General features: G+C 39.9%; 1 protein-coding gene and 2 pseudogenes across 1 annotated transcript; all 3 read right to left on the reverse strand.

Annotated features, from left to right (window-relative positions):
• Positions 1 to 14,585: 14,585 nt before the first annotated feature.
• LOC116903030 lies at positions 14,586 to 15,228 on the reverse strand (annotated as a pseudogene).
• Positions 15,229 to 30,042: 14,814 nt separating this feature from the next.
• On the reverse strand, positions 30,043 to 38,918 carry LOC116904498 (annotated as a pseudogene).
• LOC116904245 (S-adenosylmethionine synthase-like) lies at positions 35,934 to 38,709 on the reverse strand. Its single transcript, XM_032907199.1, is given in 2 exon segments — positions 35,934 to 37,743; positions 37,746 to 38,709. Coding segments are annotated over 2 exon segments (990 nt in total). The 5' UTR covers positions 38,670 to 38,709; the 3' UTR covers positions 35,934 to 37,677.
• Positions 38,919 to 72,089: the final 33,171 nt, after the last annotated feature.

A 72,089-nucleotide genomic window follows, 5' to 3' on the forward strand; every position in this document is an offset into this window, starting at 1 on the left:
TTGAAATGGATTGTTGGAGTTGACTGGAACAAAACTGATTGCCCCACACACTTTTTTGGAGGCCTGGGGCTGGTCCCTCCCCCCATTTCCCTGATGATGTATTGGGTTCCCTTTGGTGTCTCTCTTTGATCTGCAGAAATTTTTTTTTTTTTTGGTTCTTTTTTTTGGAGCTGGGGACTGAACCCAGGGTCTTGCGCTTCCTAGGCAAGCGCTCTACCACTGAGCTAAATCCCCAACCTCTGCAGAAATTTGCTTATGTTTCCCTTGTTTGCATTTTGGGCAGAGGCCAGGAGCAGGGGGATGAGATTTTTTTCTTGAGTGTATCTCCACGGCAATCCTTAACATAATGTCCTGTCTTACCACATTTAAAACACCCCTGTTTATTTTTGTCTCTGTTGGTGATAAATTCTTTAACAGTCTGTCCATTAAAGTCTATCATATTGCTCAGATGCAGTATGATCCTGGACTATCTGCTCAAATTCAAGCAGCAGCCACTAGGCATCTGAGCATCCTTAGCATCATAATTGCCTGATCCAGTCAGCATGTCAAAGGTTCACCCATTACTTGCCTGAACATTTCTTTTGACAGTCTCTCTACAATTTTCAAAAAATTCTGACTTCCGTAGAAGATAACCCCCTACAGTCAGGACGGCATGAACGGTATTCCAGTCCCCAGGAGTGAGCCAGTTTTCAGCCACTGATTCTAAAATGGCCAGAGTATAAGAAGTGGTAGCACCATATTGGGACACAGCAGGTTTTAATTCTTTGATAATTTTAAAGTCAAATCCTTGGTGATATCTCTAAGGCTGTCCCTGTGCATCTACAGTTTCTGTTACTGGGAAGGCTTCTAAGACATCTGTGTTTTCATTTTCATTGTTAGGACTCACAAACATCTTGCCTTTTGGAATGAATTGTCCAGGCTGCTGTGGAGGGTGTGTTGTCTTTGCTTTTGAGCTTGTATCTGCCGTAGACTCATCCCCTGTTTTTAATTTTTGTACTTTGTTTATCAAAGACTGATGGAGTTCCTCTAACTTTATTTGTTCCTCAAGATAAATGATTTTTGCTTTCAACTCTTGCTTGAAAAAGCAGTCAAAGGAACCTTTTCAGGCCCAAAAGTGTTATAAAAAAATCTTTAAAAGCATCTCCTACTCTATTCAATCTTTAAACATCAATAGTGCCCTCTTGAGGGCCCTCTTTGCCCAAGGGCAAAGATCCTTAACAAAATCAAAAAATTTAAACAGGTCATTGGTTTTTACCTTTGCCCCTCACACCTTTAATGACTCTTTTAATTGTTTCACATACACCTTATGTTGATTTAATGCTTGTACCATATTCAGACTGTATCACTCACCTTCATTTCGGTTGCAGCAGGCTCCCACGGCATTCAAAAGCATTTTTTTGTATACAATGCTGGCCACCTGAGTCCTCTTCCTCACAATAAGCCCCCTGTATCCAGACCCCACACTGGGTGCCACATGTCCCAGCTCACAGGAACATCAATGGAGATCCTGGAGAGGGGAATGGAATGGATGAGACAAGAGACGCAAGAAATGGAGACGAGACAGTACTCTGATCAAATTTCATTTAACCAAGCAAAAAGCACTTGCTTATAAGCAGAAAAATCACACAACACAACTGGTTGTCAGGGTAACAATAAACATACGTCACATCAGAAACCAGTGGCATACGTTTTGATTTCCCAAAAACTTCTTACCTACAATAAGTTTCAATTTCCTGAAGTTTCTAACTAATGATAGTGTAAAACTCATTTTAGTGCAGAAGCAAGCTATCAGGAAGTCTCCATTATTCTTGGCTGGTGGTAACCCCCATGTACGTTACTTGGAAACAAGGGCTCATGAAGTGGAAAATACCTAGCTCAGGCAAAGAAAGGAATAAGCAGGCCAGGTGGCCCTGGACAAAATCTGCCATAATTTTAGGTAATTCGAGACTGTTTGTCATGGTATGTAATGCCTCTGTTCGATCTGTTCAATACATTAGGTTCAACATGCTTGTGTTCAACATGTTATGTAAGGCAACTCAGTTTGGCATGTTAGGTAATGTGACTCTGTTCTCTTAGGTAGTTTTTGTTTATTTGAGATGGAGTTTCTCTGTGAAACCTTGATAGACAAAGCGGCAGAAAGAAAGAATGACAGACAGAAAATAAAAGACGTTAAATAAATAAAATTAAATAAATATAAACATAAATATAGTTAATTTTTCCTGGAATAGCTTCTGTAGATCTGGCTGAATTTGAACTCAGAGATTACTCCTATATTGGTTATAACCTCTACTGTACTGATTCCAGTGGTCCTATTGCTCTTTTCTCTCTCTGAAATATAAACACACATTTGTTTGCTTGTTTGGTTATTTTTTTCTTTTCCAGGAAGTGTGGCCTAGTGTCTACTAAAGCCCTTAGACAAGAAGGTAATAAGTAAAGATCTCTGAAACACAACCCTTTGGTGGGCATTAAGTAGGCCATGGGCACAAAGAACGGGGGAGGGGACATGAAACAATTTCAACAGCCTTCCATCCATGTCTCCTTTGTCTTACTATGGATGAGAGATTGAGGAAAGCTGCAGCAATGGATACTCGAGAAACTTGTAAAGTCATGGACCAGAATGATTCACTAATCCAGCAACTATTTGACCGAAGATATAGATACAAATTTTAGGTATTCTGATCGTATCCTTACCTGTTAAAAGCAATGGCCATTGTAAGTGGAAGTTCTGATACTAAGGTCTAGTTCCTTAATTGGTTCTTTATCTATCAAAAAAAGGCCTGGAGCCAATTTCTGGGTGGAAGGTACAGGTGGAACTTCTGGGTCCTAAAAGGAAAAGGAGATGAAGAGGAGGAGAGAACTTTTCTGCCATTCTTTGGCAGAAAGGGGATGCAGCAACCTTGTTAGATCTTGGGGGAAGGTAGGGACTGTAGCCTCTGCTAAAGGCATGTTGCCAAAGATTGTTGGCAGGAAAAAGCCACTAACAATAGAGCAGGAGGAGAAACAGAAACAATAATAGATTGGTAAGGGTTTACATTTATAGCCAAGAGATCTTTTCACCCAGCAAGTGTGCCTAACAGGCAAGTTAAACTAACAAAGCTGTCTATGTGTCCTTATTCATGGATTCAAAAGGAAGCTGGGTTAGAGCTGGCTGCTGTCAACCCCAGAGCTAAACTGGGTGGAATAAAAGGGAGCCAGGAGGGGCGGTACCACAGCAACTCCCAGGCAAGGTGGTAGCATGTTTTTAAAACTACACACCCCAGGCCTTGTATCAAAGGCAGAAGAAATTTATAATCACAATACCATTTGTTGTTGTTCCTCACAGAATTTTGTTGTTTGTGGTGATGATAGTTCCCTCATTTATTTGTAAGTACTTTGATGAAATATGCTTTCTTTGATCTATATACCTTAGAGATAATCAAGTATCTTTAAATTAAAATGGGAAAATTCTAGCAGACAGGTATGGTTTTCCCATTGCTGATTTTTGTTCCATGTGGGTAAGATGCTCCTCAGACATAACTCTGTAACACCAATATGGACAGCAGAATAACCTGTTTCAGTTCATGTATGTCATGTTTCTGTCTTTCAGGGGTTCAAGTCCCACTACTCACATGTCAGGCAACAAGGAGCTCACAGCCATCCATTACTTTAATTTCAGCAAATCTGACCCCTTTATCTGGATCTGAATGCGTCAGACATGCACAGGGTTCACAGACAGAAAGACAGACAGGACAGGTAGGCAGGCAGGCAGGCAGGCAGGCAGGCAGGCAGGCAGGCAGGCAGGCAGGCAGGCAGGCAGGCAGGCAGGCAGGCAGGCAGGCAGGCAGGCAGGCAGGCAGGCAGGCAGGCAGGCAGGAAGGCTGGCAGGAAAGCAGGCAGGTGGGCAAACCTCCTCAAATACACACACACAATAATACAAGCAGGTTGTCATACATGTTGGCCAGAGTTGGGGTCCAGGACAGCATATACTATAGGACTTATCAATCGGGCCTCAATTCAGGTTCTGGAGCTGAACTTCAAGTTGTGAACCTACAGGGTTTTTATGCTGAAAATACATAAACACGTGTTCCATGTCATCCCACCGCTCTGGATTTAGAAATAGAAGATTCCTTAGGAGCATGTCTTATCATGCTGCCATTTAGTACTTTGTTCTATTACCTTGAGTGGTTTCTCCCAAATGGTCCCCACAAGTGACTACCCTAACTGCCTTCTGTGTGTAGCTTCCCCCTTTACCCTTGTTTTTGGTGGGGGCAAGATTTTGCTCTTTCATCTACCAAGGCTGACACCTCCCTGCTTTGACTTTGAGGAGGCATCATTCGGAGCAGAACTGTCATCCTGCTGGTGTGTGGAGCTGTGCATTCTTCTGGTGTTGGGGAAGGGCCACATGTACTCCCATGTGAGCAGTACTCCCTAAAAGGTTGACATGGGACAGGGAATGGAAGGGCATATGTGAACTTCATGTCCCACCCATCTTCCATCCCTCATGCCTGCTGCCATGTATGTCCTGCTGCTTGTGTCTCTGATTTGCTGTTCCCACAACACTAACATACCACATGTAATGATGTATGCTACATTATCAGACTGTGTGGTTTCACTTTACCCCCATGTTCAGCAGCATTCCCAGAGCTGGCAGAACTTGTGTGTCATCCCCTCCTTTGCAGTGGGAGGGTCCATGTCTCACAATATTGATCTCTCTCTTGGAGGCAGCCATTTAGGGAACAATGGTTAGACACATGTGTGTCTCATCTTAAGGCCCATTGCCACTCAAGGGTCTTCCTTAGTTGTGGCAGTGTCAGTCCACTCTCATGTTGAGTCTTCTCTGGCTCCTGGGTGGCCATTACTTTTGGCTGGCTTGGCACCACATGAACCCATGAGCTCCACTGCAACTACTGGTACAGTTTTGTGCCATGGCCAGTAGGGACAGTGTGTTGGCTCTGGAAATGTATCTATCTTGCAGTGGCAAGACAGTTTTTGCCAGGTTCTGAGTAGTGACCTTCCTGGTTCCACCCTTGCCATCTCCAGTCAATCCCACACCTCTCTACAAGTGGTAGTGGGAAATTGTCATTCACATGAATTGACAATCCCACCATTTTTTAAAACAACAAAAACAAGTGAGTTTGTATGTGTTAGGGAAAGGAGATTAGAAACACTACATTCTGTATCGTAGAGCACATATCTCATATGCGTGTGTGAGGGTAATCTTACAATACATGTGTCTCAGGCGTGTGTGTGTGTGTGTGTGTGTGTGTGTGTGTGTGTGTGTGTGTGTGTGTTTCTCTTGTTTTCAAATCCTAAGTGTTGAGATTATGAGATTACCAGGATGGGCCAGCATACCCATTTTAGGTGTACTGAAATGAAGGAGGCCAGGCAAATCTTCAGGCATCCTAGGCCATAAGCCAGATCCCTGGCACTGTCATCCATTTGGATGTTTTGCTTGTTTGTTTGATTGATTGATTCTAGCCATTTATTTTTATGTTTAGATCTTTACTTGGCTGTATTATTTATTCATATATTCAGTTATTATTCTTTTTTTATTAACTTGAGTATTTCTTATTTATATTTTGCATGTTATTCCCTTTCCCGGTTTTGGGGCAAACATCCCCCTAATCCCTCCCCCTCCCCTTCTTTATGGGTGTTCCCCTCCCCACCCTCCCCCCATTGCCGCCCTCCCCCGAACAATTGCGTTCACTGGGGATTCAGTCTTAGCAGGACCAAGGGCTTCCCCTTCCACTGGTGATCTTACTAGGATATTCATTGCTACCTATGAGGTCAGAATCCAGGGTCAGTCCATGTATAGTCTTTAGGTAGTGGCTTAGTCCCTGGAAGCTCTAGTTGCTTGGCATTGTTGTTCATAAGCGGTCTCGAGCCCCTTCAAGCTCTTCCAGTTCTTTCTCTGATTCCTTCAACGGGGGTCCTATTCTCAGTTCAGTGGTTTGCTGCTGGCATTTGCCTATGTATTTGCTGTATTCTGGCTGTGTTTCTCAGGAGAGATCTACTTCCGGCTCCTGTCGGCCTGCACTTCTTTGCTTCATCCATCTTGTCTAATTGGGTGGCTGTATATGGATGGGCCACATGTGGGGCAGGCTCTGAATAGATGTTCCTTCTGTGTCTGTTTTAATCTTTGCCTCTCTATTCCCTGCCAAGGGTATTCTTGTTCCCCCTTTTAAAGAAGGAGTGAAGCATTCACATTTTGATCATCCGTCTTGAGTTTCATGTGTTCTACGCATCTAGGGCAATTCAAGCATTTGGGCTAATAGCCACTTATCAATAAGTGCATACCATGTGTGTTTTTCTGTGATTGGGTTACCTCACTCAGGATATTTTCCAGTTCCATCCATTTGCCTATGAATTTCATAAAGGCATTGTTTTTGATAGCTGACTAATATTCCATTGTGTAGATGTACCACATTTTCTGTATCCATTCCTCTGTTGAAGGGCATCTGGGTTCTTTCCGGCTTCTGGCTATTATAAATATGGCTGCTATGAACATAGTGGAGCACGTGACTTTTTTATATGTTGGGGCATCTTCTGGGTATATGCCCAAGAGAGGTATAGCTGGATCCTCAGGTAGTTCAATGTCCAATTATCTGAGGAACCTCCAGACTGATTTCCAGAATGGTTGTACCAGTCTGCAATCCCACCAACAATGGAGGAGTGTTCCTCTTTCTCCACATCCTCACCAACATTTGCTGTCACCTGAGGTTTTGATCTTAGCCATTCTCACTGATGTAAGGCGAAATCTCAGGGTCGTTTCGATTCGAATTTCCCTGATGACTAAAGATGTTGAACATTTCTTTAGGTGTTTCTCATCCATTTGGCATTCCTCAGCTCTGAATTGTTTGTTTAGCTCTGAACCCCATTTTTAATAGGGTTATTTGTCTCCCTGCAGTCTAACTTCTTGAGCTCTTTGTGTATTTTGGATATAAGCCCTATATCAGTTGTAGGATTGGTAAAGAAAGATCTTTTCCCAATCTGTTGGTTGCCGTTTTGTCCTAACCACAGTGTCCTTTGCCTTACAGAAGCTTTGCAGTTTTATGAGATCCCATTTGTTGATTCTTGATCTTAGAGCATAAGCCATTGGTATTTTGTTCAGGAAATTTTTTCCAGTGCCCATGTGTTCGAGATGCTGCCCTAGTTTTTCTTCTATTAGTTTGAGTGTATCTTGTTTGATGTGGAGGTCCTTGATCCACTTGGACTTAAGCTTTGTACAGGGTGATAAGCATGGATCAATTTGCATTCTTCTACATGTTGACCTCCAGTTGAACCAGCACCATTTGCTGAAAATGCTATCTTTTTTCCATTGAATGGTTTTGGCTCCTTTGTCAAAAATCAGGTGCCCATAGGTGTGTGGGTTCATTTCTGGGTCTTCAATTCTGTTCCATTGGTCTATCTGTCTGTCTCTGTACCAATACCATGCAGTTTTTTATCACTATTGCTCTGTAATACTGCTTGAGTTCAGGGATAGTGATTCCCCCTGAAGTCCTTTTACTGTTGAGAATAGTTTTAGCTATCCTGGGTTTTTTGTTATTGCAGATGAATGTGCAAATTGTTCTGTCTAACTCTTTGAAGTATTGGATTGGTATTTTGATGGGGATTGCAGTGAATCTGTAGATCACTTTTGGTAAAATGGCCATTTTTACTATATTAATCCTGCCAATCCATGAGCATGGGAGATCTTCCATCTTCTGAGGTCCTCTTCAATTTCTTTCTTCAGAGTCCTGAAGTTCTTATTGTACAGATCTTTTACTTGCTTGGTTAAAGTCACACCGAGGTAATTTATATTGTTTGGGTCTATTATGAAGGGTGTCGTTTCCCTAATTTCTTTCTCGGCTTGTTTCTCTTTTGTGTAGAGGAAGGCTACTGATTTATTTGAGTTAATTTTATACCCAGCCACTTTGCTGAAGTTGTTTATCAGCTTTAGTAGTTCTCTAGTGGAACTTTTGGGATCATTTAAATATACTATCATATCATCTGCAAATAGTGATATTTTGACTTCTTCTTTACCAATCTGTATCCCCTTGACCTTTCCTTTTCTGGCTAGAGCTTCAAGAACTATATTGAATAAGTAGGGAGAGAGTGGGCAACCTTGTTTAGTCCCTGATTTTAGTGGTATTGCTTCAAGTTTCTCTCCATTTAGTTTAATGTTAGCAACTGGTTTGCTGTATATGGCTTTTACTATGTTTCGGTATGGGCCTTGATTTCCTATTCTTTCCAGGACTTTTATCATGAAGGGGTGTTGAATTTTGTCAAATGCTTTCTCAGCCTCTAATGAAATGATCATGTGGTTTTGTTCTTTCAGTTTGTTTATATAATGGATCACATTGATAGTTTTCCGTATATTAAACCATCCCTGCATGCCTGGGATGAAGCCTACTTGATCATGGTGGATGATTGCTTTGATGTGCTCTTGGATTCGGTGTGCCAGAATTTTATTGAGTATTTTTGCGTCGATATTCATAAGGGAAATTGGTCTGAAGTTCTCTTTCTTTGTTGGGTCTTTGTGTGGTTTAGGTATAAGAGTAATTTTGGCTTCATAGAAGGAATTCAGTAGTACTCCATCTGTTTCAATTTTGTGGAATAGTTTGGATAATATTGGTATGAGGTCTTCTATGCAGGTCTGATAGAATTCTGCACTAAACCCGTCTGGCCCTGGGCTCTTTTTGGTTGGGAGACCTTTAATGACTGCTTCCATTTCCTTAGGAGTTATGGGGTTGTTTTACTGGTTCATCTGTTCCTGATTTAATTTTGGTACCTGGTATCTGTCTAGGAAGTTGTCCATTTCCTGCAGATTTTCAAGTTTTGTTGAATATAGTTTATAGTAAGATCTGATTATTTTTTGAATTTCCTCTGATTCTGTAGTTATGTCTCCCTTTTCTTTTGTGATTTTGTTAATTTGGACACACTCTTTGTGTCCTCTCATTAGTGTGGCTAAGGGTTTATCTATCTTGTTGATTTTCTCAAAGAACCAACTTTTGGTTCTGTTGATTCTTTATATGGTCCTTTTTGTTTCTACTTGGCTGATTTCAGCTCTGAGTTTGATTATTTCCTGTCTTCTACTCCTCCTGGGTGTATTTGCTTCTTTTTGTTCTAGAGCTTTTAGGTGTGCTGTGAAGCTGGTGACATATGCTCTCTCCTGTTTCTTTCTGCAGGCACTCAGCGCTATGAGTTTTCCTTTTAGCACAGCTTTCATTGTGTCCCTTCAGTTTGGGTATGTTGTACCTTCATTTTCATTAAATTCTAAGAAGTCTTTAATTTCTTTCTTTATTTCTTCCTTGACCACATATATGTGGAAGTTGAACAATGCTCTATTCAACGATAACCTGGTCAAGGAAGAAATAAAGAAAGAAATTAAAGACTTCTTAGAACCTTTTATCATGAAGGGGTGTTGAATTTTGTTAAATGCTTTCTTAGCATCTAAAGAAATGATCATGTGATTTTTTTGAGTTTGTTTATACAGTGGATTACATTGATGGATTTCCATATATTGAATTATTCCTGCATCCCTGGGATGAAGCATATTTGATCATGATGGATGATTGTTTGATGTGTTCTTGGATTCGGTTTGCGAAAATTTTATTCAGTTGTTTGTGTGTGTGTGTATGTGTGTGTGTGTGTGTGTGTGTGAATATTCATAAGGGAAATTCGTCTAAAGTTCTCTTTTTTGTTGGCTCTTTGTGTTGTTTAGGTATAAGCATAATTGTGGCTTCATAGAAGCAGTTGCGTAGTGCTCTGTCTGCTTCTATTTTGTGGAATAGTTTGGACAGTTTTGGTATTAGGTCTTCTATGAATGTCTGATAGAATTCTTTACTAAACCTGTCTCATCCTGGGCTCTTTTTGGTTGGGAGACTTTTAATAACTGTTTCTATTTCTTTAGAAGTTATGGGGTTGTTTAGATGATTTATCTGTTCTTGATTGAATTTTGGTACCTGATATTTGTCTAGAAAATTGTCCATTTCCTCTAGATTTTCCAGTTTTATTGAATATAGGGTTATGTAGTAGGATATGATGATTTTTGAATTTCCTCAGATTCTATTGTTATGTCTCCCTTTGCATTTCTGATTTTGTTAATTTGTATACACTCTCTGTGCCCTCTACTTAGTCTGGCTAAGGGTTTATCTATCTTGTTGATTTTCTCAAAGAACCAGCTCCTACTTTTGCTGATTCCTTTTTTTTTCATTTCTGCTAGCCTTTATTTGTGAAAGTTTGCACAAAAATCTCCAACAGGTGGCTCTGACAGGGTGGGGGTTGGGCCATGACAATGGTACAGAACAAGGATTATTGAAATTGTATTATTCTCAGATTATTTTGCATATGCTGAAAATGGACGGAAGCAGCTAATATACTTGTTTATAAAGCTGATATGTGTTTGTGTGAACCTATTGTCAAAGGCAACTGCTCTTCAAGCACAGTGTACAAGTTTGTTGTTTTTGGCATGAAGTAAAACAAACGAAAGGACTTGAAAGAATTTCTGCTGTACAAAGCTTAAGTTTACAGATGTTCTTAGAAACAAAACCATGGGCAAAATGCTCTATTTTCTTCTCTCTGAAAAACTGACATTTTTCAGAACAGAAAACAGAAAACTAATAGAGTAGCTGTCATTGCTCCTTAAAAAGGGGAAGGCACAAGTCAGAAATTAGAAGTCTCTTGTTGGGCTAATTGTACCGACCATTGTTTTGCATTTAAAATTCCACAAGTGGATTTTGACACAAAAGTTTATTCTTTTTTTTTTTTTTTTTTGCTGTAATCACATGAAGTTTATTGATAGGAACCAGTGCACTGGGGTTGAGACTCGTATCCCACGCAGGGGCAGTGGAGTTCGACCCCGAGAGGCTGGGAGAAAGGGTATTTAAAGGAAGAAGCCACAACCCAAGGGAGCAGGGATGGCGTCATTGGAAAATCACAAGGAGAAGCTTCCTATCTCTCAAGATTGCTTAACTTTATGGTGCGATAGTTCCTAGAAGCTTCCTGCTTCTCAAGGTTGTTCTCTAAGATTTTAATCTAACTTTATGGTCAGCTAGTTTCTGGAAGAAGCTTTCTGTTATCTTTACTAGGTCTGGAATCACATATCTAAGGACTTTATCTAAGTCCTTTTATCTAGTTCCTGGGAGAGCAGGCTCAGGAAATGTGACCTTTTACTTAGTTACAGGTAGAGGGCAGGGTCTGGAATTTGAGGTATTTAGGGCTTCTTAGGGGTGAGATAGCATTTGTAAACTTCTGACTTCTTAGCTGCATTTTTTATTCTTTCATTCCCCACTTCTTCTAGTGGCTAGTTCTAATCATAGAACTAAATTAAAACATTATCTTGCTGATGTAACATCAAAATCTGAACAGCACTTACTCTTTCTCTAATGAAGGTAAGTAGCTTATTTAACACACATGGACTTATAATCAGAAACAGAAGCAAAATTAAGAAGGGTCCCATAAGGGAAGATATCAGAGTAGTCATCCAAGGAGATTTACTAAACCAGCTCTTGAACCATCCCTGATGGTCTCTGTCTCTCTGTCTTTTGTCTAACCTTTTTTTTTTTAAGTTTACTCATGGAGTCTTTAATTACTCCTGAATGGTCTACATAGAAGCAACATTCTTCTTTCAGTGTAGCACACAGACTCCTTCTTTAAGGAATATCAGGTCTAATCTTCTCCTATTCTGAAGGACTACCTCTGAGAGGGAGGTTAGGTATTCTTGGAGGTCAACTAAAAAGTCTTTTTTACTGTTTTTATATCTGAGTCAATGGCAGTTCTGAATTCTCTATAAGCCTTTCATTGCAGGGCAACAGCAAATGTCCTTGTAGCTGACCTTGCAGTACCTAAACTCTTTAGTATCAGGATTCCAATCTGGGCACTATCTGAAGCTACACACCAAGGTCATGACTGTCTTTTAGAACTTCTAAACTAGAAGTACTAACATATACAGTGTTACATCATTTGCAATAGAAATCAAGTCTATCCCCACACATATCCCGATGGAAACCAGGGCAAACATGAAATTCTTGTTTCTAAAGCACACTCCTCAAGTGAGCATTATAGCAACCTCCCAGTCACGTCTCTGATGTATCCACTTATCTGATATGCAAGTCTAGGGAGCTTTTTTGAAGATCTGAGTGTCCCTCTCAGTCCCAGCTCTTAGCCCCAATAGCTGGTGAGGGCTGAGACTTGATGGCTGTCAGGATGACTACTGAGATCGTCTCTTGCTTGGTGAGGAAAGCTTCTATCTATTCCTGAAAAGGTATCTACAAGCACTAGGAGATACTCGTGATCATATTTTCCTGGTTTTTATCTCAGTGAAGTTCACTTCGACTTTTCACTAAACTCTCTAGGTCTCTTTGCCCTGTTTGCTTACTGACATACCTTATATTTTTTTACTGCTTCTCTTGGCTAAAATCTTGAAGTCTATTACATACACCTTAACTACTTGGACAAACTTCTTATTCTTATTGTTTATTCTTCTCATACTTAAATTGTTCTTCTGGCACTTGATATATGAATGTTACAGATTTCTGATCATCTGCTGTTGCCATGCTGAAGACTTGCATTCTAAGATCTTAGAAGTGAGACCTATCATTCTTCACAGCAGATGGCACTGTTGTACTAGCGAACACTTGATGTCATGCAAGAGTTTATGGGAGTCATAAGACAAAGGCTTTTGAGTTTATAGTAACTGGAACCTTAACAGAACAGCCTGAGACTTAACCACATAAATCATTCCTGTTCACCTTCATACTTCAACCAGGTCATCTTAATAGTGTTCTCTGATAACTTCAATATTTCACTTCTTTACTGTAAGCAACATGGGCCTAAGTCTTATAATTTTCAGGACTGTAATTAAGACAGGCCCTGTAACAACAGCAGGATTAAAACCACTTTCCCAGGAGAGGTGGGAAAGACGTTAGGTCATGAATGAGTATTTCTCCTGTTTACAAGCATTTGTACCTACTTTCCCCCTAGTGCTGGCAATCAGGCCCAGAGCCTTCCGTATGTTAGGTAGGCACTCTACCTACCTAACTGAGGTACACTCCCAGAACTGCCTAGAGGTACCAAAACTCCCACCAAGTTAACCTTGGTTTTGCTTTTACAACATATATTTTCAAGTATTTACTATCTGTGACTTTCCCAGATATCTAAGTTAAACCCTTTATGTCCACGTCTCAGAGATAACACTGAAGAACAGGAATTAGATCAGTGATTGGCCATATATGAAGGGCTGATAAAATGTACTCATTCTTCCTGGTACAAGTTATGTGAAAAGTTCAAGCAACTACCCATTTGATAGAGGACCCACACAAAACTCACCAGTGAAGTGAACAAATGATCCATGTAGAAAAATGGGCAAAAGCCACCAACAGACATTTCACTGACAAGGACATACAGATGGCAAATGACAAGCACAAGAAAGGATGCTCAACACCATCTCCCATTAGGAAAATGCAAATTAAAACCATAATGAGATATTCAAGGGGCTAAGTTAAAATAACAATGATAATGTGGAAATGTAGCATGCTATAGCCACTCCAGACAAGAGCAGGGAAGCTTCTCTTAGAACTATAGTGCTTCCCACACAGCATAGCAATTGGCCTCTTAAGCATTTATCCCAGGGTGATGCAAACTTTCATTCACATAAGAACTTTAGTAGTTAAGGTCCAAATCCCCAGGCCCACCCATTTGATGTTTAAGCACAATGCAAAACCTGGAGAAAAATCAGTATGTGCAATACCTTTGAGGGGCACCTCCTGGGAATTATGTTGAGTGGAGAAAGTCAACCTCCAAAGGTTACAGTCTTGTTGACCCATTTACGTAACAGAGTTACAAAGGTTCAGAACCAGGGAGCAGATTAGGGAGCCAGAGCCCATGGTGAAGAAAGGAGTGGCCAGCTACAACAGTCATGTGATGGAACTACTCTACCTGAAATGATCGATAGGACCTACAAGTGATAAACTGGACAGAACTAAACAAACATACACCAGGACTTCAAGCAGTTGAGCACAAACATTTTAATGATCTAAAATGAGATTTTCTTTTAAGAGATTATCTATAGTTCAAAGCTCACTTTTCTGTGTGTCCCACCCATGACCCTTTTAGAAGACATAAATTATGAAGGATATCATCAGAAGTTTGTAAACATTTCATCTAAGGACCAAGGAAAGTTCAAGGTGTTTCACAAGGAAACCAAAGAGAAAACTGATATGAAGGAGTTGACCAAGATCAAAGAAATCTTGGGAGAACTATGATGAAGGACCAAGGCAATGAGCAAGTGAGAGAGAAAAAGCAAACAGCTCAAACAGATCCTGTGAAGTGACCCAGGATGAATGCTGGCTTTGGCATTATCTAGGTAACCCCTGTTTGTTGTTTTGTTTTATTTTGTTTATTCCATAGGTGACTTTAAAAATCTTGTTGCAAAACCAGTCCAAATCCTCATTTGCATTAAAACGTCCTCATTGACTTGCTGGGTGTAGGTGGTGCCCATGTTCTCCAACACCAAAAGGATCAGTTCTGGCAAGACACTCAGTACTGTTAGTAGCTTGGCCTTGTGCTAGGCCAGGCACATCCCAGCGATGTTCTGCTGGCTTCAGCAGACAGAAGACTGAGCTTCATTACTCTATCAATGTCTTGGCCTTGAAGAAGCAATGCAGGTAGAAGATCTGCCAGGTGACTAGTCCAATGAGGCATAACATGGAAAAGATGCTGAAGTACAGGACCTGGGTGTTTGTGTACTTGTTGGTGTCCCTCATCTCCTCTTCCCACTTCTTCATGTAGGCAGTCATTAACAATAGACTCTGAAAGGTCCTTGAGCTGTCGTAACCCCACCTCCAGTGGTTTGAGTTTCTCGACTTTTGCAATCTCTTCATAATTTTTTGCCTCTACTCTATGCTTCATGTCTAGAATCATGAGTTGGTTAGGTATCTGCCCTATCCCCTTGCTCTCAAAGCATACTTCAAACATGTCATAGTCTTCTGGTGATAAAGCCAAACTTCCCGTTAGTTGCATCTTCTTTGTCATACAGAATATGGCCAGCAGAATCTGTAATCTTGAGGTGGGTTCACAGGCCACCAGCACCCCCAGACTGGTCCATGATCACATATGTGCCTGTCACCAGCAGGTCCTTGTGTATCTCCTCTTGGAGACACTTCTGAGAGTTCACAGGTAGATGGAAGGAGATCCCCAGGACTGAGCTGGGGCCAAGAAGGAAGAGAAAGAGCAAGGTGGATAGGATAGTGGGCCAGACAAAACAGACATGGTGCTGGAGACTTGTTCTGCTTTTGTTAATTCTTTGTATAGTCTTTTTTGTTTTTACTTAGTTGATCAGTCCTGAGTTTGATTACTTCCTGCCTTCTACTCCTCTTGGGTGTATTTGCTTCTTCTTGTTCAAGAGCTTTCAGGTGTGCTGTCAAGCTGCTTATGTATGTTCTTTCCTGTTTCTTTTAGAGGCAATGAGAGCTATGAGTTTTCCTCTTAGCACTGCTTTCATTGTGTCTCATAAATTTGGGTATGTTGTGCCTTCATTTTCATTAAATTCTACAAAGTCTTTAATTTCTTTATTTCTTCCTTGACTAAGTTATCATTGAGTAGAGCATTGTTCAACTTCCATGTATATGTGGGCTTTCTGTCGATTTTGTTTTTATTGAAGACCAGCCTTAGTATGTGGTGATCTGATAGGATGGATGGGATTATTTCTACCTTCCTGTATCCATTGAGGCCTGTTTTGTGGCCAGTTATATGGTCAATTTTGGAGAAGGTACCACGAGGTGCTGAGAAGAAGGTATATTCTTTTGTTTTAGGATGAAATGTTCTATAAATATCTGTTAAGTCCATTTGGTTCATAACTTCTGTTAGTTTCTCTATATCTGTTTAATTTCTGTTTCCAGGATCTGCCCATTGATGAGAGTGGGGTGTTTGAAATCTCCTACTATTATTGTGTGAGGTACAATGTATGATTTGAGCTTTAGTAAGGTTTCTTTTATGAATGTAAGTGCCCTTGTACTTGGAACACAGATATTTAGGATTGAGAGTTCATCATAGTGGATTTTTCCTTTGATGAATATGAAGTGTCCTTCTTTATCTTTTTTGATGACTTTTGGTTGAAAGTCAATTTTATTTGATATTAGGATTGCTACTCCACCTTGTTTCTTCAGGCCATTTGCTTGGAAAATTGTTTTCCAGCCTTTTACTCTGAGGTAATGTCTGTCTTTGTCACTGAGGTGTTTTTCCTGTATGTAGCAAAATGCTGGGTCCTCTTTACATATCCAGTCTGTTAGTCTTTTTAGTAGAGAACTGAGTCCATTGATGTTAAGAGATATTAAAGAATAGTGATTGTTACTTCCTGTTATTTTTGTTGTTAGGGGTGTAATTAAGTTTGTGTGTCCCTCTTCTTTTGCTTTCATTGTGAGGAGATTGATTTCTTGCTTTTTCTAGGGTGTAGTTTTTCCTCCTTTGTGTTGGAATTTTCCATCTATTATTCTTTGTAGGGCTGGATTTGTAGAAAGATATTGTATATATTTGGTTTTGTCATGGAATATCTTGGTTTCTCCATCGATGTTAATTGAAAGTTTTGCTGGATATTGTAGCCTGGGCTGGCATTTGTGTTCTCTTATGGTCTGTATGACATCTGACCTTCATAATCTCTGGTGAGAAGTCTGGTGTAATTCTTATAGGTCTGCCTTTATATGTTACTTGACCTTTTTCCCTTACTGATTTATTCTTTCTTTATTTTGTACATTTGGTGTTTTGACAGGAGGAATTTCTTTTCTGGTTCAATCTATTTGAGTTCTGTAGGCTTCCTGTATGTTTATGGGCATCTCTTTCTTTTTTTTTTTTTTTTTCGGAGCTGGTGACCGAACCCAGGGCCTTTTGCTTGCTAGGCAAGCGCTCTACCACTGAGCTAAAGCCCCAGCCCTCATCTCTTTCTTTAAGTTAGTTTCTTCTATAATTTTGTGAAGATATTTACTGGCCCTTTTTTTTTTTTTTCCGGAGCTGGGGACCGAACCCAGGGCCTTGCGCTTCCTAGGTAAGCGCTCTACCACTGAGCTAAATCCCCAGCCCCTTTACTGGCCCTTTAAGTTGGGAATCTTCACTCTCTTCTATACATATTATCCTTAGGTTTGATCTTCTCATTGTGTCCTGGATTTCCTAGATGTTTTGTGTTAGAAGCTTTTTGGGTTTTACATTTTCTTTCACTGTTGCATCAATGTTTTCCATGATCCTTCTTCCGTTGAAATTCTCTCTTCTATCTCTTATATTCTGTTGGTGATGCTTGTTTCTGACTCCTAATCTCTTTCCTAAGTTTTCCGTCTCCAGGGTCGTCTTCCTTTATGATTTCTTTATTGTCTCTATTTCCACTTTTAGATTCTGGATGGTTTTTTAAATTCTTTTCCCTTTTTGGTTGTGTTTTCCTGTAATTCTTTAAGTGATATTTGTGTTTCCTCTTTAAGGAAATATTTGTGTCTCCTTATTTATCTGTGTTATCCCATATTTCTTTAAGGGAGCTATTTATGTCCTTCCTAAAGTTCTCTATCATAATCAAGAGATGTGATTTTAAATCCACATTGTACTTTTCTGGTGTGATGGGGTATCCAGGACTTGCTGTAGTGGAAGAACTGGGTTCTGATGATAAGTAGCCTTGGTTTCTGTTGCTTATTTTCTTGTGCTTTCCTCTCACCATCTGGTTACTTGCATTTGCTGTCTCTGACTGGAGCCTGTCCCTCCTGTGATCCTGGCCGTGTCAGAACTCCTCAGAGTCCAGCTGTCTCTGTTACCCTTTGATTCTGTGACTCTGTGACCCTGAGATCCTGGGTGTGTCAGAGTTCCTGGGAGTCAAGCTCCCTCTGGGATCCTGAAATCCTGTTGTGACCAAGCTCCTGAGATCTTGTGTCAGAGCTTTGGGGAGTCAAATTTTCTCAGGGTATTGCAGTAGTGTGTGGGGATCTGGAGCCCTGGGTTTGATACAGGCACAGGTGCAAGCTTCAAGGAACCCATGCCTCTGGCTGGTAGGGTTTGGGTTTCCCTGATTATTCTGTGGGGGTCCCAGTTAAGATGGGTGTTTGGAAAGATACTGTTGCCTCAGCTGTAATTTTGAGTGTGTCAGAGGTACAGTGGTCTTGGTTCTGTTTGATCTCCGGGAGTTAAGCTTCCTCTGTGATCCTGTGATCCTGGGCATTTCAGAGCACCTCTGATCCTGTGCGTGTTAGAGCAACTTGGAGTCGGGCTTTCTCTGGGTGTTGTGGGACTGGATCCAGAGTCAGTGCCTAAGGTTTGCTCAGGGCACTGGTTCAGACTGGAAGGAACCCATGACCCTGGCTAGGCAGAGTTCCTGGGTCCCTGGATCCTGGGAGACCCAGTTACTCCCAAGTTTTGGGTAGGTGTTGGGTCAGATGTGGCCCCTCTTGTGATCCTGGGTATTTCAGAGCACCTGGGAGTCGGGCTCCCTCTGGGTGTTGGATTAGGTGCAGAGCCTAATCTGAGCCAAAGTCTGCTTAGGGCACTGGTTCAGACTGAAAGGACAAAATAGTAAATTCTTTTTTTTTTTTGGAGCTGGGGACCGAGCCCAGGGCCTTGCGCTTGCTAGGCAAGCGCTCTACCACTGAGCTAAATCCCCAACCCAGTAAATTCTAATAATAGAGTTTAGACATTGGCCCCACTCTTCTGTGCTTATTATAAATAATAAAAGTTGATTGTCTTTTATTCAAAAGGTGAATAATCAAGACAGGGTTAGAACCTCAGTTTGGGATTAAACATTTCTACCACATAACTGAAGTGTTTCGTTTCACATAACTAGAAGGCTACTCAGATACAAATCTGAAACATTACAATGGATAATTTTGAGGGGGTGAGGAGAGGCATATTTGAGAATTTGTTTTTCTCTGTATGTAGAGCTCACTGTCCTGATTGAAGGCATTCACTTGAAGTCCACCTTCCTTTTTCTTTCTTTAACCCATGGAAAATTTTACATTTGCATGCTTTTTTTTATTTGTTTCTAATTCACTGCTTTGTCATTTGGTTGCACATTGAGCTCATAAAGATGGAGGCAGTCAGGTGACCTAGTTTTCCAGGTCATTTTTATTTTTCCATTTACAGCCTCTAGAGGACAAGAGCTTAAGTAAAACCAGTTTGCATGTGCAGAATTGTAAGGAGGCCACAAAGAGTGGCCAGAAGCATCACAGCCATGCTTTTCTTCTGCTTTTCATTGTTTTTTAATGTCACATAAATCAATTATTTAAATTTTTGTTATTTTTCATTAAAATGCACAATAAAAGATGAGTATAATTAATCATCCTCAAACTCTTTCTGAATGCCAGGCAGACTTTTGTAGTTTTGGTTTCTTTGACATGGAGTTTCTCTGTGTAGCATGATATACAGAGAGACAGACAGACCAACAAAATGACCAACAGACCTACAATAAAAGAGAGATTAAACAAATAGTTAAAAATTAAAGGAATCATAAATATAATCGATTATCCTGGAACTCCTTCTGTAAACCAGGCAGATTTTGAACTCAGAAATGATGCCCCCACTTTGGCTACCTGCTCTACTATAATCATTACAACCTTCCTCTTGTTCCTTTTTCTCTCTGTCACACAAATACATATTTGTTTGTTTGCTTTCTTGCTTGTTTTTCTCTTTTTCAGGAAATGTGGCCTAATGACTACATAAGCCTAGACACAAGAGAAAAATAAATAAGCACTTCTGAATCAGAAACTTGGTGTGGGCACTAAGTAGGCCATGGACACACACACGTAGGAGAGGGAGGGCATGAAACTGTTTCAAAAGCCTTCTAACTCGTGTCTTATTTGTCTGACTCAGAGGAGAAAAGCTGCAGCAGTGGATACTACAGAAGCAGGGAGAGTAAGGGACCAGAATGATTTGCTACACCAGCAGCTGTTTTCCTGAAATATCTTCTATATCAGAAGCAGAGGTTACAGACTCTGACCTCACCCTTGCTAGCTGAAAGTGATGTAAGTGGCCATGGATAAAGAGCACAAGAAATTTATTATCCTTATATGCTTTTTTGTTGTTCCTCACAGCTTTTTCTTGTTGTTTGTTGTGGTGGTAGTTCCTTGTTTTCTAAGAATCTCCCGAAATATTCTTTCTTTGATCTGTGTACCTACGACAAAATGGAAAAACTAGTGCACAAATGTATGGTTTTCCACATTGTTATTTTGTTTCATGTGACTAGGACACTCCTCAAGTATGTCTGTAACACCAAAATGGATGACAAAAGCTTAATGAATAGCCTGGCTTTGCTCTTTCCTGTCATGTTTTCTGTCTTTCATGGGTTCAATTTCCACCACCCAAGGATCAGGCAACAGGCAGCAGATAACTCTAATTTCAGCAGATTTGACCACTTCATCTGGCTTCTGAATATATCAGACATGCACAGGATTCACAATCACAGAGACAGGCATGCAGGACCCCCATCACTGCATGTGCACTCCCCACCCCCCACACAAATAAAATTGTCAGTTATGGTGGCCAGTAATGGGGTCTAGGACTGCATATGCCTCAGAACTTATTTATCAGGGCCACAATTCAGGATTTGGAGCTGAACTGTGACTTCCCATTAAGATCCTACAGGTGTTTTATGCCTAAAACCTTCAAACTAAGTTATTCCACCAATCTGGATTTAGGTGTAGAGGATTTCCTTAGGAATATATCTTGTCTGACATTCATGTCTTATCTTTCCAACCAAATGTGAGTTACCCATATAACCATCTTTTTGATGTGAATTTCCTGGAAGGTCTTGGAAACTTACAATTTACTCAAATGCTACTAAAACTGGAAGATTTATCCCAAACAATTTTGTTTTTATATTGGAGCAGGTAACTCGATTAATGGTTGATCCCTAGGGCAGCTTATAAAATCAAATAAATACCACAAAAGCTCATACACAGATGTATGAAATGCTGCTGGGTGGTCAGTTTGGGTCAAAGAATATTGTGGGTACCTATATACAAATTAGTTTGACTGATTTCTATCGTGTTTGTTTTTCCAAGGACACAAAATCTAACAGAATATGGAATCAACTTGGGTATGAGGGTGCTCCCTAGTAATAGCAGAAACAAAGTATGAGAAAGTTTCCTTACAACATCAGTAACAGCACAAAATAACAGGCTATCCAGGTAGCCTTAAATAATCTTACCTAGGGCCTAACATTTTACCTAGGCCTTTACATTCCATTTAGGCCTTAATATGTTACCTAGACCTTAACAGCTAGCAGCTTTGCCCTCTGAGCCACCATACATGCATGTATGTATATATGGATGGATATCTTTTTCTGTATTCATTTATTAAAGATAAATGGTGTCAAAACATATTAGACAGTGCAGGTTGGCTTCTGAAGTCCTTCTTCTTCCTACCCACTGCTGAGATTAAAGGCATGCATCACCATGCTGACTTCCTCTTTTTTTCTTCCTTTATTCTTTTTCTATCCTTCCTTCATTTCTTTCTTCCTTTCCCTCCATCCATCCTTCCTCCCTTCCTCCTTTCTTTCTTTCTTTCTTTCTTTCTTTCTTTCTTTCTTTCTTTCTTTCTCTCTCTCTCTCTCTCTCTCTCTCTCTCTCTTTCTTTCTTTCATGTTTGTTCTTCCTTTGTTGCAGGAAGGTTTTGAGTTTGTTCATTTATTTTTAATTTCTAATTTTGTGAATTTATTGTACATTGACCTCACATAGATGGAGGCTATCATGTGAATGACAGTCATCTTCTCTGGTGACTCCACTGAGATGAAAGCAACATGTGACTTTATCACCATCTCAGTTGATGTTACCAACCATGTAACATGAACCAGAATGGCAGAACAATGTTGACTCTACAAAATTTGATTGATTTTGATTTCTTGTAAATTTATTTTCTATTTAATTTCATAATGTTTCCATGTGTGTGTGTGAGTGTGTGTGTGTGTGTGTTTGCACACATGCATCTGTGTATGTGTTTGCCTGTTTGTCTGTCTATGTGCATTGGTGTAAGAGCAGGCAACTGTATGATTGTTTGTATGATATTACAGGAATATGAAGGAGGTGGGTTGTGTAGATGGTATTCAAGCTTTGGATGCCACAAAGGCAGGCCCATGCCATTCTTATTATTTGTTCATTGTTCAATGGAGATATATATATCTCCATAATGATGGGACTAAGGGAGTATACATACATTCCTTTTCTTTCTTAACTCCAGGAAGGTATTTTTAGTTTTTGTTTCTTCTTCTGTTACTTTAGTGTAATAAAATTAAATTTAGTTTAATTTTCAAATCCCCCCCCATATTAAATTCCACATGCTTGATCCTTGAGGGCCCAGGAAACCTCATTGAGCCTGGGTCAGAAGCAGAGGATACCATATCCCTCCTAATAATACTTGTGCACAGTCTCATAGGCTCTAAGCTCCTTTCCTGAATCTTCTGGGCTCTTGAAAACAGTTCAGGATCTTCCTCCTCTTACTTACTATTTCCCTGCAGTGGGTATCAGATTGACAGACCTGTCAGTCTCCAAGCTAGAAACAAATGGTCTGCAAGGGCAGATAGAATATACATACCCCGACCATAGAAGACATTTCAGCTTCTCCTCACTCACCACTAGACTCTCTACCTGTTTACTTTTCATAAAGGGGCCAACTCTCAATTGAGAATCTCCATGAGGTTCCCAGTTTTCTAGCTCACTGCATCTGATGGCTATCTGATCCTTGGGAAGACCAACAGAAGAAGGTCGACTGGACAGATGATGGCATCATGAGCCTGTGAAGGCAAAGTCAGACCCACCAAGCCCTTTGATTATCATCACATTCCTCTCTCTCTCTCTCTCTCTCTCTCTCTCTCTCTCTCTCTCTCTCTCTCCAACAATGGAGGCAATGGCAGACCAGTGTTTGCCCTTCCTTTATAAGCCACGTCTGCCTTCTCTTGTTCATTAAATTGTTTGCTTTGTTCCAAGTTAATTATATTTATTTCTTTACTTTTCTCTATCTCTTTAGTTGAGTCAGGGGTCTATGCAGATAGTCCTGGAAATCAGTGCCAGAGAGTTGTACCTGCCTCTATCTCCCAAGTGATGATTTTAAAGATGTGCTGTACTGCACCTGGCTGCCGTTCATTGTAGATTTAGTTTAATTTCAAGTTGTATTTATGTATATATGAGAGAGAGAGAGAGAGAGAGAGAGAGAGAGAGAGAGAGAGAGAGAGAGAGAGAGAGGCAGGGATATTGTGAGGTAGAGTTGAATTTGTTTAGTAACTTTGTGGTTGGCTGCCATCTTGGCAAACATGGCACATGTAAAATTTTGTATGATAAAACATAAGGGAAGTATCCACATATCGCCGACTTCTACTCAGCTATCTGATTGTCACTTCACTGCATCTGTGTCTTTTAAAACTTAGACTCTGAAAAAACACAAGGCCTCCAAGATGATTTGTTTCATTTTCTTTTCCTTAATGCTTTTTTTTGTTTGGATTGTAGTAATAGTCACACAGGAAATAAATGGCCCAATGGTCCATCACCCTCTGAGTTGTATTTTTTTCTAATTTTTGTTCTCTGTGCTTGCAGTTCTGTAGATGACAGGGATATAAATCCAATTTACATGTGGAGAATTGTAAGAAGGCTCTTCTGATCTACAGAGTGCCCTTGAAATAAAATGAGAATCACAATGAGCACATCTTTTGAAATATATGATATGGAATTCCACACAATTATGAATTTCCTGACAAAAATTCACATGAGACAACAGACATCCTAAGGCAGGACAACTGTTGTTTGTTTTTGTTGTTTAGGCTACTATTTGGTTGTGGGGCAGTTTGTATTCTCCACTAGCATGAGTTAGAGGTTACTTAAACTTTCCTCACGGAACAATCCATGTTTTAGATCTATCCCCAAAAGAAGAAAGTAGGAAAGAAGGAAAAATTAAGGAAAGAAAGGAAGAAAGAAAAGAAGAAAATTCTTAATTGTAAAATCATCCTTGAATTAGAGCTGGTCTGTAAATGAGAGTAAAAATCTATTAAATGGGTTGTGGTAGGATTAAAGATGTGCACCACTACAACCAGTTGAATTTTTGAAGAAAATAAAATAAAAAACAAATGGAAAATATTTTCTATATATACAAGGAATCATAATTTTTATATTGTCCCCTTCTGTACTCTGAATTCAACTTTGCTTTAATAAAAAACGTTTTACACAGTACTATCTTCAAAGATTAGCCAACAGTCTTTGCGTGCAGGCAGGTGTTGCCTGCACTAATTTTTTTCAAAACCCAGGTTCTACAAGAGGTCTAAACAGAGCTATAAGAGGGAAAAAATAGAAACAATCTGAAATCCCTAGCACAGAAGTCAGCTCCAATTGACAACAGCAGGAAAAAGGAATATTGTTTTGGTGAATGGAGTCTCAACTGAGTATATAAACCAAACCTAAGGGCAGGCCCAGAGTAGATTTTTGTGGGTGTGGAGAGGGTCTAGGAGAAGCTTTGGGATGGAAAACCATGACCAGAATATAGTGTAGAAAATAAAATTTCTACTATTTTTAACCCCCTGGCACCATTTAAAAACAAACACCAACAGCAAAACCATATTGACAGTAAGTGTTCCTTTTCTGCATATCCAAACAATCTCAGCTACCTTTGTAGTATGCAATTATTTTCCATCTATTGAGGTTAAGAAAAGGGGAGCAAACTATATGGTTGTGTAAAGCCAACACTCAGTCCTTTAAACCTCAGCTGAATCTGTAGGTTATCCCCACAAATTCATCAGTCCTTCAGGATTTGTGTTCTTTGTTAAGACCAAAGATTTGGAGTCAACAAAAAATTAAAAGGAGCGAATAGATCTGCCTAGGATTTTAAGATGCTTAATTTCTGCACAAATTTTATTTACCTAAATATTCAACATTAATTAAAAACACAAAATCATGTAAATATTATCCAGATTCAGCCTTTGAACTGCTGAGCTGGTATGAGGCTGGCTGAGAATGAGTGGAGTCCTATTTCTGTTAGGATGTGTTATCAACACTATTACCATTTCCAAAGACCTAGGTATGATTGTATTCTGTTGTTACTTGTTGGGAGCAGCCTCATGTCAGTGCTCCTTGGCCTTGGTGCCATGGGAGTAGGAACAGGTATCTCTTCACTTGTTCTCTCTAAATCCAGGTATCAAGAACTCAGTGCTATTACCATTGATGCTGACGTCCAAAGACTCCAGCAAAGGGTGGAAGATCTTTCTGACTCCCTCTCTTCCCTTGCAGAAGTGGTCCTCAAAGAAGAGTGCTGCTTCTATGTAGATAAGACAGGCATGGTGAAGAGTATTGAAAAGGTTAGAGAAGGCTTTAAAAAGATGGAGAGAGAGGGAGAGGGAGGGGATCAGAGATGGTGGTATCAGAAATGGTTTTCAACCTCCCCATGGCTTTCCACTTTATTACCCTCCATTTTAGGACTGCTAGTAGGACTGTTTTTGCTTATTTCTTTTGGCCCTTGGGCTCTTAATAGACTTACCAGCCTGGTAAAATGGCAAATAGATGATTTAGCAGCTAAACCCATACAGATTCATTATCATAGAGAATCAAGAAGCTCAGGATGAAGGCACCAACCCATCTCAGGCATTCCCAAATCCCATCTTCACCCAACCTAAGAAAGGGTATCCTAGACCAGACAAGGGGAGGCTGCCCAGGCTCTCCCCCTTTTTTGGTGGTAAAGCTTCTTGCTTAGGGTTGTGAGGGAAACACTGCAAGGGGACGCGTTTGTCATAAGTACAAAGCTCCTGGGCCCCCTGAGGGACAAGGCTGACTGCATAGGGGTTGATGTTAAAAAGAACTTTCTCATCTCCAGGAAAAAGACATCAGGACAGGTATGATGCCTAGGCCTCACTGGACGACATCTGGGGGATTGGCATCATTACAAGGTCCCCTCTGGCTACTATCTCCGCCCTAGCAAAAATTGTTACCACCATGGTTCTTTTAAGTAAAGAAAAAGGGGGAGATGTTGAGAGTAGTCACACGTGAGATCTAAGCAACCATACTTAAGCCTCCAGCTTTGCTTGAATTTAAAAGATAAGACATAGATCTTGTCCTTAGATCACTTAGCGCTGGTGGTCAGGTCACTTAGCAACCCTCCCTGTACTGTTCCTCCTGCCAACCGATTTACCCAGCCAACATCCTGGTCATTGAGCCAAGCGTATTTCTTTGTGGTTATCTAACCTCACCCTACATCCTGCTTCTACTAGTATAACTTCTGCCTGAGAAAAATTAAAAACGTCAGCTTAATCAGACCTCCTGTCTTGCTGTCTATTCTTTGCGTCTCTTGTCCCCCCATTCTCTACTAGGTGGTCCCCAGCCTCTGTTTCATTGCCCTGCAGGACGGGGCAGTTACTTGCTACTAGAGAGGGTTATACTGAATTAGGGCAATGCAGAGGGTGAATATGTTGTGATAAAAGGACCACAAAGGCCAATGAGTTGTAAAACAATCACATTGAAATCATGACAGAATTCATGCAGAAAACTTGCCACTGGAGAGACATGGCTCAGCAGTTAAGAACATTGTCTGCTCTTCCAGTCCCAGGACAATTGACCACTTCTCATTGCCTATATGAGCACTAGTCATTCTCACATAATTCACAGACACAGACTTGCAGCCTCCCCCTCCCCCACTGAACACACACGCATAATGAGGGAAACAGTGGTTGGGGTGGGGACAGGAGTAGTTTTTGAGAGGTAATTTAGCTAGCTCAAACAACTGGAAACTTTATTCATTTATTTATATTATATCATTGTGTGTGCAGTGGAGGAGGGAAAATTGGCTGGGCCATACTTAGGTACCACCTGTGGGTCAAGAGGAGGGTCCATCTTCCTTTGCTGGGGTGTTCCATGCCTTGGGAAGGAATGCAGTCAGTCCAGATAGGTTGGTATATAGTACCAGTGCTGTGTCAAAAAGACTTTGATTCTGACCCCTCTTCTGATTTCCCAGAGCAGTCTGGGAACTCTGCATGGATAGAAAGGGGAACCATGTCAAGCAAGCGATCAGACAGGAAAAAACAAAAACAAAAATGTAAATATGTTCTTTTAGTTGGGCTCAACAAACCAAGCACACATTTCAAAGAGGCTGTTATCCTGAGACCCATCCCTGACTGGAAGGAGAGAACTGAGTGTAGCACACATGCACTATTGGTCATTTCAGAGTCCATATTCACCCAGCCCCTAATGTTCAAGTCACTAGGCCACAATCTCAAGCACTTCCCCCTGTTCCAGAAAATTGAGCCAGTTATGGTGGCTAAAGCCTTTTATCCATTACTTGGATCTCCAGGTTTGAGGCAAACATGTTCTATACAATAAAAAGAAGTAGGAGTTAATAAACTAAATACTGATTTGTTTGAACAGTTATACAGTTTAAGGAACATAATGGCTTGAATATCAAAGCATCTGGTTCACTACACCTTCCTTACATCTCTCAGCCAATGCTTCCCAATGCCTACCACCTCCTCCTCCATGATCACACTCTACCTGCAGGTGTGGTGTGGTGTGGTGTGGTGGTGGTGGTGGTGGTTGTGGTTGTGGTGATGGTGGTGGTGGTGGTGGGGTGTGTGTGTGTGTGTGTGTGTGTGTGTGTGTGTGTGTGTGTGTGTGATCTACAGCACATCCATTACTGGAGGATTATATTAAAACAAACAAGACAGGATGGCCTGAGGGACTGGATGACCTAGTCAAACATTTTATTTCTTCTCTTCAAAGGAAAAAAAATGTTGCCAATGCAGCCACCTCTACCACCAATCCCACCACAACCAACAGTAACAACAAAAAAGAAAAGCAGACAAGAAAGAAAAAAACTACCTACTGGTCAACCTCTTATTGAAATAATTTAAAGTTTTGTGTTTGTTTGTAACCCACAGCACAGCGACCACTGGAGGATTAAATAATAACCAATTGGAACATTGCTCACCATAGCAGTCATCTGTAAAAAATATGTAGTAACTTACAGTTTGTCATTGATTTTTGTATGTACAGAAACAATGTGTATCAGTCTTCACTTTTATTTGTACATACACATTTCAAAGAGGAGAATGCAATTCATTATAGCTGCAAGAAAAGTACTTCATTGTAGACGATACACAAATCAATGCACAAAGTGCATGCCCTGTGCTAATATCCCCGAGAGTGTTAATTACCATGAGTATAATTACCACGAGCTCCTTTTAGTGTACGCATATATAGTTTGATTTAAACATCTTAGGCATTAAAGGTGTGTTTTTAAGAAGAAAATAGAAGAGTTCTCTCAGGAGAAAGGGCCTTCCAAACCCATTTAAAAAGTTCTGCTTTGTAACTTATATAATTACTTGTGAGAACAATGTTTGCCATTATTCTCTCTCCTGTATTTGCTTATACACATTACACAGAAAAGAGTGGAATTTCTTATAGCTGAAAGAAAAGTACTTTCACAGGGGAACAAGATGAGGAACACTCTCCTGGTAATTGGCATAGAGAGTATCAGGCACAGGCTTGCTCAGTTCATTGTATTTTGTCTAGCATCGATGTTACATTACTTTGAGCAATAATGAATTATACTGCACTCACTGAAATGTAGTTGTGATAATATAGTAAAATAATGATGTATAGTGATACTGTAACCAAATAAATTAAGTACAAAGCACAACAGACTGACTTCATTTTGCTGCTGACATTTATTTTAAGAAATGTTCATGTTGTATTCTTTAATACACATGTTTACCAACTAATGCATATGAAGCCAACTCTACATGGAAAAACTACAGGAAACACTCCCATAGTTATTAGTAAAGAGTGTGAAAGAAAAGCATGCTCAGTGTGAACGGTGATTGGTGTAGCATCTCTGTGAACCTATTTTTTCTTTCAGCTACTACATATTTACTGTGTAAGGTCAAATATTTTGGTGAAAATACCAGAAAGTAATGACACACAGTGTTCCCTTACTAAAACTAACCAAATCACAGCAGAGCTTACTGAATGTGGTTTGCAGTTGATGTTTTCTGTAGGAAACATTCTTTTTGTCTTCTTATAAACACAAGTTTCCAGTCTAATATATGTAAAGTTACCTAAGCAGGAAAACAAGTTGAGTAATTAGAACAAAGAGTACCACACAGAATTGCTCAGTTTATTGTATTTTCTCTAGAGTCTATGTTACTGTACTTTCAGCTATAAAGAATTGTACTGCATTCTCTGAAATGTTGTAGTAAAATATTATAGTAAAATGTTATAGTAACTGTTATATCGTAATGTTATATAGTATATGTATATAGTAAATGTTATAGTAAAATGTTATAGTATGATAACGTACTGTGTTACTGTAACAAAATAAAGCAAGTACAAAGTAGAACAGACTAAATGCATTGAATTGTGTAATGTCAAATATTTTGGTGAAAATATCAGAAAGTTATGACACACTGTGTTTCCCATGCCGCCTCTGGCTAAGCAGACCTAACACTAGAGACAATTCTTCACCTGACTGGCTCTTCTGGGCTGCTTTAAGCCACTGCTGGCTTTGGGCCTGAGATATGGGGCCACCCATAGCATAGCAATAGGTTGTGGTACAGTGTGAGCAGCTTCTTCTCAGCAGATCAGAGGCCAGCTTATTCTTGGCCCAGCACAGGGATTGCACTGGGATGGCTGTGGCACAGCTTTGGACAGACAGGGGCAGTAGTGGGGACAATCTCTGGAGAGGACAACTAAATGGACATGGCAACTCTCAAACCCCGAGTTTGAGACCAATCTATAGTTCAAGAGTCAGAACTTGGTCTGAAGTTTGGCAGTCTTGAATATGTGCCTTAAGGGATTCTTGGTCCCTACCACAGACCAAAATTTGAAAACTGTCAAAAGACCGGCACAAATCTGCCCTGAAACTGAGCAACAGACCAACACCAGAGATGCCACCCTGCTCTACTCTGTGAGCTGCCGCAACCCTGCACATGCCTCACACCTCCCCATATCCCTCCCTCCCGCTCCTCCTTGCCTTGCTTCCTGCCTACTGACCTTTTTCTGACCTTTATTTTGCACAGTGTCCCTGGTCTGATTTCAAGGGCAAATCCTTTCTGGAGTCAGAAGGGATATGTCCTGTTTGTGGAAGATTGGGCAGCAAAAGTGGCCTCTATAAGCTAACAAGGAATTGTGCTCCACCTTCTTGCACCTGGGCCCTGATCACAGACCTGGGGTGAAAGGCCGTGTACTCATGAATTGGGCCTTAAGAGACCAAAGGTAAGAGCTGATAGAGTGGACAGTGAGGAGACAGGTACACAACCTGGAATTGGTATGTAAGTCCAGGACAGAATGCTGTGAGTGCTCATGTGTATGTGCTTGAATGAGCACATTCCTTCACCCCCAACACACACACACACACACACACACACACACACACACACACACACACACACACACACACTAGTCTGCTGTGATTATTGGAAAGTCCTTACTTCATACCTGTTTGCACCTGGCTGCTGGTGAGGGAGCCCTCTGCCCCTTCCCAGACTTACTGGTTTGTTAAAGCTGCCTCTTTACTGACCTGGGAGGAAAGTTTCACCACCTTGCTGAGAAATCTGTGGACAGAGAAAGAGAAGGGACAATTTTGCTTGTAGCCAAAAACTGTAATGGAACCCTTAGGAAAAATAAAACAAAACCTGTGTGTTTGTGTGTAGTACAAAAAGCACACTGCTTGCCTGTGGAGGTTAAAGGACAACTTACAGGAGTCTGCCTCTCCTTCAAGTCAGTCCTGGGGACTGAACTGATTTCAGAATTTATTTGCTGAGCTATCTTACAACCCTAAGTGTTTTTGGAAGTGAGCATGAATTGTAATCTTTCCCCTTTTTTACTTCTTGAGAAAGAATCCAAGTTCCCCAGACTGATCTTTAACTGATGATCCAACTGCCTCAGCCCTCCAGGTAGCCGAGATGGCAGACCTTTGTCTTAAGGCCTATCAAGCAAGAGTTCTGTATATAGTCGCTCCATAATGCTAGCAGCAGCCAGCTTTGAATGCTTGTCTTCATTCTGCACCAGACTCCTGAGTATCTGGGACCTCAGTGGCATGCCTTCCACACCCTCAAGAGTGAGCAAAGTTTATGAGGAGACCTTGTTGGAAAGAACCCAAGAGGTGAGCCTTAGCCCATCACTATATGGCCATGCTTTTGTTTATCCCTTTATCCAATGGCCAGGTGTCCACGTAGACTTTAACAGACTCTAGGTGACTGAGGGCATGAGCCGCAATGTAGATTTCTGCTCTACCACTCAGGATACAGACAGGGGAACCTGTGTGCTGGCCAGATAGTGGAAGCAAGACAAAGACCTGCCTCTCCTGTCCATGTGAGTGATGGCTGACCTACCCTGTAGGGCAGTGGTGGGTGTGGCATGCTTCAGAGTCCCTGCAGTGACCTTTAGGATTCATCTACTTAAATGCGTTTATCATTGTGATAGCAGACAGCAAGATTCTCTTGCAGTGGACAAAATGTCTCAGTAGGTGAAGCTGCTTACTACCAATCCTTCAAGCTGAACTCATTTTGATCCCTAGGACCCACATAGAAGAAAGAGGACAGACTCTCAAAGCTATCTTCTGCCCTTTGCACTCATGCCCTGGCATCATATATGTGCCCAAATACCCAAATATCAAACTCTCTCTCTCTCTCTCTCTCTCTCTCTCTCTCTCTCTCTCTCTCTCTCTCTCTCCCTCCCTCCCTCTTTCTTTCTCTCAGTGTGTGTCTCTCCATCTCTCTCCACACACACACACACACACACACGAGAGAGAGAGAGAGAGAGAGAGAGAGAGAGAGAGAGAGAGAGAGAGAGAGAGAGAGAGAGAGAAGCATAGTCACACAGACAATATTCCAACCCACAATAGTTGGGTGTAATGTCTGGTGTTATAGAAGCCTGCAATCTGAAGCAGGAGGATTGCTATAAGTTCAAATACAGATAGAACCAGTCTTCAGTTGAGATCCCCAGCACCCTAACAGAAAAGAGAGGAAAGGATGGAGGAGCACAATCGAGGGAGTAGGGGGAAGGTTAGAGACGGAGGCCAGCCCCACACCTGAGGAGCTTCAGGTCTTTCTCAGAGACCAAGCCCTTCAGTTCCTTCAGCTAGCAATTCAGCTGTGCACTGGCTCCCTGAACCTGTCCACTGCCTCCAGGCTGCTGTGTATTGGTTCCCTGCACCTGTGCACTGGCATCTGGATAGCAGATGCTTAGATCATACAGGAGCTGCAGGGTGGTCCTCAGGGCTGGCTCCAGATCATCTGTGGAGACACAGGCCATTATAGTGGATCTATGCTCACCAAAGCAACATTTGTTTATGTTGGAGTTGCTGTTGAGGTTGGTGTTGGTGGTAGAGTTGGTTCTTCTCTCAGATTCTAGAGATAAAGGAGAAAGGGAGAGAGGAGCTTCAGCAGAGATCTCACTTGTCCCTGGCAACTGTGAATGCCAAGGGGACAGGCTGGAAAGTGAATGCCCAGGGCTGGGACGCACAGGACATACCTACACAAACAGCTTCCCAGGAGACCTCCTGGTGGGTCAAGAGAGCTGAGGCTCCTCCAGGCTGCCAGCTGTCCTCTTGTTCTCTATCACCCTCTTTTATTTCATTGGACCCTCTCCTTCCTGGTCTCCTGTTACAAAGTCCCAAGTATCTTGAACCTGCAACAGCTATGAGAGGTGTTGATGCTCTGATAACCACAAGTGTCCCAGGCCCAGGCCTGCCCTACACGTGCAACCAAGCACAGGCCAAGGGAGTTAAAATTCCCATTACTTACATGTTCTGTCTTCACTTTGGCAGTCGGTGCACAGCCCAGAGATGGGCAGCAAGACAGCTTTGGGACTTTAGTTTATGGAGGATGTCTGCACGTTCCAGGTCAACACTGGAACCAGGCTCTCACTTCATAACTCAGGAAACACTGGATCTCACAGGCTCCCATGTGTTGAAAAGATAGATGTAAGCCACTGTACATTTTATGGTATGATGTGTAGCCCAGGCTGAAATCTAACCACTGAACCCAAGTGATCCCCTCCTGCCTCAGTCCTCCAGAGCTGGGGTGTCCCACATACAACAGTGCCTAGTCCCATGTCATCAAGGGGGCTGAGGGTACCTGGAAGAGAATGGGGGATAAGAGACACGAAGAAGGATGCCAAGACAAGAGTCTGATCAAGGCAACAATTTTATTTTTCCCCAAGGCTGAATTTATACCATAACAGGGGTAACAGAGGGAAGGGGGAAGTAAGAAACATTTACGCAGGCCAAAGACACAATATTGTGTGGTCAGGGAATCGGCTAATGACAGTATGTCAGAAAGGTCACAGGTTTGTCATATCTATTAGTCAGCAGGATGTTGTTTTTTTCAGAAAGGTTACAGGTCGTCACATTGGGCATCTTGACGTCAGATGTATTTCTCAGCAAGGTCAGAGCTTTATCTTATCATTATTCATCTTGACCACCAGATTTGTTTTAGTCTTCTGCAGCTGGGTGGGGATTTTCCATGAACCTAGTCACACTTAATTCTAACCATAATAATAACATCAATAATGGAGGGCTTCAAGGGCATCACTCCCAACAGTCCCACTCTGCTACTTCTAGAAGAAACTTCAAGGTCTTTAATTTCAGATATGCTTATGGGTTCTGAAAGCAACCACTAGACATGAGAGTAAGAAAGCAGTAAGCAAACCCCATATAGCTAAACCATCCCCATGAAATAGGCTGCTCCAGAGAATCACCAAAATGCATTAGCACTGGTCTACCATTGACCTCCTTACCAACCCTCCTACCCCACTGGTAGGACCCAGGGCTCAGGACCAGTTCAGGAACCCCTTCTGCCCCAGTGACATCCAGTTGTGAGGTCAACAGTCCGGGGAAAGAATCTCTTATTCAGTTGCCCATTTTCCTACCCACACTGGCAAGGACATGGATTCTGAATCCAAGTCAGTGCTGAGGCAACTAGGATGTCACATGTGAGTCTTGGGGCTCCTTTCTGCCATGGAGATGCCTACCTAGGAGCTTCTGCCCACTTCCTTCCATGTAGACAGCCTACATGGGCAGCTCATGTTGTGTGGTGTCCAGGGCTCTGCCCAGTGTCCTGTACTCCTCTTGGAAGCGTTTTACCACAGGCTGAAGAGGGTTCAGCACCTCAATCTGCAAGTGGTAGGGGACATAGTAAGACATGATGTGCTCACCCAAACAGAAGGGAACTATCTGTGAAATGGAGTAGTCCTTGCTTACGCTAAGCCCTACTCTGGCACTGCATGTCTCCAGCCTCATGGACCAGCCTGTCCAAGCAACAGGATCCACTCTGACCTGACCTGGATGGGACACAGTTGCTGTGTTAAGCACCAGAGTAGGGTGGCAGCCAATTTTCCTTCCACCAGAGCTGCAAGGTACCAAATATTACTCTTCACAACATGTTGTGGACAGGTATCCATATACAGTATGTACTGGTTGGTTTTGTGTGTCAAGTTGACATCAGAAAGAAGCCTCAGTTGAGGAAATGCCTCCAAAAGATCCAGCTGTAAAGCATTTCTTTTTTCAGTTACTGATGGGAGAAGGCCCAGTTCATTTTCCTGGTGCCATCCCTGGGCAGGTGGTCCTGGGTTCTAAAACAAAGCAGGCCAAGCAAGCCATGGGGAAGGGGGAAAGCCAGTAAGCAGGACTCTTCATGGCCTCTGTATCAGAGCTCCTGCCTTTAGGTTCCTGCCCCGTGAGAGTTCCTTACCATCTTCAGTGATAGGGAAGTATAAGTCAGACTAGTGGTCTAGTCTTCAGTGATAGGGAAGTATAAGTCAGACAGACTCTTTCCTCTCAAACTTCCTAATACAGCACCATGCTGACACCAGGAGCCTGAGCAGAGTTGTGAGAGTGCAAATGGTAACACCCTGATTCTCCCTCCATTGTGTGCCCTGGGTAATTCAGGACCATGCTCAGATCCACCTGGGCCTCAAGGACAGTGACCAGCTCCTGATGTTTCTGTTGGAGAAGCAGCTGGTGCCGCAGTTCCAGTGCCTGCCTCTGCAGCCTCTCCTTCTCATGGCATATGGCTGCCAAATTTTTCTCTGCCTTCTCTTCCAGCAGAGCCAGGTTGTTCTCCATCTGTGGGCACCAGATTGACTCAGGTGGGGTAGGACGTTGACAGAAGGTCACATGTTGACACAGGTTCACATGAGGCTGAACTATGCTCACCTTCACAGACAACAGGGTCATCAGCAACATCTGTGACTCTACCATGTCTATGATCTCCTGCAGATCCTGCAGGGGTTCAGCTCTTCAGTTCCCAATGGACTAGCTACACCCATGGCAGAATTCCCACTTCTGTGTACTTTATAGGTTCAAATATAATATGTCTGCCTGGCTGAGATGGAGCCATGCTCTCATCTTGCCTGAGTTATAATTATGGTCCTTGCTCACTATGTGGGCACACTGACCTGAGCAAAGACTCATGGGCATCAGAACCCTGGACTCCTCTGTCCCACGCGCGACTTTCCGCCGGCAAGAAGCACTCGAGACATAGAAATTCTTGCTATGAGTGATACTTTATTCCTATCTCATGGAGAAGCCCCCTTTGTCACGCCAACATGGTGTGTTTTATACCCCCTAATGTCGCGCATCCACACCTGATTGGTTGCTTACTCATGACCTCATCAGGCACGCCCCGGAATGGGCAAAGACCTGGCACGAAGGCACTCTTGCACATGCGCACAGTTAACTTCCTGAGAAGGGGGGCCGGGACGCCGCGGCGAAGGCTGGCGCCATCTTGACTGACTTGGCCTTCCACGTGGGGCGCAGTGGAAGCCAGCGCCATCTAGTGGTGGCGCATGTTATTGCGGCTCTCTACACTCCTCCAAGGAGGGTCAGTTTACTCTGCCCCTGGAGCCCTGGCTGCAGGGAGTGAGACCTGTTTTCTGTCCCCATGCTCATCCGACTCATCTTTCTTCTTCTTTTTTTTTTTTCAGTTTGAGTCTTTTATTTATAAATGTACATTTACTATAAAAGCTGTTGCATCTTAGACAACTTTTCAATTTTAATTTTTTTTTTTGGGTAGAACCTAGCATTTTATTTAGATCTTCATTAAACTGTTGGAATTGAGAACCAGACATACGTAATAAACCTCCAAAAATAGATCCTGAAAGGCACTTTCTTGCTTAGGGCAAGCAGTCACGGAATAAGCATGTAAACAAGCTGGCTTCTCTGTACCACACCAGCCAAGTCAGCTTTCTCCATGGCCAGCTGCACCAGCTCTGCCCTCCCTTCTGTTAACACCAGCTAGACCCCCTGTAGATCTAACCCAAGGTTTTTCTGTAGGACCTTGGCCTCCCTGGGAATGCTGGAAACATGTTAAAGGAATCATGGTGTCAAAGAAAAAACCTTTTAAAAGCTGCCATCTGAGGTGATGGCTTCTCTGTACTTACGCCATACCCCAGAATACAATAAATAAGCAATTAGAAAATGTTCAAGTATGAAGGGATTTCCTCCTCCCCGCCAAAAGCACTGCTCTCTGAAGGAAGCTGGTTTCTCTGTAGCTACACCAGCTGTTCAGAAAGCTCATTGGACCTGGTTTTGAAAATAAAACAAAGTTAAAACCCTGGGAGGAGCTATTGTGCAGTGTGGAGTACTCTTTCTTATAAAGAAAAAAAAGTTACCTGGTACCAAAGTGTGCAACCTACAGACCCTCGGGTACTGCCCTGTGACTTCTCTGTATGACATCACAAGGGTGCCAAGTGCCTGTCTTCTAGACTAAAAGTTGGTGAGGTTTGGCTAGTGCTGAAACCATGCATAGGATTGGTTTACTAAATGAAACCTTATTACGTACGTCCTCCAAAGACAGCTGAAAAGTGGAGAGATTTTGATTTGGTGCTGTTTGAGGTGGCAATTTATAGCATAAGCACCAGGGAGATGGTTTAATTGTAACTGCCTTTTTCTTTAAGTCAGGCTAGAGCTCCAACTGAAACTTTTCATTTCATGCAAGATTGATTGGATAGGAACACTCCCTGACAAAGAACTACATAATTAGAAATGACTGAGTTACAGGGAGGATAAGGGAAGGGGGCTTCACATTCAATAAATAGAGCTCAAGACATTACAAATTCATGCTGACAGGGCTGTGAGTCAAACTACAAGTACTTTACGTGCACATTACAAGGACATTTTCAGCATCTGGTGGGAAAGTAATTGCAATTAGGACTTTGGAGGATTAGGTGATAGGGCACAAAGGTTCGATTTCAAAGCATTATTCACTACAGTGTTTGTTTCTAGGCAGTTACATGGGTCATCTATGCTTACTATATCCATTATAATGGTGAACAAAACACCTAGGGACAGAATAGCAAGCCCAACTTACAGTCCCCAACAAAACTAAAATTCATGTCATTGATTAGAGTGACTGCAACTGATCAGGAGCTGAAAGAGGACAGAAAAATTTAGGAAAAAGGCCCTTTCCCTCAGAGCTTGAAGGCTTCTCTGTAACCTACGCCAACAAGTCTGGGGAAAAAAGGCTAACACTTTCAATATTTAAGCTTTTTGGGCACTTCCCAGGGGAAGCTGTCCCTACCAAAGTGGCCATAGGCTGCAGTCCTCTGATAAATTGGCTTCTTCAGATCCAGATCCCTGACAATGACCCCAGGGCGAAGATCAAAATTATTCTTCACAATTTCTAATAGCTCTCTCTCACTCTTCTGAGAAGTACCATAATGGAAAATGGAGATGGACAATGGATGAGAAACTCCAATAGCATAAGAGACCTGAACAAGAACCCTCCTGCACAGACCTCCTTTAACAAGGGATTTTGCCACCCAACGAGCAGCATAAGCAGCTGAACGGTCCACTTTGGTATAATCCTTTCCTGAAAAGGCCCCTCCTCCATGAGCTCCCCAACCGCCATAAGTATCCACAATGATTTTTCGGCCAGTCAAACCAGCATCACTCTGAGGCCCACCAATAACGAATCTGCCACTTGGCTGTAGGTGGTAAATTGTATCCTCATCAAGGTACTTTGCAGGTACAACAGCTTTGATCACTTTCTCCTTCAGAGCATCCCTCATCTCATCAAGACAAACTTCATCATGCTGAACAGATATGACAATTGTGTGGACTTTGATGGGAATCACAGCACCTCGATCTTGCATATACTGCACAGTCACTTGAGTTTTAGAATCTGGGCGTAACCAAGGCAATGTGCAATTGCAGCGTAGCTCAGCCAGTTTAGCATTTAGCTTGTGTGCCAAGACAATAGTTAAAGGCGTACACTCTTCAGTTTCATCAGTGGCATAACCAAACATCAAACCCTGATCTCCTGCACCAATGTCTTCCTCATTCCGGTCAAGATGAACACCTTGGGCGATATCTGGTGACTGTTGTTCCTAGGCAACCAACACATTACAAGTCTTGTAGTCAAACCCTTTGGAAGAGTCATCATAGCCAATGTGCTTTATGGCTTCACGAACCACTTTCTGGTAATCAATAGCAGCTCTAGATGTAATTTCCCCAGCAAGAAGGATCATTCCAGTTTTAGCAACAGTTTCACAAGCCGCTTTAGCATCAGGGTCCTGCTGAAGGTGTGCATCAAGGACAGCATCACTGATTTGGTCACAAATCTTATCTGGGTGACCTTCCCCTACAGACTCTGAAGTGAAAAGGAATGTCCCCTCCTCGATGAACGCCTCATGGAAGCCGTTGAGCTGCCCGTTCATGGCTGCGGCGATGAGAGAAGGCGACTCTGGGGAGACGGAGCAGCAACCAGGCAGAGGACTGCGGAGGGCGCACATGTGGGAGGGTCACTTCAACTCACAGCAGGCTGGAGTCTCGGAGCGAATCTCAATTTTAATTTTTTAAAACTATTTCTCACCGACTCATCTTTCAAAGTGTCTGTTTTTTTTTTGTTTTTGTTTTGTTTTGTTTTTTTTTTTTTTTTTTTGGTCAGGGCCCAAAAGGGATGTGGTCTTATCAGTTCCTGCCACCTTAATTTCTAGCTGGGGAGTCTTCCTGGGCATGCTTTTGTCTGAAATAAAGGCCATGCCATTTATTTTTAAAAAGAGTGTTTTCCACTTGGTTTTGGAAGAGATAGCCCAGGCTGGCCTAAGACTTAATCACCCTGCCCCAGCACTGCCTGGGACCTGCACCTGTGGCTGCCACCCCACCTGAGACCTACACCTGCTGCCACCAGCCCACTTGGTAGGAGACAAGCTGACCTCAGACCACATTGGGACTCACAATCCCAGGCTTGGTGTGCATGAAAAGTACATGCTGCTCTCACAGAGTGAATCAAACTAGCAACAGGACTATCCAAGTTTGGGGATGATCCTTGCAAGCCTTGCCCTAAAATAAACCATATTGAAGGGGAGGGGGAGGGGTTCGGGGATGTTGGCCTGGAAACTGGGAAAGGGAATAACAATTTAAATGTAAATAAGAAATACCCAAGTTAATAAAGATGGAGGAAAAATATAAAAATAAAAATAAAATAAAATCTTATTTCAATAAAAAGAAACAAAAAGAAGTCACTTTTTATTTCCAATTGTATGATTTTCCTTTAACCATCTCTTATTCCTCTCTTCCCTTTTCCAGGCTCTAGAAACCACTACTCTATGGTTTGTTCTTGCAAGTTTATTTTTAAAATTGATTTCTTGCAGAAAACAGAATTTGTTTTTGTTTTTTAAATTACTTTGAGGATTTCTTTTTAATTAGTGCCTTGTTTAGAGTTAATAAATTTTATTTGATCAGTACTGTTATGACACTCTCCCAGTTATATTCATACATAAATGTGTAAAGCTTTTAAAGACCTTTGTAGACAAAAGATTTGTTTCAGAGTCGATTATTCTGGATTTTCTACATTGGTTCAATCTCCACCATGAGTACCTAACAATGAGGAAGCATAATGTCGTGTTGGAAGGATTCAATGTGCCCAGGTTAGAAGAACCTGTAAGCCAAGCCCCATTTAAGACTTGAAAATGAGGAGGAAGCAGACCTACCTATGCAGGTGGGAACACAGTCCTACAGATGTCATACTTTGCTTTCAATAAGAGTATCTGGGGGTGCAGTGGGGTAAAAAAAAGAGTATCTCAGACTTCTGACCTGCAGAGTAAGATGAAATACTTCTCCCGTTAACTTTACATTGATTTTGCCAGCATAAAAATGCAGAGCTCATATCTCGTGATGAAACCCAGCCTGCCTCTTTTCCGTAGACATTTCACTTTATTCACTAACCTGTCTGTGGCTTTTATTTATTTTACACTAATGTATCCTCATTACCATTTTGATTGTTATGCATTCCGTGAATGTTCATTACTTTCAATGAAGTAAAATTTAGGTTTGGCACTGGTTGCTTATTCTCTGAAAACCTCATCTACAACTAAATTAAAAAAAATCTGTGTTTGTTTAAAAGAGTTATATACTGCTGAAATGAATACTAAAAATAGAAGAGAATACAGCTGAATACCGTGGTTCTTTTTTTGTAATATCCGTACAGAGAGTGTGGAGGCAAGGGAATCAGGAGTTCCAAAGACCCGGAATAAAAGTTGTCTTCCCACTACAAATGATTTAATAAAGAAAAATCCTACACAGGTGTTACCAACCATTTGTGTTTCAGTTAATTCAGATACAGTCCAGTTGACAACTGAATGGCCTTCATTACTTCCTTCTTCTTACTGGTTCCCTTTCTTTTGCTCTCACTCCTTTCTTGGGGTTCTGTTAGGTCTTCTACCTTTACAACAAACAAGTATATTAGCAGCAACAACAACAAAAACAACAACAACAACAGCAACAACAAAACACAAACAGCAACAACAATGTCACTTTGGTAAAGAAAAAAAACTTATGTGCTTGTGAGAAGATTGTTGTCTTTTGCTACCTAACACTCAAAACTCAGTGCCCTTAATCTGTGAGGGAAAAAAAATAAATTCAAGACCTACTTGTAAAAACAAAAGGAAAAAATGAATTCATCATTTATGACTATTTATTTTTAGATTTTGCAAACTCTAGGTACTTGATTTTCATATGTACCAAAATGACATTGTTGTTGTTGTTTGTGTTTGTTTGAGGTAGAAACAAAAGAACCACAATGCACACCTGCATTCACAATTATGTATATTATTACATATAATGTATTATATATGTGCTATATATAAAGTTATATGCATAATTATACATATTTGTGTAAGTATATATACATGTTAATATCTTATTTATGGTATATGTATATATTATGACTAATCTAAATCCATTTTACATATAAATCACACTAATAAAAAAGGAAATTTTTCTTTAATATACATATAAGCATTATAAAATATATGTTAAATACATGTAGTTGTGTATGATTTAATAGGATTTATGTAGTTAGCTATATTTGCAATAATATATATATATTTATGCAATAATTGGAATTAAGTTAAAATAATGCTTTTTAAACTGTCTTTTCTGTCACCTCTGTATATCAGTTCATATTGCCAACTAATGATTATATTAGTAGAATCTAATTAAAATTTTTTCAATGCCCACAACACTCAAACAAATTAAAATGTTACTGTTTTTGTTTTTCAATGGAAACAAAGCACAGTTCAGTAAACTACCACATACCAAGGCATCCAAAAAACACATCCAATTTCAAATGTATTTTTTTCACACAAAAGGCAAGTGATTGCAAAAAGACTACAGGTATATATTTGAGAAAGAATGGAAGACATATATGAGAAAGAGAAGGAATGAGTAATTTAGTAATCTTTGCTTAATCTTCCATTTAATATGTTTCTTTTAGGATTAAAAAATAAAAGAAGCATGGGAAGTTCTTCTGCTCCTCAGTGAGTCATTAGTTTAGAAAAGCCGGACTGATCACATAATATTTCAAATAGATAGAGGAAAAAATACTGATCATGAGATTCAGGTTCCTAACTAAGCATTGATATTCACAATAGACAAAACAATATCAATTCCATTTTGGTGCAATTCAAGATTGAGTTGCAATAAAAAGTAACATCCATAGTACAAATAATACCTAGGATTACTTGGATACTTATAACATGAGGGAAGAACTATTATTAGGAATAAATATTTATCTTAACTATCCTAGGTACAAATAATACCTAAGATCATTTAGATATTTATGACATGGGGAAGAACTATTATTAGGAATAGATTTTTATCTTCACCATCCTGTTCTTGTATTGATGTCTCTCTCTCTCTCTCTCTCTCTCTCTCTCTCTCTCTCTCTCTCTCTCCCTCCTTTCCTCCCCCCCCCTCCCTCCCTCCCCCTCCCCTGTGTGTGTGTGTGTGTGTGTGTGTGTGTGTGTGTGTGTGTGTGCGTTTGTATACCTAGAAGCCAAATGAGGATGTCAGATACTCTTGTACTTGTTTCTGTTGATTCATTTTCTGCATCAGGAATAAATACCTTTATGAAAAACAGTGACCATTATGACTTTATTACTTATTGCCTATCCCTGAATGAACATGTATCAGAATGCTATGATAAATCACTTTTAGTTCTGAAATCTCCATTTTCTTTTAATGTCTTCCTAATGGCTTATAGGATGTATGTGTAACTTGTCATTAGAAGAATTCAATATTATAGTTAAATGAAATCCCTTATATAAAATTATCCTGTAGGGTGCATTTTCTTCTCAATATCAATCATATCTTCAGTTCTTTTTTTTTTTTTTATTAACTTGAGTATTTTTTATTTACATTTCTTTTTTTAAATATATAATCTAGGACATTTATTACTATACATTTTATTTCTCCAATTATATTCTTTTTATCGGATATTTTATGTATTCGCATTTCTTTTTTTTTTAATTAACTTGAGTATTTCTTATTTACATTTCGAATGTTATTCCCTTTCCCGGTTTCCAGGCAAACATCCCCCTAATCCCTCCCCCTCCCCTTCTTTATGGATGTTCCCCTCCCCATCCTCTCCCCATTGCTGCCCTCCCCCCAACAATCACATTCACTGGGGGTTCAGTCTTAGCAGGACCAAGGGCTTCCCCTTCCACTGGTGATCTTAGTAGGATATTCATTGCTACCTATGAGGCCAGAGTCCAGGGTCAGTCCATGTATAGTCTTTAGGTAGTGGCTTAGTCCCTGGAAGCTCTGGTTGCTTGGCATTGTTGTTCATAAGGGGTCTCCAGCCCCTTCAAGCTCTTCCAGTTCTTTCTCTGATTCCTTCAACGGGGGCCCTATTCTCAGTTCAGTGGTTTGCTGCTGGCATTTGCCTCTGTATTTGCTGTATTCTGGCTGTGTCTCTCAGGAGAGATCGACATTTGGCTCCTGTCGGCCTGCACTTCTTTGCTTCATCCATCTTGTTTAACTGGGTGGCTGTATATGGATGGACCACATGTGGGGCAGGCTCTGAATGGGTGTTCCTTCTGTGTCTGTTTTAATCTTTGCCTCTCTATTCCCTGCCAAGGGTATTCTTGTTCCCCTTTTAAAGGAGGAGTGAAGCATTCACATTTTGATCATCTGTCTTGAGTTTCATGTGTTCTATGCATCTAGGGTAATTCAAACATTTGGGCTAATAACCACTTATCAATGAGTGCATACCATGTGTGTTTTTCTGTGATTGGGTTACCTCACTCAGGATGATATTTTCCAGTTCCAACCATTTGTCTATGATTTTCGTAAGGCATTGTTTTTGATAGCTGAGTAATGTTCCATTGTGTAGATGTACCACATTTTCTGTATCCATTCCTCTCTTGAAGGGCATCTGGGTTCTTTCCAGCTTCAGGCTATTATAAATAAGGCTGCTATGAACATAATGGAACACATGTCTTTGTTATATGTTGGGGCATCTTTTGGGTATATGCCCAAGAGAGGTATAGTTGGATCCTCAGGTAGCTCAATGTCCAATTTTCTGAGGAACCTCCAGACTGATTTCCAGAATGGTTGTACCAGTCTGCAATCCCACCAACAATGGAGGGGTGTTCCTCTTTCTCCACATCCTCGCCAGCATCTGATTTGCATTTCCCATATGACTAAAGATGTTGAACATTTCTTTAGGTGTTTCTCAGCCATTCGGCATTCCTCAGCTGTGAATTCTTTGTTTAGCTCTGAACCCCATTTTTTAATAGGGTTATTTGTCTCCCTGCGGTCTAACTTCTTGAGTTCTTTGTATATTTTGGATATAAGCCCTCTATCTTTTGTAGGATTGGTAAAGATCTTTTCACAATCTATTGGTTGCCATTTTGTCCTAACCACAGTGTCCTTTGCCTTACAGAAGGTTTGCAGTTTTATGAGATGTCATTTGTCGATTCTTGATCTTAGAGCATAAGCCATTGGTGTTTTGTTCAGGAAATTTTTTCCAGTGCCCATGTGTTCGAGATGATTCCCCACTTTTTCTTCTATTAGTTTGAGTGTATCTGGTTTGATGTGGAGGTCCTTGATCCACTTTGTACAGGTAAAGCATGGATAGATCTGCATTCTTCTACATGTTGACCTCCAGTTGATCCAGCATCATTTGCTGAAAATGCTATCTTTTTTCCATTGGATGGTTTTGGCACCTTTGACAAAAATCAAGTGCCCATAGCTGTGTGGGTACATTTCTGGGTCTTCAATTCTGTTCCATTTGTCTATCTGTCTGTCTCTGTACCAATACCATGCAGTTTTTATCACTATTACTCTGTAATACTGCTTGAGTTCTGGGATAGTGATTCCCCCTGAAGTCCTTTTATTGTTAAGGATAGTTTTAGCTATCCTGGGTTTTTTGTTATTCCAGATGAATTTGCAAATTGTTCTGTTTAACTCTTTGAAGAATTGGATTGGTATTTTGATGGGGATTGCATTGAATCTGTAGATTGCTTTTGGTAAAATGGCCATTTTTACTATGTTAATCCTGCCAATCCATGAGTATGGGAGATCTTTCCATCTTCTGAGGTCTTCTTCAATTTCTTTCTTCAGAGTCTTTTTTTTTTTTTTTGGTTCTTTTTTTTTGGAGCTGGGGACCGAACCCAGGGCCTTGCGCTTCCTAGGCAAGCGCTCTACCACTGAGCTAAATCCCCAACCCCTTTCTTCAGAGTCTTGAAGTTCTTATTGTACAGATCTTTTATTTGCTTGGTTAAAGTCACACTGAGGTACTTTATATTATTTGAGTCTATTATGAAGGGTGTCGTTTCCCTAATTTCTTTCTCGGCTTGTTTCTCTTTTGTGTAGAGGAAGGCTACTGATTTACTTGAGTTAATTTTATATTTAGCCACTTTACTGAAGTTGTTTATCAGCTTTAGTAGTTCGCTGGTGGAACTTTTGGGATCGCTTAAAAATACTATCATATCATGTGCAAATAGTGATATTTTGACTTCTTCTTTTCCGATCTGTATCCCCTTGATCTCCTTTTGTTGTCTGATTGCTCTGGCTAGAACTTCAAGAACTATATTGAATAAGTAGGGAGAGAGTGGGCAGCCTTGTCTAGTCCCTGATTGTAGTGGGATTGCTTCAAGTTTCTCTCCATTTAGTTTAATGTTAGCAACTGGTTTGCTGTGTATGGCTTTTACTATGTTTAGGTATGGGCCTTGAATTCCTATTCTTTCCAGGACTTTTATCATGAAGGGGTGTTGAATTTTGTCAAATGCTTTCTCGGCATCTAATGAAATGATCATGTGGTTTTTGTTCTTTTTTTATATAATGGATCACATTGATGGTTTTCCGTATATTAAACCATCCCTGCATGCCTGGGGTGAAGCCTACTTGATCATGGTGGATGATTGTTTTGATGTGCTCTTGGATTCGGTTTGCCAGAATTTTATTGAGTATTTTTGCATTGATGTTCATTAGGGAAATTGGTCTGAAGTTCTCTTTCTTTGTTGGGTCTTTGTGTGGTTTAGATATAATAGTAATTGTGGCTTCATAGAAGGAATTCAGTAGTGCTCCATCTGTTTCAATTTTGTGGAATAATTTGGATAGTATTGGTATGAGGTCTTCTATGAAGGTCTGATAGAATTCTGAACTAAACCCGTCTGGACCTGGGCTCTTTTTGGTTGGGAGACCTTTAATGACTGCTTCCATTTCCTTAGGAGTTATGGGCTTGTTTTACTGGTTCATCTGTTCCTGATTTAACTTTGGTACCTGGTATCTGTCTAGGAAGTTGTCCATTTCCTGCAGATTTTCAAGTTTTGTTGAATATAGGCTTTTATAGTAAGATCTGATGATTTTTTGAATTTCCTCTGATTCTGTAGTTATGTCTCCCTTTTCTTTTCTGATTTTGTTAATTTGGACACACTCTTTGTGTCCTCTCATTAGTGTGGCTAAGGGTTTATCTATCTTGTTGATTTTCTCAAAGAACCAACTTTTGGTTCTGTTGATTCTTTCTATGATCCTTTTTGTTTCTACTTGGCTGATTTCAGCTCTGAGTTTGATTATTTCCTGTCTTCTACTCCTCCTGGGTGTATTTGCTTCTTTTTGTTCTAGAGCTTTTAGGTGTGCTGTCAAGCTGGTGACATATGCTCTCTCCTGTTTCTTTCTGCAGGCACTCAGAGCTATGAGTTTTCCTTTTAGCACAGCTTTCATTGTGTCCCATAAGTTTGGGTATGTTGTACCTTCATTTTCATTAAATTCTAAGAAGTCTTTAATTTCTTTCTTTATTTCTTCCTTGACCAAGTTATCGTTGAGTAGAGCATTGTTCAACTTCCATGTACCTGTGGGTCTTTTTCCCTTATTGTTATTGAAGACCAGCTTTAGGCCGTGGTGGTCTGATAGCATGCATGGGATTATTTCTATCTTTCTGTACCTGCTGAGGCCCGTTTTTTGACCAATTATATGGTCAATTTTGGAGAAAGTACCATGAAGAGCTGTGAAGAATGTATATCCTTTTGCTTTAGGATAGAATGTTCTATAAATATCTGTTAAGTCCACTTGGTTCCTGACTTCTCTTAGTCTATCTACGTCTCTGTTTAATTTCTGTTTCCATGATCTGTCCATTGATGACAGTGGGGTGTTGAAAGCTCCTACTATTATTGTGTGAGGTGCAATGTGTGTTTTGAGCTTTAGCAAGGTTTCTTTTAAGTATGTAGGTGCCCTTGTATTTGGGGCATAGATATTTAGGATTGAGAGTTCATCTTGGGGGATTTTTCCTTTGATGAATATGAAGTTTCCTTCCTTATCTTTTTTGATAACTTTTAGTTGAAAATCAATTTTATTTGATATTAGAATGGCTACTCCAGCTTGCTTCTTCTGACCATTTGCCTGGAAAGTTGTTTTCCAGCATTTCACTCTGAGGTAGTGTCTGTCTTTGTCTCTGAGGTGTGTTTCCTGTAGGCAGCAGAATGCAGGGTCCTTGTTGCGTATCCAGTTTGTTAATCTATGTCTTTTTATTGGGGAGTTTAGGCCAGTGATGTTGAGAGATATTAAGGAATAGTGATTATTGCTTCCTGTTATATTCATATTTGGATGTGAGGTTATGTTTGTGTGATTTTCTTCTCTTTGTTTTGTTGCCAAGACGATTAGTTTCTTGCTTTTGCTAGGGTGTAGCTTGCCTCCTTATGTTGGGCTTTACCATTTATTATCCTTTGTAGCACTGGATTTGTAGAAAGATATTTGTAAATTTGGTTTTGTCCTGGAATATCTTTGTTTCTCCATCTATGTTAATTGAGAGTTTTGCAGGATACAGTAACCTGGGCTGGCATTTGTGTTCTCTTAGGGTCAGTATGACATCTGTCCAGGATCTTCTGGCTTTTATAGTCTCTGGTGAAAAGTCTGGTGTGATTTTGGTAGGTCTGCCTTTATATGTTACATGACCTTTTCCCCTTAGTGCTTTTAATATTCTTTCTTTATTTTGTGCATTTGGTGTTTTGACTATTATGTGACGGGAGGAGTTTCTTTTCTGGTCCAATCTATTTGGAGTTCTGTAGGCTTCTTGTATGTTTATGGGTATCTCTTTCTTTAGGTTAGGCAAGTTTTGTTCTGTGATTTTGTTGAAGATATTTACTGGTCCTTTGAGCTGGGAGTCTTCACTCTCTTCTGTACCTATTATCCTTAGGTTTGATCTTCTCATTGAGTCCTGGATTTCCTGTATGTTTTGGATCAGTAGCTTTTTCTGCTTCACATTATCTTTGACAGTTGAGTTGATGATTTCTATAGAATCTTCTATGGATTCTCTCTTCTATCTTTTGTATTCTGTTGGTGATGCTCGTACCTACGGCTCCTAGTCTCTTCCTTTGGTTTTCTATATTCAGGGTTGTTTTCATGTGTTCTTTCTTGATTGCTTCTATTTCCATTTTTAATTCCTTCAACTGTTTGATTGTGTTTTCCTGGAATTCTTTCAGTGATTCTTGTGATTCCTCTCTGTAGGCTTCTACTTGTTTATTTATTTATTTTCCTGCGTTTCTCTAAGGGAGTTCTTCATATCTTTCTTGAAGTCCTCCAGCATCATGATCAAATATGATTTTGAATCTAGATCCTGCTTTTCTGGTGTGTTTGGATATTCTGTGTTTGTTTTGGTGGGAGAATTGAGCTCTGATGATGCCATGTAGTCTTGGTTTCTGTTGCTTGGGTTCCTGCGCTTGCCTCTCGCCATCAGATTATCTCTGGTGTTACTTTGTTCTGCTATTTCTGACAGTGGCTAGACTGTCCTATAAGCCTGTGTGTCAGGAGTGCTGTAGACCTGTTTTCCTGTTTTCTTCCAGTCACTTATGGGAACAGAGTGTTCTACTTTCGGGCGTGTAGTTTTTCCTATCTACAGGTCTTCAGCTGTTCCTATGGGCCTGTGTCCTAAGTTCACCAGGCAGGTCGCTTGGAGCAGGAAGGTTGGTCTTACCTGTGGTTCCAAGGCTCAAGTTTGCTCTTGGGGTGTTGCTTATGAGCTCTCCATGGGGGCAGCAACCAGGAGGACCTGCGCCGCCCTTTCTGGGAGCTTCTGTGCACCAGGGTTCCAGATGGCGTTTGGTGTTTTCCTCTGGAATCAGTAATGTGGGCAGAGTGTAGTCTCTTCTGGTTTCCCAGGCGTGTCTGCCTCTCTGAAGGTTTAGCTCTCCCTCCCACGGAATTTGGGTGCAGAGAACTGTTTATCTGGTCGGTCCCTTCAGGTTCTGGCGGTATCTCAGACGCAGGGGACCTGCTGCTCCTGTGCCCTTATCTACGGAAACCCAGAGACCGTATACAGTTTCCTCTTGGGCCAGGGATGTGGGCAGGGGAGGCCAGTGTTGGTGGTCTCTTCCGCTCTGCAGTCTCAGGAGTGCCTACCTGTCCGGGCGGTGTGCTCTCTCTCCCAAGGCGTTTGGGAGCAGTGAGCTGCTGTGGGCAGGGATTTGCGAGGTTTGGGATTCCCATATATCTTCAGTTCTTACATGAGTCTATAATTTATTATTTTAACATTATAGTGTTTTGTATTACTTTATCTGAGGAAACATGGCACACACTTTTGAAACACACAACAGCTTAAAGTAATGATTATAGAAAAGTCCAACTTTGTTAACCCATAACTGTCTTGGGATTATTTCCAGATGTAAAGATGATACAAAGGAAGCTGTATCACTGAAAACTCACTTAAAAGCCCTCCGCCTTCAGTTGATGGGACAACTTAGGAAACCTGCTGCCCTGGGACTCACAGAAAGACAAGTAGGAAGCTCCACAAGTCTGAGAGTCTTCTGTCAGCAGCTCTGCTGGTCAGTTTCTTTCCCCACAGTATGATGCTTCCATAATGTTCTAGAGTGACCCAGGAGAATCTGTACATTGCAGTTTGCCTAGACATGGAAGTTAGCTTATTTCCTGAGTCTCATGAGCCTCACTATTCTTCCTGGGGTGGGGGTGGGGTTCAATCTATGGAAAACTGATACACAACACATTACATTTCTATTTATATACTTCTGGATGGTTTATTTTATCATTATCCCCCACCCCCAGTTACACTGGATGATGTGTACTTCCAATTCATTCATAAAGTATATAAATAATACTTTCAATTCTTTCTCTAACAAAATTCCTTTGAAATTGTTCTCTCACATGAATTTCATTTTGTTTTGTTTGTAGAATTTTAACCTGACAGTATTTCCTGCACGTATTTATAAAAGATAATTTATTTTACATATTTAGTATATCAACATGTTTTGAAAATTTACTTACATTTATTTTGGTTTTGATACAATAGCATTTCTACTCAATAGACATTTTTAGTGGGACATTTTTGTTTTTATTAATTATTTAATTCATTTACAATTCAAATGATATTCCCCTTCCCAGGTCCTCCTCTACCAACTTCCCATCCCATTACCCCTCATGTCTGTCCCATTTGACTTTTTAATTTTTTTAATCATTAAAGGTAATCAAATGCTTCACTGTTCTTTTACTTATATTTCACATACAGAACAATAGATGGTAATATTCTGAAATAGAATTTCTTCCTGGGATATGACTATGGAAGTAAACTCCAGCTCAGTATAACTGAGCAACAAAGGATTGTAGTTGCTCTGTAATTGAAAAGATCATGCAATGCAATCCCTGATACACACTGTCTGAGGGAAGTCTCAATCTCCTCTACTCTGACAGGATGTTCAGAGAGATTTCAAAACAAGGTGGCCACTGTCACCCCAAACATCAAGACACAGTAAGTACATCAACATTCTAAGAATGTATATCATGTGCCCCAGTATGTTTGAGCAAGATGTTCCTTATTAAAGCACAGAGTTAAATATGTTCGTACGTAGTAGCTTACCCTAAAGATTCTTCTGTTAAATGTGCCTAATGAATTGTCAAATTTTATCCCTGAATAATTTAAGCATAGTATATTTAAGTGGTCCCAAAAGATCCACCAGAGAACTACTAAACCTGATAAACATCTTCAGCAAACTGGCTGGGTATAAAATTAACTCAAGTAAATCAGTAACCTTCCTCTACACAAAAGAGAAACAAGCTGAGAAATAAATTAGGGAAATGACACCCTTCATAATAGTCCCAAATAATATAAAATACCTCGGTGTGACTTCAACCAAGCAAATAAAAGATCTGTATGGTAAGAACTTCAAGCCTCTGAAGAAAGAAATTGAAGAAGACCTCAGAAGATGGAAAGATCTCCCATGCTCATGGATTGACAGGATTAACATAGTAAAAATGGCCATTTTAGCAAAATCGATCTACTGATTCAATGCAATCCCGATGAAAATACCAATCCAATTCTTCAGATAGTGGAATGATTTCAGAATTTGGAACAAGTTCCAAATTCATCTGGAATAAATTTGGTTTTGTCATGGAATATCTTGGTTTCTCCATCTATGTTAATTGAGAGTTTTGCAGGATACAGTAACCTGGGCTGGTATTTGTGTTCTCTTAGGGTCGGTATGACATCTGTCCAGGATCTTCTGGCTTTCATAGTCTCTGGTGAGAAGTCCTGTGTGATTCTGGTAGGTCTGCCTTTATATGTTACTTGACCATTTTCCCTTACTGCTTTTAATATTCATTCTTTATTTTGTGCACTTGGTGTTTTGACTATTATGTGACGGGAGGAGTTTCTTTTCTGGTCCAATCTATTTGAAGTTCTGTAGGCTTCTTGTATGTTAATGGGCATCTTTTACTTTAGGTTAGGCAAGTTTTGTTCTGTGATTTTGTTGAAGATATTTACTGGTCCTTTGAGCTGTGAGTCTTCACTCTTTTCTATACCTATTATCCATAGGTTTGATCTTCTCATTGAGTCCTGGATTTCCTGTATGTTTTGGATCAGTAGCTTTTTCCATTTTCCATTTTCTTTGACCATTGTTTTGGTGATTTCTATGGAATCTTCTGCTCCTGAGTTTCTCTCTTCTATCTCTTGTACTCTGTTGGTGATGCTTGTATCTGTGCTACCTTGTCTCTTCCTTTGGTTTTTTTATATCCAGGGTTGTTTCCCTTTGTGCTTTCTTTTTGCTTCTATTTCCATTTTTAATTCCTTCAACTGTTTGATTGTGTTTTCCTGGAATTCTTTCAGGGATTTTTGTGATTCCTCTCTATAGGCTTCTACTTGTTTATTTATGTTTTCCTGCATTTCTCTAATGCATTTCTCTGCATTTCTTCATGTCTTTCTTGAAGTCCTCCAGCATCATGACCAAGTGTGATTTTAGATCTAGATCTTGCTTTTCTGGTGTGTTTGGACATTTAGTGTTTGCTTTGGTGGGAGAATTGGGCTCCGATGGTGCCATGGAGTCTTGGTTTCTGTTGCTTGGGTTCCTGCGCTTGCCTCTTGCCATGAGGTTGTCTCTGGTGTTACCTTGTTCTGCTATTTCTGACTGTGGCTAGACCTTCCTATAGGCCTGTGTGTCAGGAGTGCTGTAGACCTGTTTTCCTGTTTTCTTTCAGCCAGTTGTGGCAACAGCGTGTTCTGCTTTCGGGCGTGTAGTCTTCCTGCCTACTGGTCTTCTGCTGTTCCTGTGGGATTGTGTCCTGAGCCCACCAGGCAGTTTGCTTGGAGTATAAAAGTTCATCTTACCTGTGGTCCCATGGCTCAAATTGCTCGTGTGGGGCTGCTTTTGAGGTCTCCATGAGGGCGGCAGCCAGGAGGGCCTGCACAGCCTTTTCTGGGAGCCCCCATGCACCTGTGTCCCAGATGGCGTTAGGTGTTTTCCTCTGGAGTCAGATATGTGGGCAGAGTGTAGTCTCTTCTGGCCTCTCAGGCGTGTCTGACCCTCTGAAGGTTTAGTTCTCCCTCTCATGGGATTTGGGTGCAGAGTGGTGTTGATTGGCCCTTCAGGTCCGGGCAGTGTCTAGACCGTGGGTGACCTGCTACTCCAGTGCCCCTGTATTCAGGTTCCCAGAGTCCCTATACAGTTTCCTCTTGGGCCAGTGATGTGGGCAGTGGTGGTCAGTATTGGTGGTCTCTCCCACTCTGCAGTCTCAGGAGTGTCCACCTGTCTGGCGGTGAGCTCTCTCTCCCAAGGGGTTTGGGAGCAGGGAGCTGTGAGCCAGGATCAGTGAGGTTCATGCTACAGCTAAAAATCGGAAGTGTCTGGACCCAGAGGAATTTTGCCTCTGTGTGTCCTGAGTCTACCAGGCAGGTCACTTAGAGCAGAAAAGTTGGTCTTACCTGTGGTCCCGTGGCTCAAGTTGCTCATGGGGGATCTGCTTTTGAGCTCTCCATGAGGGTGGCAACCAGGAGGGCCTGTGCTGCCTTTTCCTGGAGTCCCTGTGCACCGGCGTCCCAGATGGCGTTAGGTGTTTTCCTCTGGAGTCAGAAATGTGGGCAAAGTGTAGTCTCTTCTGGCTTCCCAGGCGTGTCTGCCCCTCTGAAGTTTTAGCTCTCCCTCCTATGGGATTTGGGTGCAGTGAACTGTTGATCGGTCCCTTCAAGTCCGGGCAGTGTCTCAAACCAGTGCTTTTAAATGAATGAACAGTTCATTCAATCTGTTTCTAATAAGGAAGCTGAAATCCATTTCTGATTATTAAAATGTATTATATTTATATTATGTTATAAATGCATCATATATATATATATATATATATATATATATATATTGTCTAGGCCCAGGGATTCCTAGAGGAAAAGCTAACCTGCCTGCCATCAGTGACTGTCTAGCAATACAACAGAGCCCCAGACTTTAGCACAATTGACTTCATGATACAAGTGCAATTCAGGCTGTAAATCTCAGAATGAAAACATACACACATACACACACACACACACACACACACACACACACACACACACACACACATACATACCAGCAGTTAGAGGTAAAAACTTACCAACGAAAAAGAATGAAGGCATTCCTAGTAATACAAAGAACAAATAATACAAAGAACACTAAAAATTCAGGATTAAGCTTCATTCTTCATTATGAACAATTATAGTCACTTTAAAATTTTAAAAGATAGAATCTGCATATTGGATCTTAAAAAAAACGTATGACAGAAGATGAAAGATGGCTCAGGGGTTATCAGTGCTAACTGCCCTTGCAGACGACCTGAGTTCAGTTCCCATCATGCAAGTTTTCTGAATCACAATGGCCTGTTACTCCAGAACCACTGGACTCATCACCCTTTTCTCTCCTCCACGGGCTAGTAAGTACATTACAAGCATATTAAAATAAAATGTTTATATTTAGAAATTTGGATCAAGGAGCTGAAGAAAAATCTCAGTACTTGAAAGTGATTACTTGGCGGGGGGCCATTAGAGGACTTGGGTTCATTTTCCAGCACAACCAACTGCCAAGTCCAATTTCTGAGGATTTGATGCCCTTCTTTCATGTTTGTAGACTCCTCTTGCACAAATGTTGTGCACATAAACTTACTTAGTGCCATATAGTTACACATAAAGCAAAGAAAATGAATCTTTGAAAATTTTGAATTAAGAAGGTAATAAAATTACATAAGTGAAACTAATATAGCCAAAAATACCAGCTTCTATGAGCACAGAATCATAGTATTCTGACAACATACTAAGCTCTCACTTTAGCCAGTCTAAAAGCCAAAGCTACAAACAAAGTTGCAGATGGAAATTTTACTAGCAACTCTTAGCGGACTTGCTTTTAAGGATGGTGAATTCATAGAATTCATAAGAGTTTACTGCCACATATCTTTAATATGAACAGATTTTCTTTTCATATTAATATTTTTCTTTTCCCAAATTAATATATCTGTTTGTTTATCTGAGTATGTATCTGCACAGGAAATGCGGCCCCCCCTCTATATATATATAAATATATATCTATATATATACATATCTATATACATATATATCTATATACATATGTGTGTGTGTGTGTTTGTGTGTGTTCTATGTGTAATCAAGTTTTAGCATAGGCCCACAAGATGTTTTAATTTATATAGTCATGGGACATGCAAGATTCTATAAACTATGACTTCAATATCAACTTAGGGAAATTCTTGAGTGTTTTATGCAGTTTTCATGGAGTATCATGAGTTATGTACTAGATTTGTGCATTTGCTTCTTTCATATATATGCTTCTTTCCTCTTTTAATTCTTAGTCAGGTTGCTAGTATTTTTGTTTGTTTTTGCTTTTAGGAAATAAAATATGCATAAAAGTTTTTCCTTTATAAAGTATCAATACTTGTACGAATGCAATACTGTGCTATCAAATATTCTACTGTCTGTAGGTTATAGAGAGGTTGTTACATAGAAGAAATGCTTCAATCCGCTAAGTGGTATTGCCATGGCAGCATCAAAAGAACAAATATGCTAGACTCAATTGGCCTAGTGTATTTGAATTCGAAGAAAAGCATGCACTGAGTTGCAATTGGACACTTTGTCTACAGTGAACCTATATCTACTTAGACCTAGATGCAGTTCCTAGTACTTCCAGTAAAACAAAACCAACTAATCAACCAAACAAACAAAAAGAAAGAGAAAAAAAAACACTAAATGGGGAAAATGGTTTAGTATGAAAAATACTTGCCAAAATAAATGCTGACTTGGGTTTGCTTCTGTAACATCTACTTCAAATTTACTCATGGTTGTGTACATCTGTAACACTGAAGCTGAAAGAGTGACAAAAGAAGATCCCTGGATCTCATTGGCCATATAATGTAGCAAAAGTATGAGCTTTGGAAATTTTGTGAGTTAATCATCCTTTGTCAAATACAGAAAAAGAAACCTCAGAGAATGATAAAGAAATACACCCTACCTCTGACCTCCACATGCACAAGTGGGCATATGAATTATGAATTCTCTCTCTTTATCTCTCACACACAGAAAGATAAACAGAGATGAAGAAAAAGAGGAGGAGGAGAGGAAGTGGAAGAAGAAGAGGAAGAGGAGGAGGAAGATGAGGAAGAAGAAGAGGAAGAAGAGGAGGAAGAGGAGGAGGAGGAGGAAGAAGAAGAAAAGGAAGAAGAGGAAGAAGAAGAGGAAAAGGAAGAGGAATACTCAGAAGGTGGTGGGAGTGGGGACAAAATAGTCGTATGAGTCAGGTGATGGGAGGGAATTGGATGGGAGAGGGTATGGGGAGAAAAATAAGGAGAAAATAATTTGGAAGCTTCTTTCCTTTCTTTCCTGATGCTGGATTTTAATAGAGTCATAAGGTGCTATATTTGTTGTTGTGAGGAAAGAGGCCTTAATGATCTTATTTAGCTCTGAACCCCAGAAGCTATAACACAAATGGAACCTAGGGAGATGGAACTCACTACATTAAATGGCATGACTGATGATAATAATAAATGATAAAACAACCTCTCTGCTTGGGTGGGAGGCTATAATAACCCATATATTATTTTATGATGGACAAAGTGACAAAGAACATTTCACTTAATTTTCTTACCAAGTGGTAAGGTGGGTGGAAAGGCAGTTGAAGATATTTTTTGGCATGAAACTGTTTCACAGTTGTCCACCTAAAGTTACATGAAAGATGATTATTAGGTCATAATTTTGTTTTCTGCTTTTCCTGGTTATTTTATTTTATTTTTCTTTTGTTTTAAGTCCTTCCAATGAACTATTCCTATTCTCTTGCCAATCATCATTTCAAAGTGGTCTGAATTGAGAGAGAAGCCATCAGTTTCACAGCCATCAGATCCCTGCAACCTCAGAATAAGTTTTTGCACCAAGTGGCAGCAGAGATCATGCCTCAGTGGACTCTGACCTCATAGGTAGCAATGAATATCCTAGTAAGAGCACCAGTGGAAGGGGAAGCCCTGGGTCCTGCTAAGACTGAACCCCCAGTGAACTAGATTGTTGGGGAGAGGGCGGCAAGGGGAGGATGGGGAGGGGAACACCCATAAAGAAGGGGAGGGCGGAGGGGATGTTTGCCCGAAACCGGGAAAGGGAATAACACTGAAATGTATATAAGAAATACTCAAGTTAAAAAAAAAAAAAGGTGATATGGTGAGAACTGTCCTTTGACCATGTTCCTCGATGGAGAGACTTTCACACATGGAAACTCTGAAATTGACATAGAGTCATAAAAGAAGCAAATTCCTGCAGTTTTGCTTAAACTTACATTGCTTTCTTCTTGATAGTACAACTCCTATAATATGGACCAAGAGTTCTTTGTAATAAGTGTGGCATTCTGTGTTCCAATGACAGTGATCATGTCATCCATAGAGCTTAAAAATGTAAATATTATAATTTCACAACTAAAAATTGCTTTGTAGATGCCACAAATGGGGGGTTGTCTCTACTCCTAGACATGTTAAGTGCTTTCAAATCAAAAGTGAAATAGGATGATGGAAGTCAGTTAGTCCTGATGCCTTAATGTAGAGTCTGATGCTGACATTTCAGAAAGGCAATATTTCATATCTCTAAGAAAATTAATTATCTCATAATGTACTTAATGCATAATTCCAAAAATAAGATGCCATCAGCTTTAGTTGTAAGAATAGAGAGTGTATATTTGTTTATTAAAATTGCTCAGCCAAGATTAAGTCAGAGAAAATGGTAGACTAAACTGATCAGTATAGATAGGCCTTGGTATAAAGGAACTTTTGAGAGCCATAATTGTTGTGAGCACAACAATGGCTTAAGCCTGAGCTATCTTTACAAATAGTTTATACATAAAGCAGACTTGCAGTTTTTTATTATATTTATTTAATGCATGGTTTATTTACCATAATTCCTGTTTTTGATTCATTTTTACATATTTTTGCCATAAATTCTTTATTTATATTTTATGTGCTTATGTGTTTTGCCTACAAATTTTCATGTGTGGTGCTTTGAGTAAGAATGGCCTTTAGAGACTCTTTTGAGTATTTGGGCCCCAGAAAGTAGCATTATTTTGTACGATTAGGAGGTATGGCCTTTTTAAAGAAATTTTTCATTGGGAGTGGGCTTTGAGGTTTCAAAATGTTCATGCTAACCTCGAAGTCTTTCTTTCTTGGTGCCTGTGGATCCCACTGTAGAATTCATAATTTTTACAATGCCTACCTATGTGCCACCATTCTTCTCACTATGATAATGGACAAAACCTCTGAAGCTGTAAGGAAGCCCCAATCAAATGATTTATTTTATAGGAGTTTCCCTGGTCATGGTGTGCCTTCACAGCAATAGAACAATGACTATGAAAGTATGTATGCCACATGCATGCATATTGTTCTTAATGATCAGAAAACAGTGTCAGAAATCCCGAAACTGGAGATACAGAAATTTTTGGGTCATCATATATGTACTAGAAATTGAACCTGGGTTAACTGTAAGAGCATCATACGCCATATGTCTAGGTGTATGTAGGGCACAGCCACCAGATGAAATTAGCATGGAACAGGTGAGGTTGAGCATTTCCAAACCCCAGATATTTGCAATATTGAGCTTAGAATCTCATCCTTAAAACAGCAGGAGTAAGTGCCTGGTTTGAAGCATGCAACCAGGAAACCCCCAACCAAATCATTGCAAGTAGTCAGTCACACTGTATATAACACAGAATTCTTCCCCATGCATATGAGGCATCTCAGTAGCCTAAGTGTACAGTTCATAATCTATTCCCTTCCTGGATATATCCATGCCCTTTCCCAAAACTACACAGTCCCTTTTTCACCCTTAATAAGATGTATGTGTCAAGTCACTTTCAGAAACAGCAAGACAAGCAAACACCAGAGACAAACCAATGGCTAGAGGCAAGCACAGGAACCTAAGCAACAGAAACCAAAATTACTTGGCATCATCAGAGCCCAGTACTCCCACCAAAGAAAATACTGGATATCTAAACACACCAAAAAAGCAAGATTTAGATTTGAAATCACATTTTTTGATAATGTTGGAGGACTTTAAGAAAGACATAAAGAACTCCCTTAGAGAAATGCAGAAAAGTACAAGTAAACAAGAGGAAGCCCTTAGAAAGGAAACATAGAAATTACTGAAAGAATTACAGGAAAACACAACCAAAGAGGTGAAGGAATTGAAAATGGAAATAGAAACAATAAAGAAAGCACAAAGGGAGACAAACCTGGATATAGAAAGCCTAAGGAAGAAACAAGGAGCCATAGATACAAGCATCACCAACAGAATACAAGAGATAGAAGAGAGAATCTCAAGGGTAGAAGATACCATAGAAAACATCGATACAACTGTAAAAAATAATGTAAAACACAAAAAGCTCCTAGCCCAAAACATCCAGGAAATCCAGGACACAATGAGAAGATCAAACCTAAGGATAACAGTTATAGAAGAAAGTGAAGACTCCCAATGTAATGGGCCAGTACATATATTCAACAAAATTATAGAAGAAAACTTCCCTAACCAAAAGAAAGAGATACCCATAAACATAAAAGAAGCCTTCAGAACTACAAATAGATTGGAACAGAAGAGAAATTCCTCCTGTCACATAATAGTTAAAACACCAAATGCACAAAAGAAAGAAAGAATATTAAAAGCACTAAGGGAAAAAGGTCAAATGACATATAAAGGCAGACCTATAAGAATTACACCTGACTTCTCACCAGGGACCATGAAAGCTAGAAAATCCTGTACAATGTCATACAGACCCTAAGAGAACACAAATGGCAGCCCAAGTTACTGTATCCAGAAAAACCCTCAATTAGCACAGATGGAGAAACCAAGATATTCCATGACAAAACCAAATGTACACAATATCTTTCTACAAATCCAGGCCTAGAAAGGATAATAGATGGAAAACTCCAAAACAAGGAGAGAAACTACACCATATACTGTAATTTCCTTGCAATGAAACCAAAAGAGAGACAAACATAATTCCACCTCTATCAATGAAAATAACAGGAAGCAACAATCACTATTCTTTAATATCTCTCAACATCAATGGATACAATTACCCAGAATAAAGACATAGTCTAACAGACTGGATATGTAAAGAGGACCCAGTATTTTGCTGCATGCAGGAATCACACCTCAGAGACAAAGACAGACACTACCTCAGAGTAAATGACTAGAAAACAACTTTCCAAGAAAATGGCCTGAAGAAACAAGCTGGAGTTGACATTCTAATATCAAAAAAAAATGGATTTTCAATCAAAAGTCATTGAAAAAGATAAGGAAGGACACTTCATATTCATAAAAAGAAAAATCCACCAAGATGAACTCTTGATCCTAAATATCAGTGCTCCAAATAACAAGGGCACTTACATTCATAAAAGAAACCTTATTAAAACTCAAACCACACATTGCATCTCACATGATAATGGTAGATTTCAACAGCCCACTCTAATCAATGGACAGATCATGGAAAGAGAAACTAAACAGAGACATAGAGAGACTAACAGAAGTTATGACCCAAATGGATATTTATAGAACATTCCATCCTAAATCAAAAGGATATACCTTCTTCTCAGTACCTCATGGAACCTTCTCCAAACCTATATCAACAGATATAGGAAGATAGAAATAATCCTATTCATCATATAAGATCACCACACACTAAGACTGGTCTTCAATAACAACAATAATGACAGAAATCTCACATATACATGGAAGTTGAACAATGTTCTACTCAATGATAACCTGGTCAAGGAAGAAATAAAGAAAGAAAGTAAAGACTTCTTAGAATTTAATGAAAATGAAGATACAATATTCCCAAACTTATGGAACACAATGGAAGCTAAGATAAGAGGAAAACTCAGCTCTGAGTGCCTGCAAAAAGAAACAAGAGGGAGCATATGTCAGCAGCTTGACAGCACACCTAAAATCTCTAGAAGAAAAAAGAAAGAAATAAACCTAAGAGGAGTAGAAGGCAGGAAATAATCAAACTCAGGGCTGAAATCAACCAAGTAGAAACGAAAAGGACTATACAAAGAATCAACAAAACCAGGAGCTGGTTCTTTGAGAAAATCAACAAGATATAAACACTTAGCCAGACTAACCAGAGATCACAGAGATTGTATCCAAATTAACAAAATCGGAAATGAAAAGGGAGACATAACAACAGAATCTGAAGAAATTAAAAAAATCATCAGATCCTCCTACAAAAGTTTATATTCAACAAAACTGGAAAATCTGGAGGAAATGGACAATGTTCTAGACAGATACCAGGTACCAAAGTTAAATCAGGAAAAAATAAACCACCTCATAATTCCTAAATAAATAGGAGCAGTTATTAAAACTAGTCCTCAAAATTGAAACAGACATAGCATTACCAAATTACTTCTATTAAGCCACAATTACTCTTACATCAAAACCCCACAAAGACCCAACAAAGAAAGAGAACTTCAGACCAATTATCCCTATGAATATTGACACAAAAATACTCAATAAAATTCTTGCAAAGCGAATCCAATTACACATCAAAACAATCCTATATCATGATCAAGCAGTCTTCATATACCAGGGATGCATTGATAGTTTAATGTATGAAAATCCATCAATGTAATCCACTATATAAACAAACTCACAGACAAGAACCATGTGATCATTTCATTAGATGCTGAGAAAGCAGTTGACAAATTTCAACACCCCATCTTGATAAAAGTCCTGGAAAGATCAGGAATTCAAGGCCCATATCTAAACATAGTAAAAGCAATACAGCAAACCAGTACCTAACATCAAACTAAATGGAGAGAAACTTGAAGCGATCCCACTAAAATCAGGGACTACACAAGGCTGCCCACTCTCTCCCTACTTACTCAATATAATACTCGAAGTCCTAGACAAAGCAATCAGACAGCGAAAGGAGGTCAAATGGATACAAATTGGAAGGGAAGAAATCAAAATATCACTATTTGCAGAAGCTATGACAGTGTATTTAAGTGACCCCAAAAGTTGCACCATAGAACTTTTTAACCCGATAAACAACTTCAGCAAAGTGTCTGAGTACAAAATTAACTCAAGCAAATCAGTAGCCTTCCTCTACTCAAAGGATAATCAGGCTGAGAAAGAAATTAAGGAAATGGCACCCTTCACAATAGTCCCAAATAATATAAAATATCTTGGTGTGACTTTAACCAAGTAAGTGAAAGATCTGTACGACAAGAACTTCAAGTTTCTGAAGAAAGAAATTGAAGAAGATTTCAGAATATGGAAAGATCTTCCATGCTCATGGATTGGTAGGATTAATATAGTAAAGATGGCCATTTTACAAAAAGCAATCTACAGATTCAATGTAATCCTTATCAAAATTCCTACTCAATTCTTTATAGGGATAGAAAAAGCAATTTGCAGATTCATTTGGAATAATGAAAAACCAAGGATATAGCAAATCTATGCTAAACAATAAAACAACTTCTGGGGAAATCACCATCCCTTACTTCAAGCAGTATTACAGAGCAATGGTCTTAAAAACTCTATGGTATTGTTACAGAGACAGGCAGATAGATTAGTGGAACAGAACTGAAGTCCCAGAAATGAATTCACATACCTGTGGTCAGTTGATCTTTGACAAAGGAGCTAAAACCATTCAATGGAAGAAAGATAAAATTTTCAACAAATGGTGCTGGTTCAACTGGAGGTCAGCATGTAGAATAATGCAAATCAGTCCATTCTTATCACCATGTACAAAGCTTAAGTCCAAGTAGATCATGGACCTCCACATCAAACCAGATACACTGAAACTAAAAGAAGAAAAAGTGCGGAAGAGTCTCAAACACATGGGTACTGGGGAAATTTTCCTGAACAAAACACCAATGGCTTATGCTTTAAGATCAAGAATCGATAAATGGGACTTCATAAAACTGCAAAGCTTCAGTAAAGCAAAAGACACAGTAATTCAGACAAAATGGCAACCAACATATTGGAAAAGGTCTTTACAAATCCTATATCTGATATAAGGGCTAATATCCAAAATATGCAAAGAACTCAAGAAGTTAGAATCCAGAGAGCCAAATAACCCTACTAAAAATGTAGTTCAGAGCTAAACAAAACATTCTCAGCTGAGGATTATCTAGTGGATAAAAAGCACTTTTTTAGAGAAATGTTCAACATCCTTAGTCATCAGGGAAATGCAAGTCAAAATAACCCTGATTGTACCTCACACCAGTCAGAATGGCTAAGATAAAAAATGCAGGTGACAGCAGATGCTGGCAAGGATGTGGAGAAAGAGGAACACTCCTCCATTGTTGGTGGGATTGCAGACTGGTACAACCACTCTGGAAATCAGTCTGGATGTTCCTCAGAAAATTGAACATTCTAGTACCTGAGGACCCAGCTATACCCCTCTTGAGCATATACCTAAAATATCCCCCAACATACAACAAATACACATGATACACTATGTTCATAGCAGCCTAATCTTAATAGCCAGCAGCTGAAAAGAACCCAGTTGCCCTTCAACAGAGGAATGGATTAAAAAAATGTGGTACATCTACGTATTGGAGTACTACTCACATATCAAAAACAATAACTTCATGAAATTCATAGGCAAATGGAATGAACTAGAAAATATCATCCTGAGTGAGGTAACTCAATCATGGAAAAACACACTTGGTATGCATTCCTTGATAAGTGGATATTAGCCAAAAAGCTTGAATTACCCAAGATTCAATCCACATACCACAAAAGCTCAAGAAGAAGGATGACCAAAATCTGATGCTCCCAGTCCTTCTTAAAAGGGGAAAAATATCCATAGGTGGTGATACTGAAGCACAGTTTAGAGAGCAGCAACTCAAAGAATGACCATTCAGAGCCTGCCTATATATATATATATATATATATATATATATATATATATATCTCCACAAAAACTAGATAAGATTGATGAAGCTAAAAAATGCATGCTGAAAGGGGCCAAATATAGATCTCTCCTAAGAGACACATCCACAGCATATCCAATAAAGAGGTCAATGCCAGGAGCAAACCACCGAACTGAGAACAGACCCCCCTTGGGGGGAATTAGAGGAAATAGTGAAAGAGTTGAAGGAGCTCGCAACGTAAAAACAACAATGCAAACCAACCAGAACTTCCAGGAACTAAACCACAACTGAAAGACTGTACATGGACTTACCCAGGGCTCCAACTCCATATGTAGCAGACGATAGACTTGTTGGTGCACCAGTGGAAGGGGAAGCCCTTGGTCTTGTCAAGGTTGGACCTCTAGTGCAGGGGAATATGGAGGGAGGCAGGAAGAGGGATGTATGGGAGGAATACCTGTATGGGGGAGTGGGAGCAGAGGGAATGGCAGCTTATGGACAGGAAACCGGAAAGAGGAATAACATTTGAAATGTAAGTAAAGAAATATATCTAATAAAAAAATTAAAAAAGACATTGAACTCCATAGAAATGAAGAATAAATGAAAATTGCTTTAATGGTTTTAAGGATTGAAGGGAGAAATAATGGTAATTGTTTTAAGTGTTTCTAAGTATTCAGGGAAGAACAATTATAAACCCAGGCCTTTGTTCTCAAATGTAAGAAAGAAAGGCATGGAGATAGAGAGAAACCCTATCTCAACAAATACTATCAATTAATATTAATTGTTTTAAATTGTTTCAATTGTTTTAAGTTGTTTTAATTATCAACTAAGAGGCGACTGAATTGAAATCAATTGATTTAAGATTTCTGGAAAGGGACATGCTATTTTGGGAGGGAGGTTCTATATTTGTGTTAACAAAAGAGAAGAAAAGTCTTTTCTTGGATCCATCCAAGTAATATGGATCAGACATGATAGAGGAATACCTTCTGAAGATCTAGGCTGCAAACAGTAACAAAAAATTCAAGAAGAGTAATCAAGACAAATAACATGAATTGTTGATGAATAACCTTGGACATGGCTGAGACATAAAAAATATCTCTAGCCAAAACTTTGGCTATATATAGCCAATAAATTCTTGTCAGTTACAGAATCATTAAACTTCATCATTCAATCCTTTATATGTCATTAATGAAGATATATTACATTTAGGCTACTGATTAAACTAACTCATAAAAATGATATGTCTTCTACCTGCTCACACATGGAATGAATTTCATCTTTAACTGACCCGTGCCCCTGGTACAATCCATATAAATATTATTTCGAACTCAATATTGGTTCAAAATAAGATTCATATATTACAAAATGAAGCAGCAACAATGCAACCCTGAGAAGAATTAGCCTCAGAGGTGTTGAAATGACTTGTTGTTCAAGCTCCCTGCCTGATTCTCTGTCACCTGATACTGTTCCCAGAGAATTGCTTCCAAAGCAGCTTCAGGAATGGCAGTTACTCCTTGAAGACCTTTGATACTCCATCCATCCTGACAGTTATGCCCTGAACTTTCTCAAAACAGAGAGACTGAACAACCAATGACACATCTAGCTTTCTTAAGTCTAACCAGGATTTTTCTAATATTCTTGGCCCTCTCTACCTTTTAAAATTCTTTGTCCCAACTCAGCAGGAAAAAAATCATAGAAAATTGTGCACTAGTCCCTTAACTGTGAGTGTCTGGTTTTAATTATTTTTATAGATATATTGTCATTTTAAGGGATAGTTTGGAAATGGTTGTCATTTTGAATGGAGATGAAACTAGAGAGCTTAATGTTGGGGATTTCTGTCTTTCTTCTTCTCTTTCCTTTTTTTTCCTTTTTAGGTAAAGGGCAAAGGGTTGAAAGGGAAAAATGGGCGCATAAAGTGATACTATAGAAATTAGATAAATGGCATTGGATTACTTAATTTGAACTTAAATAATTTTATAGCCATAATCTTTATGTTTATAAAGGTATAAATTGTTATATTGTGATGCAGAATTGAATGTATATCTACCTATACAACTCATTTAGAAATAGAAGACTTAGATCCAGTCATTTTAATAACTGCTAATGCAAACTGTTCAGTAAGGTTAAATAATGCAAGTTACTAGTAGATAGTAAAACTCATGGTCATTAGATTCTAATTTAGTTAATTACAAAAAAAGTGTTTTGAAGGACATTGAATATTAAATAGCTAAAATTATCATTGTTTAACAAATAATTTATGTTTTACATAGATAGATGGTCTTAAAAACATCAGAGAATCACATAATATGTCAATTAAAATTATTTCCTTCATGAGACATGTCTACTCTTGATGATACCCCAATTCATTTCAAAGAAGCAGATGATCATCATTACCTCCAGGTGAAGTTGCTTGAATTGCAGCAAGCTAGCTACTGGGACAAGAAATGCCCTAATTTCATTTGCAGACAGAATGCTGTTCAAAACGGACAAACAGATGCAACAGTTGAATGCTAATTTCTGCTAAGACAGAGCAAGCTAGTCCTTCATAATACCTCCTTCATTTAAGATCTGTCAGTTGTCCTGGTCCAGGAGGCTAAAGACATATGCTTTAACATAATAAGGGATACTGGAGACTGTCCAGACAGTCAGTTGTTTCTGTCAATTGTTTAAATTTAATAAGTAGTATGCTGGTGCTGGAATATTCAGGTAATATTTAATTCCTTATCAAGTACCTGATGGTGTTAAGGAATTGCTTTATTTCATAATGAATCTTAAGTTGTTTAACATTAAAGATGTTTGAGATTTGAAAGGATGAAATACAAGTTTAAATCAATCATGATTAAGATAACAGAATTCTAAACTATTTTAGCCACTGTGATAGAATACTTTATCTAAATTATCAGATATGATGAATTGGATTTTACACGTGTATGTCATACCTTATAATTTACATAATTGTTATAATTTTATTCAATTTACATCTGAGAGAAGGGGTCTTTTATGAGACTAAGAGTGGGAATTTTTGAAGTTTCTTTTTATTTTGTAATACTAAGTACTGGCATCCAAGATATATCTCTCCTGAGGAACCCTACCCTCATTTAATTCTGATTGGTAAATAAAGATAGTCTGCATGCTTGGGCAGAATAGGCATAGTGGGGATTTAGATTTTCTGGGCTTGGGACCACAAGAAGGAAGGAGGAGGGAGAAAGAAGTAGCCATGCAAGAGTAAGAATATACAGGAGAAAGAGTGGAAATTCATCATACGCTAGCAGCCTAGAGAGCACGGGGCAAAAGGCAACCTGATTGGAGCCAAGAGCAGCCTAGATGAAACATTGTAATAATTTAAGACATTAAAAGATAAAAGGCTGTGTGTGTGTGTGTGTGTGTGTGTGTGTGTGTGTGTGTGTGTGTGCTGTATCTGGGAAAATAAATCATCTAAAGCTAAAATAATTCCTTCCAGGATTTATTAAAATATTTTCTACATTTTCCAAATGTGCCATCTTATTAATTCTACTTCAGTATATTAAGATGGACAGAGGTGATATCAATACCGTCTCCATGTATTGAAATAGAGAAAGATGGACAACAGGGTGGATTCAAAAGAAAGAAATTAAAATAACAAATGGGTAAGGAGTTGCTTGGTCTTTACATATAAGCCTACAACACAAACAATTAATAAATACTTGATTATAGATCAATACTGATAACACCTGTATGGTATTGGTACAGAGACAGGGAGGAAGATAAATGGGAAAGAATTGAAGACCCATAAATTAACCTACCCACCTATGGTCATTTCATCTTTGACAAAGGAACTAAAACCATCCAGTGGAAAAAGAGCATTTCAGCAAATGGTGCTGGATCAACTGGAGGTCAGCATGTAGAAGAATGCAAATCAAACAATTCTTATCACCCTGTACAAAGCATAAGTCCATGTATATCAAGGTACTCCACATAAAAGCAGACACACTCAAATGAAGACAATAACAATTGGGTAAGATCTTTGAACACATGGGCACTGGGGAAAATTTCCTGAACTGAACACCAGTGATCTAAGATAAAAAATCAGCAAATGTGACCTCATAAAATTGCAAAGTTTCTGTAAGGGAAAGGATACTGTCATTAGGACAAAAGGGCAAACAACAGATTTGGAAAAGATATTTACAAATTCTACATCTGATAGAGGGCTAATATCTAATACATACAAATAGTTGAAGAAATTAGACTCCAGAAAATCAAATAACTGTTTTTAAAAATGGGATACAGAGCTAAACAATGAATTCTCATCTGAGGAATATTGAATGGCTGAGAAGCACCTAAAGAAATGTCCAATATCCTTAGTCATCAGGGAAGTGCAAGTCAAAACAACCCTGAGATTCCACCTCATACCAGTCAAATTAGCTAGGAACAAAACTCAGGTGACAACAGATGCTGGTGAGGGTATGTAGAAAGAGGATCATTCCTCCATTGTTGATGAGATTGGAAGCTGGTACTCTGGAAGTCAGTCTGGTTCTTCCTCAGAAAATTGGGCATAGTACTACTTGTGGCATATACCCAAAAGATGCTCCAACATATAATAAGAACACATGCTTCACTATATTCATAGCAGCCTTATTTATAATAGCCAGAAGCTGTAAAGGACCCAGATCTCCCTCAACAGAGGAATGGATACAGAAAATGTGGTATATTTGCACAACAGAAACTACTCAGTTATTAAAACAATGACTTCATGAAATTAATAGGCAAGTAGATGGAACTAGAAAATATCGTCCTGAGTGAAGTAACCCAATCACAGAGAAACATACATGGTATGTACTCACTGATAAGTGGATATTAGCACAAAAGCTCAGATTACCCAAGATACAATCCACAGATCACATGAAGCCTAGAAAAAGGACTACCAAAGTGTGGATGCTTCAGTCCTTTTTGGAAGGGGAATAAAAATATTCACTGGAGGAAATACAGAGAAAAGGTTTAGAGCAGAGACTGAGGAAAGGCCATCCAGTGATCCCCCCCCCCAAACACACACATGGGGATCCAGCCCATCTACATATAGTCTCCAAAGCCAAACAATATTGATGAATCCAAGAAATGCATGCAGACAGGAGCCTTGTCTAGCTGTCTCTCTAGAGGCGCTGCCAGAGCATGACAAATACAGAGGCGAATGGTACCAGCAAACCCTTGAACTGAGAATATGGTCCCCATTGGAGGACTTAGAGAAAAAATTTGAAAGTGCTGAAATGGCTTGTAACCACATAAAAACAACAATACCCACCAATTAGATCTCCCAGGGACTAAATCACCATCCAAAGAGTACACATGGACAGACCCATGGACCCAGCTGCATATGTAGCAAAGGATGAACTTTTTGAGCACCTATGGGAGGAGAAGCCCTTGGTTCTGCCAATGCTGGACCTTCCAGTGTAGGGGAATGTCAGGTGGGGAGCCATGAAGGAGTATGTGGTTGTGAAGGGGAACACCCTCATAGAAGGGGGAGGGGGAATTTGATAGGGTGTTTATGGACAGGAAACCAAGAAAGGATACTATATTTGAAATGTAAATAATAAAGTATCAAATAGAAATTAAAAAATGTAAATAAATAATTTTAAAAAGGAAAACATAAACAAGCGAATAAACAAATAAATAAATGAATATTTAAATTATTGCCATCAAGTGTTTCCTATGACGGTACACACTAAATGTTACTTGTGTGGACAGTAGAGCAGAAATCAATGTTTTATATTTTCCCTGGAATCATCCAACAACAAAGGCTTACATTAAGATTTTTCCCTTGGGATTCTGTGAGGTTGAAAATGTGTAGCTTAGAGGGTCCTGAAACTTAAACCTGGTGAAGTTTCACTTACAGGAGGCTTTAAAAGATCTTAATATACTATTGATTTCTGGAGGTACAATAGTGTGTACACAAATGTGTGCATAAGCCAGTGTGAACAGGTTCCCTTACAGGCCAAAAGAGAATGTCAGGTACCCTGGAGTTGAAGTTACAGTAAGATGAGAGGTACTTGACATAGAAATTCGGAATCAAACTCAGGTCTGTTCTAAAACCAGTAGATTAAGTATTTCTAACCTCTGAGCTATGTCTTCAGCATAGTAAGTTGTTTAAGTTAAAATTATAATTCTCTGGCTAAGATTAAAAATTCAGGTGACAGCAAATGCTGGCGAGGATGTGGAGAAAGAGGACTACTCCTCCATTGTTGGTGGGATTGCAGACTGGTACAACCATTCTGGAAATCAATCAGGACGTTCCTCAGAAAATTGGACATTGAATTACCTGAGGACCCAGCTATACCTCTCTTGGGCATATACTCAAAAGATGCCCCAACATATAACAAAGACATGTGTTCCACTATGTTCATAGCAGCCTTATTTATAATAGCCTGAAGCTGGAAAGAACCCAGATGCCCTTCAACAGAGGAATGGATACAGAAAATGTGGTACATCTACACAATGGAATATTACCCAGCTATCAAAAACAATGACTTTATGAAATTCATAGGCAAATGGCTGGAACTGGAAAATATCATCTTGAGTGAGGTAACCCAATCACAGAAAAACACACATGGTGTGCACTCATTGATAAGTGGCTATTAGCCCAAATGCTTGAATTACCCTAGATGCACAGAACACATGAAACTCAAGAAGAAACACATGAAACACCAAAATGTGAATGCTTTACTCCTTCTTTAAAAGGGGAACAAGAATACCCTTGGCAGGGAATAAGGAGGCAATGTTTAGAACATAGGCAGAAGGAACACCCATTCAGAGCCTGCCACACATGGGCCCATACATATACAGCCATCCAATTAGACAAGATGGATGAAGCAAAAAGTGCAGGCCGACAGGAAAATGGATGTAGATCTCTCCTGAGACAGCCAGAATACAGCAAACAAATAGGCAAATGCCAGCAGCAAACCACTGAACTGAGAATGTGATCCCGGTTGAAGGAATCAGAGAAAGGACTGGAAGAGCTTGAAGGGGCTCGAGACCCCATATGAACATCAATGCCAAGCAACCAGAGCTTCCAGGGACTAAGCCACTACCCAAAGACTGTACATGGACTGACCCTGGGCTCCAACCTCATAGGTAGCAATGAATAGCCTAGTAAGAGCACCAGTGGAAGGAGAAGCCCTTGGTCCTGCCAAGACTGAACCCCCAGTGAACGTGATTGTTGAGGGGAGGGCAGTAATGGGGGGAGGAAGAAAGAAGGAGGGGTTAGGGAGATGTTGGCCTGGAAACCGGGAAGAGGAATAACAATCGAAATGTAAATAAGAAATACTCAAGTTAATAAAGATAAAAAAATGAAAGATATGGTTCAATGTATAAGATAAAAAATTATAATTCTCATGCAGATACAAATGTATTAACATTGGTCTGAAAATATGATACAGTAGCAAGCATCTGCTTTGCTTGTGCAAGCTTATTGAAGTTGATTGCCAGAACTGCATTATTAATTAATAAATTAAGTCACTATGTGAAACTGAAATTAAAATTAAATCACCAAGCATTAGATCATTTATTTTATTCACAAATAAAGATGCTAGTGGCATAACAATGCAAATAAAATCCAAAGAAGAGATATCTTTATAAATAATGAATATTAGAATTAATACAGACATTGGTGACAACTGAATCTGCCTGAAGAGAGGATGTCAGTTGGCAGAATTTCAGTGTCTATAGAAAATAGTATAATTCATTTGTATCTATTTCCCAATACTGGACATGTGGACCAAACAAAGCAAAACCCTCCTGTATTCTGGCAGATCAACATTTGCTTCTGAATCAGCAGTTTTACATTAACATACAATATTTCCCTCCATTTCCCTATCTTTGTTACACTTAGACATCAACTATTAAAATATCAATTTGAAATTTCAACATTCTTTGTAAATCTTTGGACCCTTTGCAAATGTCCAGGCAGTTAAGGCTAAACTCCTCCCAAAAGGAAATGTGTTTAAGCAAAGTAGGAAGTAAGAAACTTTTCCTTATTTTCCAAGGAATTTCTCTTTTTAGAAATAAATATAATGTAGAATGGCCATTAATGCACATAATGTATTAAGTAAGCACAGGGTAAACAATGACACATACACTAGTGGAGAACTGCAAAAACATCAAGCTGTGTTAAAGAAACTTACAGTTGGATAATTGTGAGGTTCAGGAGAAGACAAGTGTGTAGTAAAGGAACAGTGTTGGGAGCCATTTAAAAAAGGGTATAGGCTAGCAGGTCACATTCCTGTGATATTTTGCAGTGGAGTTATAATGAATGAGCCCTGGAGGCAAGGCCTGGGGAACAAATCTATGGAATTGATTCCTGCAGCTGCTATGCCTTTCCTGTCCTTATAAAATTAATATTGCAATCACTGAGCATTAGCCAACTTACATGTGCAGATTTTCTGCAGACCAATGAAAACATACTGTCTTATAATTATGCTATACAGGCAAATAGGTGATTTCTTTTTTTTTTTAATTTCTTTTTTTTTTTTATTAACTTGAATATTTCTTATATACATTTCGAGTGTTATTCCCTTTCCCGGTTTCCGGGCAAACATCCCCCTCCCCCCTCCCCTTCCTTATGGGTGTTCCCCTCCCCACCCTCCCCCCATTGCCGCCCTCCCCCCAACAGTCTAGTTCACTGGGGGTTCAGTCTTAGCAGGACCCAGGGCTTCCCCTTCCATTGGTGCTCTTACTAGGATATTCATTGCTACCTATGAGGTCAGAGTCCAGGGTCAGTCCATGTATAGTCTTTAGGTAGTGGCTTAGTCCCT

Source organism: Rattus rattus, chromosome 6, assembly GCF_011064425.1.
Source record: "Rattus rattus isolate New Zealand chromosome 6, Rrattus_CSIRO_v1, whole genome shotgun sequence".
In the NCBI taxonomy this organism is placed as follows: domain Eukaryota; kingdom Metazoa; phylum Chordata; class Mammalia; order Rodentia; family Muridae; genus Rattus; species Rattus rattus.